The sequence below is a fragment of the Camellia sinensis genome, chromosome 1 (assembly GCF_055761805.1).
Source record: "Camellia sinensis isolate YWXY chromosome 1, ASM5576180v1, whole genome shotgun sequence".
Taxonomy (NCBI): Eukaryota; Viridiplantae; Streptophyta; class Magnoliopsida; order Ericales; family Theaceae; genus Camellia; species Camellia sinensis.
This window is the reverse complement of record NC_138961.1, coordinates 190,134,696-190,206,784: the sequence shown is the minus strand read 5'-3', so window position 1 is coordinate 190,206,784 and position 72,089 is coordinate 190,134,696. Positions and strand designations below refer to the sequence as shown.

Sequence of the window (72,089 nt, the reverse complement as noted above, 5' to 3'; positions counted from 1 at the left end):
TTAGCTTATCAAGTTTCTTTGTTTTGTTTATCGAGTTGTAAGTCGGTTCACTACCTGATTATTACGATGCAAGTGCTTAATTTTCAAACGAAGTTCAATTTCGTTCACATTGTTATGTGATGCCACGCGATGCGATGCGTAGAAAGTACAAATGTAACACCTTTTTGAACAAAATAGCTGTTTCATTTCCATCATGTCTTTGCAAAAATACACAGTCTTGAAAAAGTAAAAACTGCCTGAGGCAGTGCAATGTGCTTAAAACTAATAGTAAAAAAAAAAAGAAAAGGGGAAAATAAAGCAAAAGGAGAGCAGGGCAGCAGAGTATCGGGATTGATACCGGTAACCCACCCTTTTTTCGGACAATGCACATCCCGCGCCCTGGTTTGGGTCAATTATGTGGTTTGGCACCTTCATTACTCAAGACAGTGCAAGAAAGTGCACTTTCTAACGTTAACTGGCCTTCGTGTTGACCTCGAGCCATGTCTTCTATGTGTGATGCTCGGTGCGCACAAAGAGTATCCCTCATTGTATCCTTTTATATATCTTGCGAATTCCACAAATCGCTTCAATTATGCTATATTGCATTGCTTTGTTCTGACTGTAATTGTCGCGCACGTTTCAGGTTCCTTTTATACACATTGCATGCGTTGTCGCGTTATGCTTTACTTACATGTGTTCAAGTTCCTTTTATACACATTGCATGCGTTGTTGCGTTATGCTTTACTTACATGTGTTCAAGTTCCTTTTATACACATTGCATGCGTTGTCGCGTTATGCTTTACTTATATGTGTTCAAGTTTCCTTTTATACACATTGCATGCGTTGTCGCGTTATGCTTTACTTACATGTGTTCAAGTTCCCTTTTATACACATTGCATGCGTTGTCGCGCTATGCTTTACTTACATGTGTTCAAGTTCCTTTTATACACATTGCATGGATTGTTGCGTTATGCTTTACTTACATGTGTTCAAGTTCCTTTTATACACATTGCATGCGTTGTCGCGTTATGCTTTACTTACATGTGTTCAAGTTCCTTTTATACACATTGCATGCGTTGTCGCGTTATGCTTTACTTACATGTGTTCAAGTTCCATTTTATACACATTGCATACGTTGTCGCGTTATGCTTTACTTACATGTGTTCAAGTTCCTTTTATACACATTGCATGCGTTGTCGCGTTATGCTTTACTTACATGTGTTCAAGTTCCTTTTATACACATTGCATGCGTTGTCGCGTTATGCTTTACTTACATGTGTTCCAGTTCTATTTTATACACATTGCATGCGTTGTCGCGTTATGCTTTACTTACATGTGTTCAAGTTCCTTTTATACACATTGCATGCGTTGTCGCGTTATGCTTTACTTACATGTGTTCAAGTTCCCTTTTATACACATTGCATGCGTTGTCACGTATTGCTTTACTTACATGTGTTCATGTTCCTTTTATACACATTGCACGCGTTGTCGCGTTATGCTTTACTTACATGTGTTCAAGTTTCTTCTATACACATCGTATGCATTGTCGCGTGTACTTTACTCACATGTGTTCAAGTTCCTCTTCACACATTGTGCACGTTGTCGCGTGTGCTTTACTTACATGTGTCTACATCTTCACACATTGTGCACGTTGTTACGTGTTCTTTACTTACATGTGTTTGTGCCTTCATAGCATTGTTATGCTTCTTTCAAATCGCATTGTTATGCGCCCTACTCGATTTGCGTTGTCACGCACTTTTAATTGCATTGTTACACGTACTGCTAACAATATCGTACCTATTAAGTTTTCTTTTTCTTACAGGCACGATATTGTATGTACGGTTCATTTGAAACTGGAGTGACCAGGCGAACCGCACAGGTATTGTATTCTCCGCGTGAAACGTAGCGAGAATTACATAATTCTTTTACATCCTTTCTGCATTGTAATGTAGTTGGATTTATGTTTGATTGCTTAAACTGTTACATTTATTGTATGTATATGCTTCGTTACAGCTTTCTTTGCATGATCATAAGTTGTGCTCGGCTTTGTGCATTGTTTTGCATCTTGCCCTCGCCTTCGGGCGCATATCTTTATCTGTAGCTTGTATGCTTTGTCTAAGTCTTCGGCCTTGTCAAAAATGGGTTGTCTCTGGGCTTTGACATCCACTCCCGTCATTGTTATGACTTTCGAGTTCTGTCAAAGAGGGGCAACTGTAGACGCCCCATTTTTGACCGTCCTCAAGACTTTGACGTCACCGTTCGAACGCTCGGTGATCATCTATGTTCGTGTTCATTTTGAGTTCCCGGAGGCCTCGGTCGCACACCTTGCCTCAGGATCTCTTAACTTGCCTGTTCTGTGCTTGGTTTTGCACCAGGGACTTGTGTTTTGTGCTTCTGAGGGTGGAAAGAGGCTTGTTAGCCATCTCTGAAACCCACTGGCTGTGGCATGAAGCCACTGGCCTTTGCTTTTTTCTTACCGACCAAATGTTTGGTCGGTCGGCATTTATCTGAGGTGTATCGGCATTTTGTGTGGTCGGCTGACCATGTATTTGGCCGGTTGTCTCTTTTTCTGGCCGGTACCTCTTTTTTGCCTTTTTCAGGCATTATTCATGCCAGCTATGCCAGCTGGAGTGCACGGACTTGTCCTCCATACACGTGTATGGAGGAATTTGCCCCCTTTGCACCCTTTTGGTCTAGCTTCTTGGGGAAGCTTGGACCTTTGTCTTAGCTTTCTCAAGAAGCTTGGACACCTGTCTCAGCTTCCTAAGGAAGCCTTGGCCCTTTTGCCTTAGCTTTTTTAGGAAGCCTTGACCCCTTTTGATAGCTTCTCTTGGAAGCTTAGGCCTTTTGCCTTGTCTATATAAGGAGGCCTCCCTTATCCTTTGAGGAGGTTCAGCAAAAGCAGAGATAATACACATATCTCTGATATATAAATCGCTCTCTCTCTCTATATCTCCCTCTCTCTCTTCATTTGTGTGTGTTTGAGAGTCCAAAAGTGTGTTTTGTTCTTAGTTTTGCACTAGGACACATAGTATTACACCACACTTCGGTTCTTGAGGTGTTGAGAGATTGTTCTTGGAGGTTTTGGGTTGGTTTTGATCAGAAAAAGGGGCTGGACTTGCTGTTCTTCAAGTGTTCTTCAAGGGTGAGTATAGTTGCTTTATATTCCCCATTCTTGTACTAGTTTTTAACCTATCTTGCATACTGATTTAAGCTTTGTGTATAACTAAAAAAAAGTCTTGCATTTGCATTCTTAAGATCTTTCATTGAGGTCTCTTTTGTGTTTGGGGTCGACCTCCCCCTCTTAGGCCTTGTTTGGCCCCTTTTGTACCTTCATTGTTGAGCTTTGGAACCCTTTGTGCATTGACCTTCTCACCACTGAAATCCAGGGGATTTTTAGTGGTGAAGAAGAGGTTTTGAGGTCTTGCATAGGGGAGGAACACCCCTCTCCCTTTGTGTCTCATTTGTTCATGTTTTTGGCTCATAAGGGTAGCATGCATGCTTAGTTGTTTTTGGCTCCATTTCAGAGGTTTTTGGTGTGATATTTGGTCATAATATACTTCTATTTTTGGTCAGATTAATGCCCCCTCGCATGCATAATATACTTGCCTTGTATTCCTCTATTTTGCCTAGAAATGCATCTTGCCATTAGACCATCATGCTTGCATGTTTTTGCCTAGCTTTGTGAAGCTTTTGGTCATATTTCATCATGCTTGAGGTCTGTTGGGTATTGATTTGATCATGTTTGCCATGTTTGGTATAGCCTTTTTGTATTTTGGTTTGTGAGCCTTGAGTCTGTGGGTCATTAGCATGCTTTACTTAGCTTATTCTCATGATTTGACATCATTGGAGACCATATTTCAGTCCATAATCCATGCTTGTGCACTTGCATTTGGCTCTCTTTCAATACTTGAAAGTGTTGTAGTTTTGTGCCTCAAGAGTTGGTCATTGTGTATGATACCATGTTTAGTCTTTGGGCTGCCATATCAATGGGTTTTGGGGTGTATTTTGATGCATTAAAACTTTGTTTTTGGTTGCTTAGTCCATGCCATGAGTGGTTGGGGTGGTTGTAGTGGAATGCCCCCTTTTTGTGGCCTTGAATGCCCTTTGTTTTGGGCCCATTTCTTAGCATGTTTTGACCATGTTCCTTGCATATTCTAATCCTATTTTGGTCTGCCCCAAGACTGTTTTCAGTCATCTTAGCCTTGCGGGGCTTGGTCGATATGGCCTTGGTTCAAGCATCTTGACTAGCTTTGAATCTTAAGCCCATTAGCATGCTTTGTTCACTTTAGGTGCATAATTTGGTAGCATTATTGACATGATTTCAGAGCTTGTTGTATTTCCATATCCTCATGTTCATCCCATCTTGTTCATGCCTGAATGTTGTGCATTGTGGTCTAGCTTATGGGCCAATGTTGTGTGTGTACTTGCCTCCCCCTTTGGTCCCTTAATTTGGGTGTTTTGGCCACTGTTTTGGGGGATAGTTGAGGCTTCCCATTTCAGTCTAAGTCCACCATTGCATGTTTTGACATGTTACATTACTTTGGCTTCATGCTTGCATTGTATCATCTTTGCACATCTGCATGTTGTTTAGCTAGTTGCATTTCATATCCTAGCTTGCATGATAGGTTGCATTGCATTGTATTTTGCATGTTTGGCACATTGCATTTGGCATGCCTTGTTAACTTAGCTTCATGTTGCATAGTTGACCAATGTTGCATACTTGAGCCATATTGCATACATGCATTACATTTTGCTTGGTTTGGGATGTCAAACCAAGCATGATGGGTGAGGTGTGTTCGTACTCAAAGTTATGAAACACATCTCAACCCTCGGTCGCCGATGCCCTTGATCTCAACATGATAGGGCGTAAGGCACTCATTTGTTTTGTTGCATGCATTTATATTGATTTGCAAACTTAGTGTCTTCGGCCATCATGCATCAAAATGCGTGATTGGTGGCCCGAGAACCAAGGGCCACACTCTCTTGAGTCCATAGCATGATTAGGAGAGTGGCCATGCACACATTGCTTTGAAATTTCCATGCCATGCACTGTCTGTCCTCTGCTGCTGTCAAAACAGGGTTCTGCAGAAAGTAATGGCCGGCCGGCCAATTACAGTGCCGATCGACTATCAAAGTCCAGCCGTTGGTTCAATTTTTGGCCGATGGCCACATTCTCATAGCCGGTAATGCTCTGTCATGGCCGGTGGCATCCCACAACACTCAGGGAGTTATTCAGAAGGGTCCTGGAAACTTTCATAATTTTCGGAGGAGTAAGGCAGTGTAAACAGAGGCAACAGTGGCATGGTACCGGGTTTCTGAGCAAGGCGAGTCAAGCATGCATCATCTACGCATTCCGAGGCAGAGCTGCGGCGGTCTCTTTTGTTTCATATTTAGGTCTTTTTTTTTTAATTAATTAATTAGAAGTTTTGTAATAATTAATTAGCTAGGATAGTTAATTCATTATTCGGTCTGTATTATTATTTCGAACCCTCCGAGCGAGGGCACAATTGTAATAAGTGTGCATGTGTGAGATGTATGTCTTCCAACCCCCGCTTCTTTCTCCCTTTTACTTACCTGCTTTCAATGGTTAGTATTAGGGCATATTTAAATTAGCATACCTTATGCTATGCATGCGTGCATCCATACATTTGTCTTGCATGCACCGGGCTCGGCGCATCATACTAACTGCATTGTATTTCAATTCCAAGTCGAATACGTGATAGTTGTAGCATCATCATATGCCATCTTAGAATAGCCGAGCCTATTATAGTTGCATCTTGCATGTGTTGCATTAGTCATCTTAACATGAACTAGGATCATGCATATGATTATTAACTAGTTTCTGTTTTGGCTCGGAGTACGCTGTGAGTATTTATGCTTTAGCATCTCGCATGAGTGTGAATGTTAACATGACAACATACTTACCATGTGGCTATGTGCTTATATGATATCACTGCCTGAATGCCTGTGGGTGAATGTTGGATTGTTTGAGTTGGAATAACTCCTTGAAATCCGTGTTTTAGCCTACTTGCGAGTAGCAAATTTCAAACCGATTTCCAAACAAACAGATATGCGATGCTTTGTTCCAAATTAGGCGATCTAGTCTATACTTTTGTGTTTTGCGTATCACGTAGTAAGATTAGCTAATTAATCGGAATAAGAACACATAACATTTTCAAAACTAAATATCATGGTTAGTAGAGGCCGATCTTCGGATCGGGCGAGCGGGGGTGCTCATAGCTGACCTTCCCCAATCGTACCCAAGTTCCCGAGCCGAGGCAACTTTGGTGATGACGGACATGTGGCCTTAGGCAAACAAGTCAGGGTTTCCTTAATTCCCCCATAAAAAATATTTAGGTGGCGACTTTGTATCTGGCACAGCAGTCCATGTTTGGCACTTCTTTCTAAAAAAATCTATTTTCTCAAAACGATATGCCGGATTTGGACTCTTTGGTTCAGATTTAGAACCGTGACAATTTGAGTCCTGAACTATAGTGATCCCAAACGAGCGAAACGAGATTCATCCTCCCGGGGCGTTCGTGGGGACGTCTACAGCTATGGCAATTTTTATTAAAAAAAAAATTGATTCAGTTTAGTAAGAATCGCATATGATTAAATTGAGCCTCGAAGGGACTATTTTGGATTAACTGAATTCGTGCTAACCTGAATAAATTAAGGTTACTTATGTGTGATTAAATAATGCAAGATTGGTGCCTAATCTAAACCTATTAGTGATCCAAGATGTGATTGAGTGTATAATGTGTTGAGGCATTTTGTGGTGTTGAGTGTAGGGGATTAAAACCCCTGTGTGTGTTTGTTGGAAGTGTACATGTGTGTGCACGTGTATTGTGCTCAATGTGAGGGTGTGTGAGTGTTATGTATATCTGCTAAAATGTGAGGGAGTGTAGGCAACATTCCTCTTGTATTTTCTACTTCTTTGAGCAGAGAGTTCACCTTAAAGAGAGAGAGAGAGAGAGAGAGAGAAAGAGAGAGAGAGAGAGAAAGCTCTACATTTGTGTGGATTGAAGGAGAAGAAGAGAGCTAGGGGAAGTCTATCTCTTATTGTTTGAAATCAAAGCTCTAGGTAAGAGTCTTGAGCATATCTTCTGCAGCTAACTTCCATGCATCATGATTTCAACTCATCTTTGAGCCAATTTCATAAAATTAGCAAGAGAAGTGGGTCTTTAAGGTTGTAGATGGCTTGCATGTGCATTCTTGGAGATTAACCTTTGGTTCCATCATTTTGAGTTTGAGTTTTGAAGTCATTGCTAGCATGTGAGTCCATATCTTGCATAATGTTTTGGAAATTCATGGATTCATAGTATACTTTTCCCAAGCATTTGTAACATACAAAAACTCTCGAGTATAACTTTTTCCAAACGTAATACTGTAATGTAGAACACGAAAAAAATTCTTAGTGTATTTTTCTCAAAATTAACAACATAACATTCCAAAAAAACTCGTTAGTGTATTTTTTTTCAAACATAATACTTGAATTAATATAACACACAAAAAACTCCTTAGTGTATCTTTTCCTAAATATAACACTCTAATGTAACGCTAGAAAATCACACTAACAGAAATGCAGATTCCACGCTTGAAAACCAACACTTCAATCATCAATCCCCCAAAAAGAATTTTTCACATCTCACTTTTCTATTTTCATCCCAAAAAAGAATTAGAAAATTGATAAAATGAATCATAAAATGACATTTACTTAAACTCAAATGGCACCAAATTAAATAAATATAACTTTCCAAAACAAAAAAGACTAATTAGTTAATAAGAAAACTTTTAGGATTAAATGGAACAACATTCCCTCATATGAGATTTATGAATAAATTTTTCTTAATTTTTTTTAGAAATAAAATCTTATTTTGAAAAATATTATGCACAAACGTGGACAATATTTTTAATTTTTTGAGATTATAAAAATATAAAAACACATGTGTCATTTAATCATTGATTTTTGCTATATATGATAATTCTTTACTAGTAGTTAAACCTTTGTAATAATTTATATACTCATGCTATAAATTGAAGATATTCATAAAAAAATCATCTTTTGATTGAAGCAAAAATCATAGCATGAATTGAGACTTGTGCATAAATTTATCAACATTAAACTATAATTCATTTTTAAATTTTAAGAAGTTTCAAAATTACCATGAATTAGTCAAATTAAACTCATTGATAAAATTTAAAATAATATCATAATAAATCTAGTGTCTCCTACCTGAAGCAACACTTTGACTAAATATATTTAGAAAATTGATTTATTTATGAAATTGCAAAGAAATTTGAAATAATATTACAATTGCTAGCCTGAGCCCTCACCACTCATAATAAATTTTAAACTAAAATTTTTACCCAAAAAAAAAAAGATTTTTAATTCTTAAATGTTACACTAAAATATGAGCTGTACTAAATTAATCAAAATTAAATTATTATGTTACTCAATACGAAGCTTGCTAAGTTAAATGACATTATATTAAAGTAATATAAAGATGATATTTGAAATTTAATTTCTTTGTTATGACAAGGTTTTTAGGTTTTATTTTTATAATTATGAAAGGGTTAAATTTAAGAATAAAAAATTAAAACCCATGCACGAGTGTATAAAAATGAAGGAATAAGTCCGTAAATGAGTTTTAATTTAATGAATTTATTATTTACAAATTAAAATTCATTCTTATTAAACTCATTCCTGAATATAAATTATAGTATAATATGATTTTACTATCAATAACAAAGAAATTAAATTTTAGAAAGTTTTACTTTATTAATTTAATGTAATGTAATGTAATTTTAATTAACATAATTGTTTTGGTATGATTGATGAGATAAATATATAGTTTTGGACATAACTAATATTTTTAAATTTATCAATTTCATTAGTTACCATTATGTTTGACACATTCTTTATGACAACTTAAACTATTATACTATTTTTGGAACGCCTCAAATTTTTAACCCAAATGATAATACAACAATTATGGCTCTTTTAAGGAAAATCGAATATAAACCTCCAAACTTACATTACATGATATAATAGTTCTTCATGCAACAATACATTAATCCAACAATAAGAAAATAAACAAATAAATACCCCAAGGGTTTACAAGTTTCCAAAGCTTGTGCATGGTTACACAAAACGGTTATTCAAAACCACACACATACAGCCATTGGCTTACACACAAAGTCACAGCAAAATGAGAGTCTCGTACTCTCTCAACACACTTTTCCTCGCCTTTAGTTAAGCAACATCACCACATCTTTTCCTGCACAAAAATCTCATAGGATAAGCATAAAGCCCAATAAGAAATCCTTAACAAAGTATATATATTTTATACAAGTCTCAAAAGATGAAATGCACATGCCATGTTATACCATTTTAAAAGAAAATCACATCTTCATCTTTAAAAACAATCATGCTCAATGATGTCATGCAATTTCAATTCTTTAAAACTTAACAATTCATTTCAAGAGCGGTAAATACGATTCTGATATAATCCCTAGGTCGGTGTCTGCAAGTAGACTATACAAGTGCTACCAATTTGTCATTTTTACCGGTATTAACCAGAAGACTCGATACCTATCCGCATGGGTTTTCGGTCTTTCACCCCGGACTCTCAAACCAACTTATTCAATATCATCTACACCACCTATCAAGACTTACCAACGTATTTATCCCAAAATCATTCCATGAAAACTTGTTTCTCAACATTCTTTTCTCAATGCAAGTTTTCAAATTAATTTTTAAAGTTTAATGTAATCAAATGAATTAATATGCCAATAACACAAGATGAATATAAATAATGTTATTCCAATTCATCCAAGGAATAACATAATTCCCTCTTCTCAAGTATCCTCAACAATTAGTCATTTCAAGACTATTTTAACGTTTTGAACAATAATTTTTCAAAATAAACAATAATTCTCATATTCCCTAAAATTCATCATTTATATATATATAAATAAGAAAATTTCTAAAGATCCATTTATTTTGACACACAAAATAAATATAACAATATCATTCATAGATTTTAAGTCTCTTAAAAAAAATCTCCAAATTCTAGGTTTTCTCACCAAAGCTATACAACTCAAATCTTTTGAAAGAAAACATTCTAAAATCATATTTTCTTCAATCAACAAAGATCAAAACCTATAAGATTATTTTAAAAGAACAAGAGACAAACCCACTTTCAAAATCGCTCAACTTCTTGAATCAACAATTAATTTTCAAAACTATCGAAAGATGATTTCGAAAATCATATAGATCTTGCAAAAACACAAATATAACTCTAAGAAAATCCCAACCTCAAGTTTTGAAGAAGAAATGAGATGAAATCCCCAAAATCAACGGTGCCGAAACTCGATCTTCATCGCACACAACGAAGAACGAAGCCCTCGAGATGATAACCAACTTTGGTAAAGAACTTAGGTCTAAATCCCAATGGATTTGGAGAAATCAAAGAGAGAAGATGACTTCTAGAGAGAGAAGCTTCCGATCTGAAATTTTGGAGAGTTTTAGGGAGAAAGAGAACTGAAAAAGTGATCTAAAATATTAGATTTACAAACTGATATAACATGGTCTGCTCGAGTGTGGAATGCCCCGCTCGAGCGTCAAATACACTAATCCAGTACTTTTGCAGACAGGTCAAGCTTCTAAAACCAAACATTCTCCGCTCGAGCGCATAAACGGCCGCTCGAGTGGACAAACAACTTCGAATGCATTTTGCATTTTTGCTTCAGGGGCGCTGCCCCTTGACCCCGCCAGGGCGCTGCCCTCAAACCAGCCAAGAGGCGCTGCCCCCTGGACCCCCGCGAGTTGACCGGGCAGCTTGATCCCCGATCGGCCCAGTCGATGTGGCAAAACATGAAAGAAGAATCAAAATTGGGATCGCTACAATTTTACTTGTGATTGAATAATTTTTTTTATTACTTTCTTCCTATATAAAATTGAGTTTATATCGAATAGACTCCATTACTAAAGGATGCCAATCAAAGGTATATAAATCTTAAGCATAGTATAATATCATGAATAAGCTTAATTTAAGTAAGTATATGATAAGGTAAAAATATTCAATCAAAATTTAGCTGTGAGTGCATAGTTCATTACATTTTTCGTAATTGAAAAAACAAAAATTTAAAGTTAATTAGACTTGAATATATTTAATAAAATAAATAAATAAAATTCAAGTAATGAATTAATAATGCTATTTTTTTATGATTTGCAATTAGTAGAAATTAATTTTTTAATATTAAATAAAGAATGATAAATATTTTATTAAGATTTAATATAAAACTCACATTCAATGTATTTTAAACATTTAGTGCTAAATATCTTAATTACTAGCTTAAATTTAATTTTTTTTAGATGAATTTTCAATGTATATATAGTTAATATGTTAGCAAGTTTTAAACGCAGTAACACTAATTTCAAATGTTTATATTAAAATATAATATTTATTTTTGCAAATAATTTTTTTGCTTAACAACATATAAGATATTCTACATAAATCATATTGTTAGTGTAATGTTGAAACATAAATAATATATCACTTAAATTTTTATTTAAAAAAATATTCTTTTTTTATTATTTTTATCCCGTACATAATACAGGGCTATGCTAATATATATATATTAGACTTTTTTTAATTGGAAGAACTCAACGTACTTTCTATTTTTTAGAGTTAAGATTGTCTCCAATCTTTACAACAGACTCGACTGTCTAGTCTTTTGACGTGGGTCTATCATAATATTTATTTTGACGATCTGTTTCATTTATGTTCATTGTTTATATATGTAAATAATTTATAAAAAAAATAAATTAATTTGATAATTATAATTATATGATCTCATCATATTTGTTTTGTAATATGTTCTCTTTAATTCATTTTTCATTCAAATGGGCCATCTACATTGATGCTCTGTATGTTCGGGCAGAATTTTTCTACATTTTTTGACATTTGGTAGGATGGTCAACGACAAATGTTCTCCATTGTTGCCACAACCATGCCACCCACCATGACGACGTTTATCCCACCACTGCCATTGCCACACCACCTCTACCTCCATCCCATCACTGCTACTACCATCACTACTAATATAAATATTAGATACATTAATTTCAAGCTTGAAATCAAACAGAAAAATAAACACTACAGGAAAATCAAGTTTTAACAGCATTTTTTATCGCAGTGGCCTGGAAAATGCTGCTATAAATAGGCTATTGTAGCTGTTATTGACCGCAACTAAAAATAAAATTTTTAGTAACATTTTTTTTCTAAAACACTGCCATATATATATTTTTAGCAATGGTTAGACCTCAACCGTTACAAAAACCAAGCAAAATAATGGCCGCCAAATAAAACAAAAAATTCGCTCCAAATTAGATTTTTTTTCAAGTTCGATTTTTTTTTTTTTTTTTTTTTTTTTTTTTTTTTTTGCGTAAATAACATATCAGATCAATTTCAGTCCCAAAAAATAAAAATAAAAACCGTTCAACTATCTTGGATTACAATTTGTGCCCTAGTCTATCAACACTTCTCTCCTGCAAGTATCAGAGCCTTCGTTCATCCTCCACCGCGACGTATGATGACGACGTCAAGCTACAGCACCGCTGTGATTTCAAGGTCAGCCTACTCTCTCTGTTTCTTAAATCTTTACCCACCTTTAACACACTTCCGCATTACTGTATTTTTTTCTCCATTTGTTGCTCTTTTCTCTCTTAATGGTTGATCTCTCTTAATATGCAAATATGATCTTGAACTTTTTCATTGTAATGTTTATTTTTTGATATGTAAACCATATACTTATCACAAAAAAAAAAAAAAAAGACTTGTCGAGAATTATTTGTAGTCTAAATTTTTTTTATAGACTATTCATGAAAATGATACTTATGCTCATTCAATCATTTTTATTGCAGGAAATAAGACAATATGGAAGCATCAAACAATGGACGTCATTTCTCGATTTGAGTACTATTGTCATGTGACAAGTTTATATGTACTTTTTAGATTATGGTGTGGCTATTAGTTTGTTAGAAATATTTGATCTATTTTGGTATGACAAGCTGATGTAATGAACCTTTTAATTAAGGTGTTTTGGATAATTTGGGATTATGAAAATGCAAATGCTTTTACCTTTTACAATTATTGAGTATTGAGCCATTATAATAAAATAGTGCTTTTGTAAATATATAATGTGAGCAGGGATAAGTGAGAGACAACTATTAATGGTTAGCAAACCATTGAAAATTTCAAGCTATATATTATTAGTAATTGAATGGTAAACATAGCCTATAATCGCTTTTAATAACTGTCGCTGTAAATAAAATTCAAAAAGAATTCTATGGCTATAGCGACAGTGTAAAACTGATGGCATAGAGTCAAAATATAGCCGCGGTTCACAAAACGTCGCGAAAGTGAATGATATAGTAGCAGTCTACCCGTCGCTATAAAATTATCAAGTAATGGGTAAATTTAAGATATAGTGACATTTGTAACCGTCGCTACATCAAACGTCGCAAAAAAATAACTATACCAGCGTTTGCCGAAAACGTCGCTATAAGGATATGCCGACGGGGCTATTGTGGCGGTTTGGCTGCTGCTATTTCAACTGCGGGTAAAGGTCTTCTAGTTTTTAGCAACGCTTTTTCTTGCTTTTAGCGATAGTTTTGGCCGCTGCTAAAAGTGAATTTTTTTGTAGTGAAAAAAATAAAATTTTTTGAAAAGTATTTTTTAAAAAGTGGAAACAAACAATGTGAATTTTACTTGAAATACACAGAGGGTAATTGTAAGGGGAAAAAAAACATATATGACAATAGTTTTGGGCATTAAAATTAGGGAAAATTATCATTTCAATGTAGAAGAGAGAAAATATTTACAAACAGGTGTGGTGCAATTTCTTAATGTGTTAAAAAATACATTAAAAACTTGAACCCGCAAAAGATTTTCCCCATTTTGTAAATTTGTGTCTTATTTTTCACCGATGCGTTATTTTCCTTTAAAATTTAACTCTTATCTTCTCCATTCTTTATAAGAAATAATTCTATTAATGAGAGTCGTAAGAATTAATATTTGTTAACAAATTTAAAATATTTATACATTATTTATAAAAAAAAAAATGTGCTTTACAAATATACAACTATTTATTTATTTATTTATTTATTTTAACTAGATACTACTATTTAACAAGATCTTTTAACAGTATGATTGATTTGTAGGGTACCAAATCATTTTTCTCATTTTAAAATGTGTTTTACAAATATACAACTATTTATTTATTTATTTTTTTTAACTAGATATTTTTGGGAAGCCATACAAAAAGCAGCGTTTTTAGGTTGGGAAAAAAACGCTGAAGTTTGCAAAAAAGCTGAAGACGCCATTTAGGAAGCTCCAAAAACGCAACTTGGCTATTTACCAAACTACCCTCAGCTTAGGTAAATTTCTTCAATTGATTGAGGGTCTTTTGGTCATTTTGTAGTGATGTGACACTTTTAAAAAATATTATACCAAAAATTAAAAAAGTCAGCTTTTTACCAACTTCCCAAATCACTATCAAAAAAGCCAAAAATCAAAAGTCAATTTTTTACCAACTTTCCAAAACACCCTTATTTAACAAGATCTTTTAACAGTATGATTGATTTGTAGGGTACCAAATCGTTTTTCTCATTTTAAATCCCACCCCCACAAAAAAAAAAAAAAAAAAAATTCAGTGTACAATTCACATGGTATGTAATTTTATCATAAAATTATATAAGTTTTTCACAAATTTACACAAGTGATCTCATAAAAAAAAAGTGTAAATGCAATACAAATTTGTGTAAGTCTTAAATTTTTACAAACTTAAGCGAATTTATATTTTAGTTACGTATTTTTGTGAGATCATTTATATAAATTCGTAAAAACTTATATAATTTTGTGATAGAGTTGCATTCATTGTGTATTACACTCTATGAGCATATCCCTTTTCGGAGTTGGCATCTCTCCAGTAGACTGGAATGCACAGTTAAGCCTGTGGAGTCTATCACATGTCTTGTTTTGATAATTTGAACTATTAAATGTGTAGAGCTTGTTGGGTATTTTATACCTATAAAAAATCACATTGATTGGATATCGGTAACCCCTTAATTGAAATATATTTTTGTTAATAATTTATTTTTAAAATTATATTTACCATTAGCAAAAATGTGTTTTGATCAAGGAATTATTGATATCCAATCAATAAATTTTTTTGCAGATACAAAACACTTTCCGAGTTCCATATATTAACGATTCAAATTATCAAAACGAAACACATATTATGTCCCACGAACCTAATAGTACACATAAATCCACTATGTGGACCGGAGAGAACCTCTCCCTCTCCCTTAAATGAATTTGTTCACAAAATGTATTATTCAGTACGTCAGAATTTTGTGTTATGTCGTTTGAGGGGTCCAATCTCCGACGTTTTCCATCCCAATATTCACGCCAATGTTTTGAGCCACATACTAGCGGTTCTTGCATCTGGTGTAGGGTAATCTTCCATCTATTATTCGTTTCGGTAGCGATTGGTAGCTCGAGAGTTTTGGCTCGAAATTGGCTCGAAAAAGTGAGAGAGAAGGAGGAGGAGGGAGAGGGAGAGGGAGAGGCTGGAGGAGGGCGGAGGAGGAGGAGGAGGAGGGACTGGAGGGGGCCAACATATCGGGGTAAAGGCGGAGGCGGGGGGCGAAGGTGGAGGAGGGGCGGAGGCTGCGATGACGATCGGCCGATGCGGGGCTGCGATGATCGGGCAGAGGCGACGACGAAGGGCTGCGACGGACGACCTGCCTCCTCTCTCTCTCTCTCTCTCCCTCTCCTCTCCCTCTGGTTTCAGACCAGCACGACGAAGAAGAAGAAGAAGAAAAAAAAAAAAAACAGCCCAAAACGACGTCGTTTTGGGCTGTCGAGCCGTTCGAGCCACTGTACTTTCGAGCTACCACGCATTTTCCTATTCGTTTAAACTTAGGTAAAGTGCCTGCGGATCATCTCGTGTTGGGTAATCTTTCATCAGTTATTCGTTTAAATTTAGGTAGATTAAAAAAATTAATTTGTATCTGTCCATTTAATTAACAATATTGAAAGAGTAGATCGTGCAGGTTAATGAGTAGATGTAGATCGATTTTGCAGTTTGTATTTTACTTTTTTCTTTTTGAACTATTTTAGAATAATTTTTTATTATTTTAAGCCTTGTTTGAGTCTAATTTTTTTTAGAAAAATGACTTAGACCCCCAGTGGGGGTGCTGGGGTCTTCCCTGATTGGCCAAATTTTTTTTTTTTTTTTTTTTTGGGTTTCAGCCAGTGGCAGGCTGCCACGTGGCACCGGGGGTCACTGGGGGTGCCCCCAGCTAAGGTCGGAAGCACGGCTCTTTTTTTTATTTCTCATTTTATATAATTAAAATAAAGCCAAACTTTCATATTTTATAAGTAACTAATATTATTAGTAAATAAAATATTCTTTTTTTAACACACAACCATTTTGGCAAGTTGGTTAAAAGTAAACTTTTTGACTTTTTTTGGTCGCATCACTTCTCTATTTTTTTACATATTTTTTTAAAAAAAAAGTTAAAAAGAAATTAAAAAGCCAACTTTTAACTAACTTTCCAAAACAACTCAAAGTATAAAAACATAATATTGAGTTGGGTCGAGTGACCTCTGATTCGTCATCCATCCATCTATATAGGCAAATTTAAAAAAAATTCATCCGCATCCATCCACCATACCATTGAAACTGCTTAACAGATCAGTATGATTTGTGAGCACCCTACCTAATACCATGAATTTGTTTTGTTTGATTTTGGATTTTTAAAATTAGTTTTTGAATTTTAAAATTATATATATTTTTTATATTTAGTGATTTTTTTAAATATTTTTTTTTGCTTATAAATATTTAAAAATATAAAATTTGTGAAAATTTTCTCTTAATACTAAAAAATTACATAAATTCAATAGATTTTTTTATTATTATTTATATTTATTGAATTTTTAAAAGATTTTTTTTAAAAAATATTTTACTTTTAAGTACCTCTAAATTAGGTACATTTAAAAAAAAATAAGGACAAATTATCCAAAAATACTTCTTGAAAAGTGTATGTTTTATTTAATCTCAAAATCGTTTAGGTAGAGCCAAAAGTCCTGTGTCCATTTATGTTTTCCTCTTTCTCTACACCTTATTTCTTCTCTTTATCTCTCTTTCTCTAATATTCAGTGACGCCCACGCCCACGCCCACGCCCACGCCCACGCCCACGCCCACGCCTATGCCTTCATTCTTTTCCTTTTCATTCTAATCTACAGTCACCGACAACCATTGAGTACCGACTCCTTATTTCGTGCTTACCGAATGGTAAAGGAAATGAGTTTCCGATAGAGAAAATGAGTAAATCTACTCCAATCTGAAGTAGATCCGAGTAGATCTACGTCAGATCCAGTTACATCTAAACAAAAAATAATTGTCGGAGTACAAACCTCTCACTCTATTTGTCCTTTTCCTTTGATTTCTCAATTTTTTTATTTTTTATTTTTTCTATACTACGCACTTTTATTTTTAATGTTTAAATATAGAAATTTTTTAAGTTCTGAACAAATTGTTTTTGAGTTTTAGTTACAGGCGGTGAAAATTGTAAAATTTTACAATTTCAGTTTTTTTTTTTAGTTCTGAAATGAACCGTTTTTTAGGACTGTAAAGTTTTGCAGTTTCATAACTTTTTTTTATAACTTTCTATAATATATATTTTTTCTCATTGTTGTTGTTTATTATTGTTATGTTTTTTTTTTCCTTCTTTCAGTTTATCAATATTTAACACAATTTGCTATTTTTTTTGCTCTAATTTTTCAATTTAATATTTTTTTGGGGGGGCAATATTCTGGACATTTCGGTGAGTCTCGGGCGATATTTTTGACGTCTAACAAACATTCTAGACATTCCAATAACTTTCGGTGGAGTTTAGAACACTCCAACGAATTTTCGATGATACTTCGATGACTTCTTGGTGATGTTAAATATTTCAGTGAGTCTTCGGTAACCCTCTGACGGAAATCCAGTAGTGGTGGGATGTAACAACGTTTTTAAATTTAGAAAAAAAATAGAATTTTTCAATAACAATTAAAAATATGTAGGACTAATCCGTGCAAGTGTTTTATTTTGGGATTAGATAAATTTTGAATTTTATGTATGAGACCTATCGATAAGCTCCCCAAAAAATAACTAAAATATTTAAAATGTTAATTAAAAAAAATTTAAAACTCAAAAACTATTTTTAAAAATTGAAAACCAAACAGAATTATACTTGAATTCACCATCTTTACTTTTGACACTTCATCGATTTTTTTGACACTTCATCTTTACTTGAATTTATCATCTTTACTTCTGACACTTCAAATAACACAAAATCACATTTTTGAAGATTAAAATTGTAATTTTTTTTAAGTGAGTTTCTATATTAATTACATATGTCACATATTTTTTTGGATTAAAAGTGAAAATTTTTAAGTCAGTTTTAACATTTATCTCTGAATTTAATGACATCTATTGATGGAATTTGGTAGTTAGTCTAAATTGAAATATTTTTTACACACTAAAAATTAAATTAACACAATTTAAACACCGGATACCAAAATGACACAAATCTTATATTTTGGAGACCAAAAATGTAATTAAATTATTTTTCTTTATTCTATTTTTACATATGAATTTGGATTTTACTAAAAAAATATTTCATTTATTTTTTATATATTTATTAAATTGCATAAATAACATAGATAACATAGATTTGGACAGTTTTTCTAGTGTTTTGTTTCACCTTTCAGTTCTTTACGAAATGGACCAAAGAATTGATTGATTTTGTCCACTTTTACTAGTCCACGAAGAATTGTCTTTCAATGCTTTACGAAATGGACCAAAGAATTGATTGATTTTGTCCACTTTTAGTTGTCCACGAAGAATTGTCTATAGACGAGCTCCTACATAAATAATAGTCGTTTTCATTTAGGTTAGGTTTGGTTGAGAAATTTAGAAAAGAATTTAAAAAGATAAAGAGAAAATATGTGTGAAATTAAATAAAATATAGATATATTTTATTCACATTTTATCTATTTTTTTTTATCTATTTTTTATTTTTTTTTATCCCTTTTCAAATATTTTTCAAAATCCCCAAACTAAATACAGCCTTAGAAATCTTTGTTTGTCTTCTGCCTCATCACACAAATTTTCATTCCATAACCATGATTATTTACATTTAACTTGGGTTAGTTCACCATCATGGTGGTTTACATTTAACGTAGGATAGTGAAATTTTCATTAACTGAAAATACCAGTTAGTTCACCATCATGGTGTCTTAAATGCCAGTCGTGAATTTTCATTAACTGAAAATAGTGAAATTTTACTCTGGAAAAATTATTAAAATTTTGTTGATTGATAGCACTAAATACAAAAAAATTCTTTGAAAAATTGAAATTTTTAGGTTCCAATTGGAAATTAAGTTCTCAAATTTTCACAATTGGCCCTCAATTTCGTAAGTTCACTTACTTCTATTAATTTCACCGAGTGAAATTAACTAACTAGTAATACCTAACACAATAAAATTTTAAACCAATTGGATTAGTTTAGTTGGCTATTCTTATACATTTTTATCCGAGATATCAACAGGTTAATTCTTTTCAAAGAAAAATATTGATTATTTTTCTCTCATTATGGAGTTGTATTGTGTTATTATTTCATCTTATTATGAATTGATTTTTGTTATGGTTATTAGGCTCGAGTTATTTTTTTGTTCCCATTATGGGCTATTTCTTGTAATGGGTTGTTGGATTTGTCTAGTTTAATGTAATTAATCTTCTATCAATCGACTCCCCCCTCCCAAAAAACAAAAAAATGAAATTTTGTCAAAATTTTAAATTTATTAGGCTATAAATAGAAATTAAGTTTTAATTTTTTGCAATTGTCTTTTAATTTTGTAATTTTTAACGCTACTTTGGAAATTTCACTACACTGGCCTCAGATACAAAAAATTCTAATGTGATTGTTCTGGATCCTTCAATTTGACAATTTTAGCCTAAAATTTGAAATTAGAATCCTTAAATTTCCAAATTTTAGCTTTAAATAGAAAATTTTCACTGTCTTGAAAACAATGAACTCCGTGAATTTTTTTTTTTTTCAAAATTTTATTATAGATTTTGTTTAATAAATCTTATTTAAAAAATAAAAAAATTTATCAATTTTGTTGAAAACAAATACTTGCATCAAAAGTCAATAGATTTTACGTAGGAAAACAAGTTGAAAAATTGGAAAGAAGCGCCCCGTTGGGTTGCCCGTACAGGGTTAGTTTTGACCAAAATTAACTTCTAGAATATTAGAAAATTAGAATACCATATCTTTTGACTTCATCCGTAAATTGAAATAATTTTATATTGGGCTAATATGAATGGCATGCACCAATAATTTCACGGGTACCTACGTGTAGTCCTAATAAATAAATTTATTGTTTAATAAGTTTTATGAGAAAAAATTATCATAAAAAAGGTACTAATTGTAAGTTTTAGCGACAATTTAAAAAAAATCATGACAAAAAAAAGTCACTAATTGTTAATTTTTAGCGACGTATGTAAAAAATTTAGCGATAATTTTACCAAGATTTATTTTTAATAGGATTTGATGAGAATTAACTCTAATTATAGAACCTATTAATAGTTTACCCTAATTTTTCATATCATTATTGATGCATAATATTATCATCTAATAACATATTATTATGTAACCAAATATATATATGGTAATTACTAAATTATTATAAAATAAATAATACTTTTTATAATGTATATAATGTGTGAGTCGAGTATAAAAATTATATATTCGGCAAACATAGCACAACAAGACCCATCACTGATGGGCCCAAGTCCAACCATGTCTGTTGCCAACTAGACCCACTGCATTATAGAGGTTCGATGCCGAGTAACCCCTTCACCAACTAAGTGACACGTCGAGTAAGTAGTACCCACAGAATGAAAGAACGTTCATGCCGAACTGTAAAGAAAATTTGACAGACTATCCCAATCAAAGTGGGCCCAAACTATCCCTTCTGGAGGTGTAATAGGGACATGGGCCTTGACATCATGATGATTATGGTGAGAAATATCTACACAAAACCGGTATATAAAAAAAGTAACTGAAAGAAGAAAGGGAGGTATGATCACATGATTTTTTTTTTCTATTCTTTAGATATCTAACCCATTTTCTCTCACAATCAATCTCTAATTTGTCCGTTGGAGCATTAATTTCAGCACTCCAACCAGAGTGTTACCTATTTTAGACATTGGAGTGAGAATACATTAAAGGTCTGTTTGAAATAAAGGAGTATCTAAAAATCATTCCTCACAAATGGAGTTTACCATCTATATCTAAATTTATTATTAGTTGACAACATCATATATCAATAAGGGAGCAGCTTGCCTCCAATCCGAGATCAGACTGGACGGTACTGTTCGGCCCGTGGAGACTCACCACGGGTCTTGTTTTGATAATCTGATTCGTTAATGTGTAAATCTCGTTGAGTACTATATGCTTGCAAAAAATCACATTGATCGGATATTGATAGTTATGTGATCAAATCAGTTTTGTATTAAAAAAATGGACAGTAAACAAATTAATGGTTGACAAAAAACTGATTCGATAAGATAGATAGCGATATCTGATCAATGTGATTTTTTACAGGCATATAATACTCGACGATTTTACACATTGAACGGTTTGGATTATCAAAACGGAACCCATAGTGGACCCCCACCGGCCGAACAGTACTGTCCATTCCGATCTCGGACCGGAAGCAAGCTGCTTCCTATCAATAAATAACGTGTACCTCAAGTGGTTCTTAATTTTTGAGTAATGATATATAAATAAAAAATTCATATACATAATAATATAGTTCATTGTGGATTATTCACTTCAAAATAAAACACCTTTAAAGATGTATTTATTTACAATAATAATATTGCCATATCATATTTATGAAGTTTTTTATATACATTTTATAAATATACATTTATATACATTTTTAGAAATTTTATATACATTTCTGTATCTCCAATAACGTGTATCTCAGGTTTTATATACATTTTTTATATACATTTTTGAGTAATGTTATATAAATAACATTTTATGTATGTTTAGAAATTTTCAATTTTTGGTCATCCTATTATACATAATTCTTTTATTTTTTCCATGAGAGGAGCTCTGTAAGTAATGTTAGAAATTTTAAAAATTTTATTAAATTTTTTACTAAATATTTTATATGGGTGAATAATCTTTATAGGACCCGCATGGTGTGAGTCTTACGCCTATATAAAATATTTAATAAAAAATTTTAATTTTGTTTTTTTGAGATCGCTAACATTTTGCTTCGTCATTCATATTTTTTTATTTTTAAGGTCGAAGTTAAGATAAGTCACTGGCCTACTGGCCCACCATGGACGAAAATTCTGTGTCCACGAATCATCAATGAATGTTAATACAAGAAAAGTGATTCAGATCTTTAATAGCAGAGCCCTAATCAAAGCTATACTGTCATGTGATTGCCAAAAAAAAAAAAAAAAAAAAAAAATTCAAAACATCACATTAGACGCACAGTCTAGAACTCCTCTAGATTTCACAATTTAAAATTTTCATTCCTTTTGTTTAAGGCACTGATTTTTCTCCGGTCCTGAATTGGATTGGAGGATACTGTTGAGCCATTTCGATAATCCGAACCGTTATTATGTAGAATTAGTCGATTATTATATGACTATAAAATATCATATTAATCGGATATCGATAGTTATGTGATCAAATTAGTTTTATATAAAAAAATAGAGAGTAAAAATAGACAGTTGATAGAAAATTTATCCGATGAGATAACTATCGATATTCGATCAACATGATGTTTTACAGTTATATAATAATCGACGAATTTTACATATTAAACGGTCTAAATTATTGAAACGAGACTCGAAATGAGCTCCTATAATTTTAACAGCACCATCTAATCCGAGATTGGAATGGAGGAAACCAGGCCCTTGTTTAATATAAAAGTTGTTTTTGGTTTTTAAGTTGAAGATAAGATAAGTCACTGGCCCACACTCGCCCACCATGGACGAAAATTCTGCGTCCACGAATCATCGTTGAATACTAATATAAAAGATTTGTCCAAAATACACATTATTTTTTTTGGAATTTTAAAAATTATATTTTATTATTTTAAATTTCTAAACATATAATAAATGATCGCTTTTATTAAAAATTTATCAAGTTATTATATATACATCTTTTGATATTTATTTAAAATATAAATTGTCCCTTATAATTTTAAAAATTACACATTGCCCCTTCAAGTTTTTAACAGCAAGACAAATGATTATTTTTATTAAAAAATTATGAAATTAATTAATAATTTTTAATGATATTAGAAATATATTTTTGTTAACAATTCGGGTAATTTTATTGCTATATAGGATAGTAGTTAGGAATTTTATTTTTTCTGTTAATTCTGTTAAATAAAAAAAATTCTAATAAGTGGGTATTTATACTTTCAGAATCACATAAGACAATTTATATTTTAATTAAATTTCAAAGAATGTATTTGTAATTTACCAGTGATGAATTTGTCATTAAATATATATTTTATAATTTCATTCCTAAATTATAATTTTTATCTATTTAGTCTCTAAATTCTTTTGTAGAAAGAAATTTGATTTAATGGGGGGGGGGAGGGTTTGGAGTTTGATAACCCTATTATGGTTATTTCCGTTGTATAAAAAAAAAAAAAAAAAAAAACCCTATTATGCGGGTTATACATAGTTTGTGTTATTTTTTGTGGTGTTTGTTGGATTCGTGTTATTGGTCAATTGAAACCGATTTGATGGTGTAAATGAAATTTCAAAATTTAAATAACTTTTTAAAAATTTCAAATCCATTGAAGCTTGATTTTAAGTTGTTTAAATTTTAAAATTAAGTTGTTTGTCTGTCAAGTCAAGTTTCAAGTGTTAGTAATTTTTACAATCATTTTTAATTAGATCATATGAAATTTTAGGGACTAAATAGATAAAATTGATAGTCTTGAGATGAAATAGAAAAAATAGTGACAAAAAGTAAATTTAACCCATAAATTAATCACATTCAAATAAGCATAATATTATAAAAATTAATAGTATTTTTTTATGTATTGATAAGACACTTATTATATCATTAAAATAGATACTATTTCAAGTTTTAAAATTTTATTATTACATGACAAAATCAGTTAGTCAAAATAAATATATATATATATATATATATATATATTTTTTGCACTTTTTTAAAATTTATATAAAATTTTTCTTCAAGTAAAATATTATTACCTGACAAAAGTCTATCTTATTTACATAAATAAATAAACAAAAATTCTCCATTTGAGGGGTTAAACCCCAAGATTTTCAATTTCAATCTCCACTGCAAATTTGAAATCAATGGCCCAATGTAATGAATTCTGCGGAGGAATAATTGCAAACAAAGCACATTGACTCATTCTTAAATATTACTTGTGACTGGATAGTGTTATTAGTCAATAGATATCGTAAATATGATTGAGCCTCCATAAATATCATAAATATCAATAGGATAGTGTTATTAGTCAATAAATATCATAAATATTACTTCCTCTCTTATCTAACCATGTATATTAATAAAAATATGAATTTTTATTGATAAATACCATTTAGAAGTGTTCTAATCCAAGAAATTCATGAATGAATTCTTTAACCCACTTAATCCCATGTATTTATATTTTTATTCTATAAAGTTATTTTTCTTGATTTACACCATTTTCTTGGAATAATACTATATGCACAAATTTGTACACTAACTAGTGTATCAATTGATGATATGACATAATTTAAGAGGTTTTGGTATTTGTAATGTAATTAATGAGTGGGGTCAATAATAATATTATAACTAGCATTGGTACACTAATTAGTACACTAATTGGTGTATATAGCACCACCGATTTTCTTGGACTCTTATACCATTATATTTAATATTGATATTTAATGTTGGAGGGAGGAGAGAGAAGAGAAAGGACCAAGGCATAGGAAATTTCATACACAAATTAATAACATTATGAATATATTTTTAATTGACAACATATTAAAAATAATATGAACATTCTCTTTCATTTTATGTGAATATATTTTTAATTGACAAATATCAAAGATAATGTGAATATTCTTTCTCATCTGACGTGAACGTTGACAACACCTTTCCGAAAAATTCTTTCTCATCTAATGTAGTGATGTGAACGTTTACAACATGTGAACCTTTTTATTTTTAATTGACAACACATTCTTATTCACAATATGTAGTGATGTGAACGTTCGTAACATATGAACATTCTCTCTCATCTAATGTAGTGTTGTGAACGTTCACATTCGTATGCTTTAATATGAATGACAAAAAATCATTTCAAATTAATGTGAATATAATGATGTGAATATTCATTTCAATTACATGATGTGAATATTCACATTATCTAATTAACAACACAATGACAAAAAATCATTTCAAATTAATATGAATATAATGACAGTCAATATCCTGATGCATGTGAACTACCAAAACATAATAACAATCAACATTAATAGGGGCATGAGAGATTGAGGGTATTTTGGTCTTCTTACCTCAAATAGGATCTAATAGAATAGTCAAAAAGAATATAGGTTGGATGGAATAAAATTTTTAAAAAGAGGATTTATCAAAAAGGCTCCCATAAAAATATGATTTTTTTTTTTTTTTTTGTGGATAAATTAAACAAACATTTCTTAAGGTTTGAAAAAAATATAATAACTTTACACTCATGACCTCACTTTTAGTAATGTTAAAAAGATCAAAACTAATGCAGATGATATAAACATAAAGACATACAAAGTAAAATCTAAATTTTAATGTAAAAAAATGATAAAATTATTTTTTCATTCATTCAACTAATGAATTTTTAATGAAAAAAGGGTCTAGTGCTATATGAATTAAACCTTAAGAGAGTCTAGTACAATTATACTAAACTTGTAGAGCATATTGTATTTTTTTCAAATTTTAAAAAATATCAGTATAATTTACCTTTTTTTGTTAATTAGTTTTTATATTTTGTTTGGTTGATAGACCATCCAGTCAAAACATTATTTTTTTTTTTGGGGGAATTATATTAATAGTCTCTATAGTTTGGAACTCGTGTCATTTTGGTCACTGACTTTTTAATTGTAACACATTTGACCCTGAATTTTGAATCTTGTTCCAAATAAGGACAATTAAAAATATTATTACTTAATTTCAAGGGAAAAATCGTTAATTTGATAAACTATAAACTAATTTGATAAAAATAAATGTCAAAAATATTTTTAAATTTAAAAAAAATTATTTATACCCACAAAAGATAAAATTATGTAAAATTAATAAATCTTTTAAACATTTATTTATTTATTTATTATACCAAATTAATTTTTATTATGTGTTTGGATGATAATTATATAATGCGTGATTGCTAGAATTTTAATGTGTAATCGATATATTTAATATATGAAATGTTTTTAATTTTGGATTTTTTGATTTAATGAATTGGTTTAATAATGATATCAAAGCTGTTTCCATATTTGCCTTTTGGAAAAATAGAAACTAATTTAATGAAAATAAAAACAATTACCCATTACGTGATCATCATCCAAACACATAATAAAAATTAATTTGGTAAAATAAATAAATGTGTAAAAGATATATTAATTTTACATAATTTATCTTTAGTGTATAGAAATAATTTTTAAAAATTCAAAAATATTTTTTTGACATTTATTTTTATTAAATTAGTTTATATTTTATCAAATTAACAATTTTGTCCTTGAAATTAAGCAATGGTATTTTCAATTGTCCTTATTTGGAATAAATTCAAAATTTAAGGTCAAATGTGTCACAATTGAAAAATCAGGGATCAAAGTGATAAAAGTCTTAAACTATAGGGATAGTTAGTATAATTTGTTTTTTTTTTTTTAATATAAAAAGGGGCTATGCAGCAAAGAGAATTCAGAAGAAAGTAGGAATTAGAAGAGAAGGCATATAATAATAATAACAAATGGGGAGTGAAGAAGGAAAGAGCAAGATATTGATATTTGGGGGAAGTGGTTACCTTGGTAACTACATGTTGAGGGCTAGCCTTTCTATGGGCCATCCAACTTATGCTTACCTTCGCCCAATCAAACCTAATTCTGATCCTTCCAAGCTCCAACTCCATCATCATTTCCAATCCCTTGGAGTCACTCTTTTCCATGTATTATTACTCTCTCTCTCTCTCTCGGTTTCTCTCTCTCTCCATACTTATGTAATGACGATTATGGTTTAGGTGAGGGAAAAAAATCAAATAAAATAGACTACTGTCATTTTTCACGGTTAAATTTTTTTTATTCCGAATTTGTTTTCATGTCTTCTTCACTCAAAGTTGTTTAAGCATGTAAAAATATTAAAATATGAGAATCTCAAAATATAATCAAATAATTGTAAGTGAATTAAAACAACTAGAGACAAAGTGATGACAGGTTTTTCACTTTTAATTTCTTTTCTTTATTCACCAAAACCTTCAATCCAAACCATGCATTAGTGATGATAAATTTATTCGCATACTAACACAGTATATGTGAACAATACAGATTATCTCATTCATTCAAAATTATAAGTTTTATATTGAAAAAGTATACTGTCTCCACCGAAACATATGAGCTCCACAATTTTCAACTAATTAAAATATATGTTTTTCTTCACACACACTTCATCAAGTGTGTTATATTGTAATAATAATAGTACTATATACTATGAATGGTTGTTTAAATTTGCATGTGGAAGGGTGCAGGGGGAACTAGATGATCACGAGAAGCTGGTAGCAGTACTTCGACAGGTTGATGTTGTGATCTCTACACTTGCAGTGCCTCAACATCTTCTACAACTCAAAATTATAGAAGCTATCAAAGAGGCTGGCAATATCAAGGTCATTGATTTTCCCTTGTTAAATGGAATTTATTTATTTTTTTTCACAAATGTGTTTTTTCATCTTATTTCTGCATGAGTTGTTAGATGCACCAGATCTTGTTCGAATCTTACCGCTTACCTGATTATTATAATTTTGGGCAAATTACAAACACCCCCTTGAGATTTGGTGAAAATACAGATTCCCCCCTGAAGTTTGAGAAATTACATCCCGCCCCTGAGGTTTATATTTCCATAACAAATTAACCCCTGAGGTTTTTATTTTCATACAGATTCCCCCCTAATTTTTCCTAATTTGTTATGAAAATTTGACTCTCAGGGGGCAATTTGTAATTTTTCAAATCTCAAGAAGAAATCTGTATTTTTATCAAACTTCGAGGGGGTGTTTGTAATTTGCCCTATAATTTTTGCATGTGTTTTGCTTGTTTACGAGGCAGGGTCCGCCATATGTGAGTGTTGGAATAAGGGCATTTTGGTAATTAAACTTGTGATATGTTTTAAAAATCAAATTCACAATTTTTATTTTTATTTTTAAGACAAATGTGATAATCAATCTATTTTGTACATAAATGATCTATACACAAAATTTTACAAAGTAAACTTGGATTCAATTCAGTGAAATAGAATAATTTCCATCAAAATATTCATTCTTATGTTAATTTGGTTGACTAAAAAAATAATAAAAAATACATGATAAATGAAATTATTAGTTATCATTGCGATAGAATGATCATTTTATAAAAGAGTCTAAAAAATTACCATTTTATTCTATTTTTTCTCATTTGGTGAATCAAACTGAATAGAACAGTTAAAATTTTTAAAAAATTGATAGTCAAACATTGTATAATGTGGTATGAATTTAATTTTTTTTAATATTGTTTTTGTGCATATGATATAGCAGAGATTTGTCCCATCAGAATTTGGAAATGATGTTGATAGGGTAAGTGGGCTGCCACCCTTCCAAGCACTACTTGATAACAAGAAGAAGATAAGGAGGGCAACAGAGGCAGCTGGGATACCATATACTTACGTTTCTGCAAACTCATTTGCTTCTTATTTTGTTGATTACTTACTCCATCCTCGTGAAAACCATGACCAAGTTACCATCTATGGCACTGGTGAAGCCAAGGGTAAGTGTTTCTATTACATATTTACATCAATATTACAGTGAAAAAGTTTAAGAGTACAAAAATCAATATCCTACACTCATATGAGATGATTGTATCCAGTTATGTAATTTAGTTTGTGTAAATAAAAAAATTATATTACAACACTAGAAGAACCTTTTAATATCGGCTGGTCTTCTCTACCCAGGGACGGACCGACGCCCGGACGCCACGGCCATCCGCTCAAATAAAAATAAAAAAATATTAATATATATTACTTTTGAATTTAATACTATTAATAATAAATAATTGTTTAAGCAAAGATGGCTCCCCTGCTGTTGCTTTTGTCATTGTCAAATTTGCCCCACATATTCATTAGATGGCCCAGGTCTCTTCTTTCTGTTGGAAAAAAAAAAAAAAAAAACAGAAGCTGAACATTATAAAAAATAAAATATAATTAAAAATTCACTTCTTTTTCTTGATGAGAAAGAGACCGGAAACAGAAAGAAAAGAAAAAAAAAAAGAAAACCTGTGGGGATGTATTTTCTGAATACCAACACGTGGCATGGTGACGCCGACGTGTCAGCCGAGGTGCCACGTGTCCTGGTAGTTAAGCCGAGATGATCTCGGAGTTGCCGAGGTTATCCCCGAAGATATCGGAATCCGAGATAAGCAGATAAGGGACAAGAGTCCTAAGGCAAAGAGGGGACTTAACCAAGATAAGGATAAAGCTCTTAGGGAGTTTTATCTTTATCTCTTATAGAGTCCAGAGTAAGCAGTAAATTGGAGTTCATAAGAAGTCATACTTCTAGTGGGACTTGGATTGAGTATATTATAAAAGAGAGGCACCCCTGTGGGTCTAAGGTATGTAATTTATGTTTTGAGTATTCAGTTTAGCACTTGATTATCTTTGAGAGATATACTGACTTGATCGTCGGAGTGCCCCCGGGTGGAAGAACCACCGCCGGAGCTTTTTCTTTCTGTTACAGGTTGCTAAAGCCATCTATTCTGCCTGTGCTCTCCAGCTGATCACTAAACGGGCAGTGTGGTCAGATTTTCACCCACACAATTTGGCGCCGTCTGTGGGAACGAAGGAAGAATAGATGGCCAGTAACGGACAGCAGGAAAATATTGGGGATGACGCCCCCACTGGGAGTGGCAGACCAATTGACCTTGACATTGAAGGAGACAACCACAATGCAGAAGCCCGTGACCAGGGTCACAGAGAGAACGACGTCATCCCAGAAGGCGATACGTCAAAAAGAGGAAAGTACTACAATGAAGATAACCTCCAGGTATGGAGGGACAGGTGCCTACGGAGGGATGAGGAAGTGAAAGAACTAGCAAACAAGTTGGCGGACCTTCAGTCAGTCGTCAACTTCATGATGCAGAATAATGTTATGCAGCCACCATACCCGCTGCAAGATACGCCGATGCCAGCGACCAACACTCAGAAGGGTGGAAGAAAAACAATCCCCGAGGTCCCTCAGCATACCAGGAGCGGAAGGCATTCTCACCGACCTTCCAGGGAGGTCGGACGGGAAAAGCCGAGGCAAGAAGAGTCCCGAAGGACACACCACATGAAGAATCCAGACCCCAAAGAACATCGACATGTTCAGGGGCAAGTACTCCATTTTGACACAACCCATGAAGAAAGATCCAAACGGACCCACCACGAGGCCGAAAGCAGTGTACCAAAAAGACTAAAATCCAAAGACAGCCGAGCTCCAGGGAGGAGCAAAGAAGACCTAAGGGACTACCTCAAAAGGAGGCAGCAGAATGCAGAAGCCGAGGTAAACTCCCCAGTAAAACCGAAGACAGCCTTCTCGGTGGAACTGGACAAATTCGAATCGCCCAAAAGATTTAGTATGCCGAGGTTTTAAATCTATGATGGTGTGTCAGATCCAAACTTTCATGTTGGGCTATACCTAAATTCAATGGCATTATATAGCGGGAACGAGCCGTTGCTCTGCAAAGTATTCCCTTCATCCTTTGGGGAAATTGCATCTGATTGGTTCCATAAGTTACCAAAAGGAAGCATAAAGACATGGGAAGGCTTGGCCGAGATGTTTGTGGCCAGGTTCGTGACCAACAAGCTGCAACCCCTGAGGGTTGATGCTTTGATGGCTCTACGAATCACCAAGGAAGAAGGCCTTAGGGCCTATGCGAAGAGGTACTACGAGGTGTTCAACCGAATACCCGAATGCAACCAGGAAGTAGCAGTCGTGTCTTTTAAGAACGGCCTGAAAGATGACTGCCCACTACGGAAGTCTTTGGCAAAAACATTGCCAAAAAGCATGGAAGAACTCATGGCAAGAATTGAGAAATACGCCAGGGCCGAAGAAGATACATCGGGAAACAAAGAGGTGAAACAAGAAAAGGGAAATGGCTTGCCAAAGCGAGGCCGAGTCAACAATGGGCCGACGAAACAAGAAATAGAATTAAGAAATAAACAGGCGGTAACCACGGTATTCCGGATCCTAATCCATAAAATCTTAGATCGGATTCGAAATCAACCTTATTTCAGGGCTCCGGCAAGAGCACCGGGGGAATTCATGGGAAGGAACGTTGGTAGACGTTGTGCCTACCACAATGAAGAAGGGCATCCAACTCAAGGTTGCAGAGCCTTAAAAGCACACTTGGAGGACCTGGTAAGACAAGGCCTTCTGAGGGACCTGGTCGATGAGGCCAGAACAAGGGAAGAGCAGGCAAGGTTGCCTCAAGCACCAGCAGCACCCCCTCCCCCAGCACAGCCACCACAAGTAGGAGAACCGAGGGTGGTTAATGTGATCCATTCAAGGGTCAACGAAAACGAAGTCAGAGGAGAAACCCAGAGGGTAAGACATTTACAACACATCTACCAAGTCGGGGAAAAGAGACATCGGCCAGAAGAATGCCAAGGGCCAACGATAGCCTTTACTGAAGCCGACTTAGAACTGGTCCAACATCCGCATAATGATGCCTTGGTAGTATCCCTCCAGGTTGGGGAGTGCCAAGTAAAACGCATCCTAATAGATCAAGGCAGCTCCTGTGACATCATGTATGTCAGATGTTACAAAGAGCTAGGCCTTCACCCCGATGACCTAGAACAATCAAGCGGCCCGATGGTCGGCTTTAATGGAACACCGACATGGCCACTGGGTGCAACAAGCTTGGAAGTACAAGCCGGCACTAAGAAGATCAGGACGGAATTCCTGGTAATTGACACACCCTCACCATACAACATCATCTTGGGAAGGCCGTGGTTGCATGCAATGGGGGCAGTTCCCTCGACGTTGCATCAACTACTCCGGTTCCCAACAGAGCATGGGATTGAAGAAGTTAGAGGGGATCAACTACAAGCCAAAACTTGCTCCATGGCAGCAATAAAATCCACCTGTAGTATACGGGAGCCAAAGAAAGCAGAAGTTGAAGATGAGGACATGGAAGTCCTAGAAGACGTCGGGAAAGAACCAGCCGAGAAAAGCAAAGAGGCGCTAAAGAAAATCCTCGTCTAGGAGGGCGACGAAGAACGATTTTTTCTTCTCGGCTCAGGCTTAGCTAGAGAAGAGGAAAAAGAACTGGAAGATTTTTTAAGGGCAAACATAGAGGCGTTCGCCTGGACACCTTATGAAATGCCTGGCATTGACCCCGAGGTCACCTGCCACAGTCTGAATGTCGACAGATCGGCAAAGCCTGTGATTCAACGAGCCAGAAGGCCGACGTTGATGCACGTCGAAGCAGTAGAGGAAGAGGTAGACAGACTCCTTGAAGCCAGGGCCATCCGAGAAGTTCAGTACCCAACATGGCTGTCCAACACAGTAGTAGTAAAAAAGAAGAATGGCAAGTGGAGGGTTTGTGTAGACTTTACCAGCCTCAACAAAGCTTGCCCCAAAGACAGCTTTCCTCTGCCCAAAATCGACCAACTGGTAGACGCCACTTCGGGACATGAAAGGATGCGTTTTTTAGATGCATACAGAGGGTACCACCAGATTGCTATGTACCCTCCAGATGAGGAGAAGACCGCGTTCATCACCCCGAAAGGCCTGTACTGTTACAAGGTAATGCCTTTTGGGCTGAAAAACGCAGGAGCAACCTATCAGAGGTTAGTGACAAAGATGTTTAAACACCTGATTGGAAAAACGGTAGAAGTGTACATCGATGACATGGTCGTAAAGACCAAGAAATCAGAAGGTCATCTTGCCGACCTAAAAGAGGTCTTTGACATACTCAAAAGATATCGGCTCCGACTCAACGCCTCGAAGTGTGCCTTCGGAGTTGGGTCAGGTAAATTTTTAGGATATCTGGTAACAAGAAAGGGCATTGAGGCCAGCCCAGACCAAATCAAGGCCATCCTAGAACTACAGAGTCCGACATCGGCAAAACAAGTTCAAGTGCTTACTGGAAGGGCCGCAGCCCTAAACAGATTCATCAGCAGAAGCTCAGACAAATGCAGACCCTTCTTTAACCTGGTGAAAAAAGCCACAGACTTCCTATGGACAAAAGAATGTGAAGCTGCCTTAGCCGACCTAAAAAAGTACTTGACCACAACCCCGGTCCTTTCTAACCCAGTTCCAGGGGAGGAATTGTTTTTGTACTTAGCAGTCTCTGAACACGCAGTCAGTGCAGTGCTAATCCGAGAGGAAAAAGGGGAGCAGAAGGCTGTCTATTATGTAAGTAAGACTTTGGCTGACGCAGAAACAAGATACCTACCACTGGAAAAATTAATGCTAGCCTTGGTAATGACTTCAAAAAAATTGAGCCATTACTTTCAGGCACACAAGATTGTGGTCCTAACAGAGCACCCACTGAAGTCCTTGTTACATCAAGGAGACTTAACAGGAAGGATAGCAAAATGGGCAGTAACACTGGGGCCAGTTTGACCTAGAATTTAGGCCGAGAACAGCAATAAAAGGCCAAGTTTTGGCCGACTTCGTCGCAGAACTCACACCTGAAGCCATCACACCTCGGGCTCCGTCGAGCCGAGATGAGCATCACCCCAACAAGCAAAAAGAATCCCAGTCAAAGACAAAAAAGCAAGAGAAAGAAAAGCTCAGACCATGCAGCATCTACATCGGCGATTCATTCAGACTATTCGTCGATGGAAGTTCAAACCGCCAGGGAGCAGGAGCAGGAGTACTGCTGATATCTCCAGATGGAGAAATTGTAGAACAGTCCATCCGTCTGGGGTTCAAAGCCTCCAACAATGAAGCAGAATATGAAGCATTAATTACAGGGCTAAAGCTAGCAGCAGCAGCAGAGGCAGACGAGGTAATTGTTTTTTGTGATTCACAACTCATTGTTAACCAGTCAACAGGAGAATTTGCAGCCAGAGACGAAAGAATGTCGGCATATGCAAAGGAAGTCGTCCGACTGGCAGCCCTATTTCAGAACTGCAGATTACTCCAAGTTAGCCGAGATGACAACACCCACGCCGACGCGTTGGCTAACCTGGCCAGTTCAATTCAAACTGGAAAAACAAGGACAATTATGATCGATTACATGTCGGCCCCGAGCATAGACAAACAAAGCACCAAACAAGAAGCAATGTGCGTAGACTTGGGACCAAGCTGGATGGATGCAATCATTGCATTCCTAAAAGAGGGGAAGCTGCCAGAAGACCATAAAGAAGCACATAAAATTAGACTGAAATCGGCCAGATTCATTCTAACAGCAGAAGGCCATCTCTACAGGAGGTCCTTCACTGGACCACTTTTAAGGTGCGTACACCTTTTGCAGGTTGAAGATTTTCTTTACGAGATTCATGAAGGAATTTGTGGAAGCCATGCTGGGGGCAGATCGTTAGCCCACAGGGCCATTACCCAAGGGTATTGGTGACCCTACATGCAAAAGGATGCCGAAGCCTATGTAAAGAAGTGTGAACAATGTCAAAGGTTTGCACCTTTGATACATCAGCCAGCTGCCGACCTGAACCCAGTATCCAGCCCTTGGCCGTTCGCCCAATGGGGCATGGATCTGGTCGGACAACTTCCCCAGGCAACTGGGCAGAGAAAATACTTACTGGTAGCAACAGACTACTTTACAAAATGGATAGAGGCAGAACCTCTCGCCAAAATCCGAGATGTGGACGTCAAAAACTTTATATGGAGAAACATTATCACCAGATTTGGGATTCCAAGAGCAATAGTTGCCGACAACGGAACACAGTTCGACAGCAAACTTATCAAAAACTTTTGTGCAAAATTCAAGATCAAGAATTATTTCTCAACACCAAGTTTTCCTCAAAGCAATGGGCAAGCAGAGGCATCCAACAAAGTAATCCTGGATGGAATAAAGAAAAGGCTGCAGGCAGCAAAAGGAAAGTGGGTGGACGAACTGCCCAACGTACTTTGGGCATATCGGACTACGCCGAGAAGATCAACAGGAGAATCCCCCTTTGCCATGGCCTATGGCACAGAAGCAGTCATCCCATTGGAGATCGGCATCCCAGGGATCAGAACACAGGGAGTAGAGAATGGCACCAATGACATACTCTTAGCCCGAGACCTGGATTTGTTGGAAGAACGAAGAGAGAAAGCTGCAATTTAGCTTGCAGTATACCAGTAACAGCTTGCCAGAGCTTACAACAAGAAGGTTTATCCAAGAGATTTTCAAGTTGGCGACCTAGTCCTAAGAAAAGTCGTCGGGAACAAGAAGGATCCCAGGGAGGGCAAGCTTGGCCCAAACTGGGAAGGACCCTACAGAATTACATCAGTATTAGGCAATGGAGCTTATCGGCTTGAGGACAATGAGGGCAAAGCATTGCCCAGACCTTGGAATACTTGTAATTTGAAATTTTTCTATCATTAGAGATACATCATTGTTTGGCAGATATCATCAATAAAGTCTTTTCAGAATCCTTTCAACATGTATGAATGATAAAGTTATGCATTGATGAGTATTGAAGACATAATTAATGTGAGCCCAAGTCAAGCTCAGGCAAAGTTAAACCGAGATTATTCCTTAATTCGCTTGTTGAAATTTGTAGCAATTTACAAGTTAGAATTAAGCTGATTCCTTATCTTCACTTGTTGAAATTTGTAGCAATTTACAAGTTGAAGTTAAGCCGAGATTATTCCTTAATTCACTTGTTGAAATTTGTAGCAATTTACAAGTTGGAATTAAGCTGATTCCTTATCTTCACTTGTTGAAATTTGTAGCAATTTACAAGTTGAAGTTAAGCCGAGATTATTCCTTAATTCACTTGTTGAAATTTGTAGCAATTTACAAGTTGAAGTTAAGCCGAGATTATTCCTTAATTCACTTGTTGAAATTTGTAGCAATTTACAAGTTAGAATTAAGCTGATTCCTTATCTTCACTTGTTGAAATTTGTAGCAATTTACAAGTTGAAGTTAAGCCGAGATTATTGCTTAAGTTCTCATAGCAGTGTGTGGGTTGCTTAAAACCTAGGGAAGATGCTTAACACTTGTTGAAATTTGTAGCAATTTACAAGTCTATGTTAAGCCGACATATGATCACCCGCTGAGGTATACAGAAATTTACAGGTTGATATAAAGGCTAAGTATATTGTTTACTACTTGTCGAAAATTTGTAACAATTTACAAGTAAGATAGATCAAGATCACTGTTTGATACTTATTTGAGAAGAAACTTACAAAATTCACATTCAGAAATATATGTTTTATACTTGTTAAAATTCATAAAAAGTTTGCAGGTCGGTATCTTGCCGAAGTTTAAGTTTTATAGTTATACCCGAGGTATGTAACCCCGAGAAGATTGCACAAAGGAAGCGACATGAAGAAGCATGCAAAGAACTTCTAAATACAAGACTATGCAGAAACCAGTCAACAGAACATCACAAGATTAAAACATTCGTAGAAAAGAACAGTTGCAATTACATATTGAAAAAACCACGTCGGCCATAAGAAGAAGTTTTGCATTGTCCAGAAATTAAGAAAAGTACAAAAGTGCAAAGTACAGAAAAAGAAGGAAAAAATACAAAAGACAATTTTCTCAAGATTCTTCACTGTTAGCCACTGCAGGGACTGGGACCTCGGACGATTCTGGTGGAACCTCGTCGGCCACTTTATCCGCTTGTATCTCGGCATCAATCTCTGCTAGTGATTCCTCAACACTTCTTTCTATCAAGAGAAGATTGGACGATAGGTGCCCAGTGGCAGTTTCCTTGGTTGCCTCCTTGGCCTCATCACCCTCCTCATCCAAAGTTAAGTCCATAACCTGCTCAGTAGGAAGAGGGGGCTTGGCTACGACGGCATCCTTGGGTTTTCTCACCAAGGCTTCTTCATTGGTTTCCTTATCTTCATCCTCGGCGTCAGCATCAGATTCTGATTCACCTTCAGGTGGAGATGGAGGAAATGGCAAAGGGATGGCATCAGCATTCCGAAGGGGCGAGTCAACAGGGAGATCAAGCTTCTTTATCAGGGACATCCAACCTAGGGAAAATCCCCTGTTGCATGCCTGCCTGACTTGAAGCTTATAATCTTCTGCGACGTCTGCCATACCTTGGGCGTAGGCCTTTTCATCGGCCTCTTTGACTTCGGCCTCTTTCGTGGCCAGAGCTTGCTGGAGTTCTTTCTCCGCTTGGGCCTTCTGAGCCTCGGCCTCTCTTTTCTCGGCCTCAGCAACTTTTCTAACGGCCACAGCAGCTTCGGCCTTCTCAAGAGCTAAAGTTTGAACTTTAGTTGCAGCCTCGGCTTGATCCTCTAGTTTTTTCATTTTTGCTTCAAGGGACTTTATCTCTCTCTTCATGGAAGATGCTTCCCTTTTCATATCAACCAACCTTTGACGATTTTCAAAAGATTGCATTGAAAATGAATGGGCATGCTGAATGGCCTGCAGAAAAAACAGAAGTGTTAGACAGTACTCTCAGTAAAGAATGGAAGAAAAAATCACAAGTACAAACAGAAATACTTACTTAGACGGAGTGTTGGAGCATGAGAGCGTAATTCTCATACTCACTAAGCTTAGCATTTCGCTCCAAGTCATTCAGAAGGAGAAGAGCAGTGCTGAGGGCGACACCAACGTTAATGTCGTCAGCACTTTCACTAGCCATAATGGGCCTATCCTCCAGGGATAGATCAGGGGCCCAGGGGACGTCGGGCTTCTTTGAAGCCGAGGTCGTCGCAGACGATGACCTTGGCCTCTTTGATTGAGTAGACCCTGAGGGTTGACCCTCAGCTGACCTCTTGGTGGAAACAGAGGTTGATTTTTTGCTTTCTGCCAGCTTTGAAATAGGCACAGCATCCTCAGCTTCGGCATCTGTAGCCTTGGCTTTAGGCTGAGCCTTTTTTACTCTCTTTGGTTTGGGTGGGAGCATTGATTGCGTTGGTGCGGCTTCGGCGTCAGTTGGAAGATCGGTGAGAAGGTCTTGAACGATAGGCCTTGGACGAACCATCTCGGCAGTCTTTACAAGCCTTCGTCGACGTTTACGTTCAGGAATTGGTATTAAGTAGGGGGCCGAAGTTGATGGAAGATCGGCTGGGTCAGATGTGGACTCTTGATCTGTTCGGGATGTAGAAGCAGTTAAGGTTGTGGCTGTGGGTGGAGAAAGCCTCTTCTTCCTTTTTCTTGGGACGTCGGGTAAAGTGGATTTGTATGTAGGGATGAAGTTTAGTAACAGCGGGGCTTTTCGTTTATGGATTGGAAGGTTAAGAAGTGTTTTTAGATTTGTTCCTGGGAAGAAGGATTGACGAAAATTTTTCGGTGGCTAGCGAAGATCTGCAGGACAAAGAAACAGACGTCAGAAACAAAAAAAAAAAAAAATATTAAAGACTTAAATAAAAACAACTAAGTGTTGACTCAGGGCTCTTACTCTTGCCCTCTGTAATTGTTCGAGGAAGAGGGTAGAGGTGGACATCTTCATCTGGGCCAAATTCCCAATTTCCAGAAGCAATGAGAAAATCATCTCCAGTCCCCTTGTTGGAGTCTGGGAGGTCGGCTACAATTTTGTACTGAGTAGATCTCGGCTTAAGGTAATAAATGAAACCCCTATCCTTCAGGTCAAGAGGGCACATGGTATAGCAGTATTGAAGGTTGGCCAGGGTAATTCTAAGGTTCTCTTGCCTAGCTAAGGCTATAATACCATTAATCACCCTATAAGAGTTGATAGTAAGTTGCATGGGGTTTAGCTTGTAGAAATAAAGAACTTCACGAAAGAGGGGATGAAGGGGAAGCCGAAGTCCACATTCGGTAAAAGCTACTATAGGGAAAGGCGTCGTATGGTCTGTGGGCATGATGGTATCACTGTCCCCAGCTAGTTTAAGATGAACATCGGCTGGGATAGAGAATTCCTGCCTAAAGTACTCAAGTTTTGTTGGGGTATTTACCCTATGCCTCCACATACCCATTATGTCAATTTAAAATATGTTTCAGAAGATGGGCGTTTTGAGGAAGGGTTACAAGAACCTTGGTAAAAATCTAAGAAATGGCTGATAAGACTTATTTCAGTTTTCCCTAAATTTGAAGGTTCTACGCACAAATCCCAAACCTAAGAACTCTAAAGACCAAGATTGAAGGCACAGATCTGGGGCAGATACAAAAAAGAGAAAACAAAGACGAAGTTTCAGATTCCAGAGCAGAGGTATAGCTCTCAGAAACAATAGAGATACAAAAGTAAAAAAAAATCAAGAACAGTGGCAAAGAGAATGGTGAAAAAGTATAGAAGTTCAAGGAATAGCCACAAAATCAAGATACAAATAAACCCAAGGCTTCGAACAAGATCAATAATGGCAACAGGCAGACAAAAACGCAGAAAGAGAAATTAACATTGAAGGGAATGAATCTTACCGGAACAAGTGAAGCCGGGGCAATGCTCGCCGAGCTCAGAAATTGGTTGCAATAGCAAAGAAGGCTTCGCAAGAATGAGGGATTAAGAGCAGTTCAAGAAGAGAGATTGAAGCGATGGCAGATTCGAAGAAGAAAGAGCTTTCAGAGAGAGAAAGAACAAGAAGACAGAATGAAAAAGTGAAAGAAAAGTAGAGGCAAAAAAGAGTTTTGTCAAAAATTTGAAACGGCGGCAAAAATAGGGCAATTATTGCGCCTAGAGTAACGCACGCGTCAGACGGCGCAGACGAACGAACAGACAGCTTTCAGGCGCGTCACAGACACGCTCCAATGAAAACAAAACACGTGAAAAGGAACGGTTAGATATGCATGACAGCTCATGCGCGTGGGAGAGTACGATCGAAACCTTGTTCTTCGAAGAGAACACGTCGGCTGGAAGAGGATTATCTCGGCTAAACAATTTTTGAACCATTACTCAGAAAAGAAGTGGCAAAATATCGGAATAGGTTCCATCACCTCAGAATACCGAGGTAATAGAACCTAGGGGGCAGTTGTGGGGATGTATTTTCTGAATACCAATACGTGGCATGGTGACGCCGACGTGTCAGCCGAGGTGCCACGTGTCCTGGTAGTTAAGCCGAGATGATCTCGGAGTTGCCGAGGTTATCTCCAAAGATATCGGAATCCGAGATAAGCAGATAAGGGACAAGAGTCCTAAGGCAAAGAGGGGACTTAACCAAGATAAGGATAAAGCTCTTAGGGAGTTTTATCTTTATCTCTTATAGAGTCCAGAGTAAGCAGTAAATTGGAGTTCATAAGAAGTCATACTTCTAGTGGGATTTGGATTGAGTATATTATAAAAGAGAGGCACCCCCGTGGGTCTAAGGTATGTAATTTATGTTTTGAGTATTCAGTTTAGCACTTGATTATCTTTGAGAGATATACTGACTTGATCGTCGGAGTGCCCCCGGGTGGAAGAACCACCGCCGGAGCTTTTTCTTTCTGTTACAGGTTGCTAAAGCCATCTATTCTGCCTGTGCTCTCCAGCTGATCACTAAACGGGCAGTGTGGTCAGATTTTCACCCACACACTCCGACGATCAAGTCAGTATATCTCTCAAAGATAATCAAGTGCTAAACTGAATACTCAAAACATAAATTACACATCTTAGACCCACGGGGGTGCCTCTCTTTTATAATATACTCAATCCAAGTCCCACTAGAAGTATGACTTCTTATGAACTCCAATTTACTGCTTACTCTGGACTCTATAAGAGATAAAGATAAAACTCCCTAAGAGCTTTATCCTTATCTTGGTTAAGTCCCCTCTTTGCCTTAGGACTCTTGTCCCTTATCTGCTTATCTCAGATTCCGATATCTTCGGGGATAACCTCGGCAACTCCGAGATCATCTCGGCTTAACTACCAGGACACGTGGCACCTCGGCTAACACGTCGGCGTCACCATGCCACGTGTTGGTATTCAGAAAATACATCCCCACAACTGCCCCCTAAGGGTTTTGACTTGCTGCACGCCGTTTTATTGATTAAAAGTGTATGATTTTTTTTTTTTTTTTGGAGTCAAATTAACTTGGGAATATAGAAAAAAAAGCGTTGCTTCTGCCATTAACTTTCTCATTATTACAACTATGTAATTCATATTCTCTTTTATTATTGTTTTTAATTTATAATATTTTTATTTTATATATATATATATATATATTTTCAATGTCATTTGATACGATTGCAATTTTTTTAATTTTACATATTAAGAAAAAATCATGAATTAGGATGTATGATTTCAATTACTAGGTTTTTTTAAATTTTTTTTTTATCATATTTGGAAAATTTTAATTTTATTCAAATTAAGTGTTATAAATTCAAAATTAAAATAAATTGAGACTTGTATATAATTTATGTGTTGAATCTGAATTCATGTCTTGGCAACTCTGCAAATAAATTTCTGGTTCTGTCTATGTCTCTACTCACTAGGGTTGGACAAATAACTTGAAATCCCATAAACCGAACCAACTTGATTTTTTTGGGTAGGGTTAGTTCAATTCTTTGGATGACCTGAGCCTAATTCTAGCTCTTAGCTGGGCACATATGTGGCCACAGAACCTGTAATTCGCCATCCGTCCGCCAGATTGGCGGATTGGAGAAAATCAATCCACATCCATTCGCCAATCCAGAGGTTGCAAATTTAGTAGATTGGCGGATTGGCGAATGGATACGAATCGGTTTGGCGATTTAAAATTTTACAAATTTTCAACATAATTCAATTGTGCACTTCCTTAAAAAAATAACCTGGGCATAATTCAATTGTGCACTATCAAATATATGACAACAAACATTGTGCATCCAAACAATAGTCACAGAACACAGGTTGAGATTACCTAGAACACAGTCATAGAACATAGGTTGAGAAGCCCTAATTACTGAAAAAGCAAAACATCCCATTTACTCAAATGAAAAATATATTGTTGGCTTCAAAATTCAATAAAATTTTCAATGGTTCAAACTCAAAATCACATGACAGATATATGACACATTTTGTTGCATTTTGATAAAACAAAATCAAAACTATAAATTAAAAAAAACAGAAGAAAAAAATGGAAGTTCATTCATTGATTCATTGATACGAATCAATTCATTATAGAACCAAAAAAGTTCATTATATCTGTGATGTTTAGTCCCCTGTTTTCAACTCCATTACAGAACCAGAAAAGTTCTAACCAACACCTCACACATTAATATGTAAAATAAATAAATCTTATTTCCAGTCAAACTGTATATAAAATATAGAAACCCACAAAACCCCAGAAATCAAAAACCTGTAAATCTAATTAAAGAACAAGTGTATATAAAATTTACCTCAGACTCACATCCTGCAATCACCTCTTTTCAGAGAGCCATTGAAAGGAGAACTAGGGTTACAAAAACATGAAATGAAAAAATGAGGGCGAGACAAAGGGAAAAAGGGAAAAAAATAGAATCGACGGGCAGCAGGCAGGTGGGTCGGGCATGCGGATGGAAGTGGTGGGTTACCCGTTACCTGACCCAGATCTGCGAAATCAAAATGTTTGGGCCCGTATCCGCCCGCCACGTGTCACGCATCCACCCAAAACATCACTAGTCGGGTCGGGTCGGTCGAGTTTGGCAGGTCCAAGCATCCGCTGCATAGCCCTGGTTCTTAAGTACTATTTGGTTCACTAGAGTACAATGGAATGGAATGATTATTTTATTAAAATGTTTATTTCCATGTTTAGTTGAATACTAAAAAATCAATGACAAAGTGCATTACAATTGGAATCATCCTTTATCATTTCAAGGGAATGATCATTTCATTTGAGAGCCTAAAGAATGATCATTTCGTTCAATACCATCTCATTCCAATGAACCAAATAGAACATTAGTGTTAAAGTCAAGGTCAAGGTCAAGGTCAAGGTCAAGCTCAATCTCAAGCAAGTCAACTCAGGCTAGAAGTTTAGGCTTGGGACAGGCTTGGATAATTCTTTTTACCTTTCGGACTGAGCTTGGTTGTAGCCCTATTGGAAGGCCATGATGGGTCGTGGTAGTGTCAACTAGTGGTGGTGATGGTCAATTGGGTGATATATATATATATATATATATAGAGAGAGAGAGAGAGAGGTGATGATGGTGGCCCAACAATGAAAGAAAAGATGAGGTGATACTGGAGATAGTTGTGGTGAGGTAGTGAGAAGTCATGATGGAATGTTGAGATTAGTTAAGGGTAGAGAACTTTGTTTGGGTGATAGATGAAGGAAATGAGGGCAGTATACACTACAAAAAAATTAACTTTTTGCGACGGTAAAATACCATTGCTAATACTCCTAATGCCGTCGCTAATACTTTTTGCGACAGCAAGAGGGGGTCGCAAATGGAGGGGTTGCAAAAGGCTTTTTGAGACGGCACAGTGCCGTCGCTAATGTTTTGCAACGACATTTTTGCCTTTTTGCGACGGCACTGTGCAGTCGCTAATAACATTTGAAATTTCTTGACTTTTTTGCGACGGCACAAATTTACCTTCGGTAAAAATGTTATTTGAGACGGCAAAAAATACCGTCGCTAATAGTCTTTTTTGCAACGGCAGAAACACTTTTTGCGACGGTGTGGTGCCGTCGCAAAAAGTATTAAAAATATGAAATTTTCCATTTTTGCGACAGTGTAATGCCGTCGCAAAAAGTATTAAAAAATAATAAAATTTCTATTTTAAATAATAAAATTTCTATTTTTTGCAACAGTATAATGCCGTCGCAAAATGTAAAACCTGTAACAAAATTAATAAAAATATTAAAATTTTCTATTTTTTGCGACGGTGAAATGCCGTCGCAAAAAAGAAAAAATCATACGATAAAAATATTAAAAATATTAAAAATTTTCCATAATAATATAAAAATAACAATTTCTTCACAATAATTACAAGTATGTCCCTGATTGAATTCTATAGGATATTAGATTGAATTCTTACTTTCATCCCTGATTGCAAGTGTGTCCCTAAAAATTACAGTTCACCCATGCCATGACTAGGTAACCATCTTTTTTGCTTCTCATGTTTCAGAGGAATTTTCCACGAAAAAAGTGCTCTCTAAACCGGAGATGAAAGTAGTTTTCCATCAGACCCACAACAATGGAAACAATAAATGACACATTAGCAACACACATTACCCTCAGAAATTGAAGCTGTTCGATGACATGAAAATCTGTCAAAAGGAAATGAGTTCATTGATTAAGCGGGCAACTGACTTAACCAGAACGTTGTCCTTGCAGAAACTACCATCATCATCCCACATGAGATGGCAATATATCTCATAGCGAAATATTCAACAGTATAGAAGCACAAAAATGGGAGTCTAAAAGCAAGCAAAACAAATGCCTATATGCATAGAGAACAGAGTATTTTCACATATAGAGTCCTTCTGGCACCCCCTCTTTCTTCTTGAACATGACCTTATCTTTAGCCTTCTTGAAGTCTGAATGCGTAACCTGAGGCACACATAGAACAATTTCTATTAGACGAAGTCTAAACAACATGCAATTGTATAAAGCATCCAATAATTTCTATAGATTTTGAATTCACAAGGACAAAGTTAAGGACCTCAAGACTGACGTGGACATATATATTTAATGGACAAGCAAACTCAGAGAAATAACTAACACAGTGGTTCATTTATTTACTCTTGTAATAATTAATTATCATTGAGGTTTTTGTTCTTGGTTAGTCTAATTATCATTAGTAGTATTTCACTTTGTTCTGCTCTTTCCCTAGTTGAAAAGGCAAAACTTAGACATCATGAGTTCACTAACATATACGAGGCCAATGTCACCTATGCATATTGTGTGCCTAAAAATTGAATACGAAGTCAAAAAAATCTGTACTTTGTGAAATTTACTAACCAAATAGATTCCAGTCTAATATTGTTGATTTCAGCTGCGTTTGGTTCAAGGATTTGGGGATTAACATTTCACCTACATTTTCTCTTTCCTTTTCCAAATCCCTCCCCAAATCCATGAACCAAACACTGCCTTAAGGATTTCAAACAACCAGCAAAATAAATATTGGACTGGGGGATTTGCAACAGAATATGTCCACAAAACAGGCCATAATCTTTTTGATCAACAAAAACAAACAGGCCATAATCTGCCTCTTCATTTTTGTTTCTTCCTTTGTTTTGCTTCTCGATATTTTCCCTTCACAAAGTCCCATCTTTTTTCTTTCTACAAAGTTGAAAATTAGATCTATAGGAGGGGACCCAATATAGTATAACTAAGGGTCTGAAAACACTAATCCTTACTTAAAGTTCATCTGTGTCTAATACTCTCATATCTCCACTTTACAAGCCAAAATTCAGAGCAGCCAAAAAGCATCATGTTTTAAGAATTAGTTGTAACACGGAATTGCAACAAACACAAATGATACACATATAATTCAACAATGAAGTTGTCTCACCTTCATACGGCGCTCTCTTAGAGTAAGTAAACCAGCTTCAGTACATATTGCCTTTATATCGGCTCCAGAAAACTCATCCTTGGTCATAACAAATTCTTCTAAGTTGACATCATCAGCCAACGTCATCCTAGATTTGTGTATCTGCATTTCTGACATAAAAGGTTTGCTTGGCACATAAGTTATCATAAAGATAGGGTTAATGGAAATCTATATTAATAATTAATCTTATATTTGCATAATCATGTCATGCATTTACCTGGAAGATGCACCTCCTAGTCTTAATATCAGGAAGTGGGAACCTAAGTTTTCCTTCTATGATGCGGTTTAGCCCCATTATCAGATAGAAGTCAGATGGCATGGAAGGTTCCAATAGTGGATTTAACCATATTATAGCATTTTGTAACTAGAACCAAGGCAAGTACTAAACTGTTGTTCATAATGTCGACAGAGACTTAGTGTACAGATATTTGTACTCCATTAAAAAAGTCGAAGTGGGGATAAAGACTAAACTAAAGGGTAATGCATATTTGTAATCCATTAAAAAAGACGAATTGGGATAAAGACTAAACTAAAGGGCAGTTAAAAAAAATTAAATAAAAATAAAATTACTACAAAAGTTATCCAAATTGCTTACAAAATAATGAGAAATGTTATGTGTCACAAATTTTTTGTTACTGTTTTGTATCACCGCCTACGTGAATAATCATGATTGGTCATTAAGAAAATAATGAAAACAAATACTATCTTGCCATGTGCATGGAGATATCAAAGGTGCAAAAAAATGGGTCACATATATCAGTTCTCAAAAACAATAATTTAGCTCATGCAAAAATGAAATAAGTATACATGAATCTAGAATAATTAAAGGGTTAATAGACACCATAAAAAAAAATACTAGAAACCAAATATAAGGAATGAAAATCAAAATGGAATTTAAACAAGGCCTACACTAATGAATTATGAACAAACATTTTGGAATGAACTCCAACACTAATGAATTACGAACATACATTGTGGAATGACCTATATATTCCTACAAGGAAAAATGCTAATGCTCCATTAGGCTGCCTAATTACAGCCGGCCAATTATTTCGTCTCAGAGAATCATGTGGTATTGTCCACGTGGCATTCCAGCCAATGAAGCAACAGAAAATTTTATGGATGGTATAATGCTTACCCATGTTTGTTGGGTAGTTGAAAGACAAATGATGACCCACCTAATATGTTTTGTGGTTCTTAATTTGTTGACAGCGCACCACATAGGCTAATGGCACATGGTAGTCTGGACAACCTAATAATTTTCCTTCCATGACACAAGAAATAAATAAAACTTGGTATCTCGTAAAAAGTGGGCAGGCAAGTTTGTCTTCTTATCTTCTGTGATTTGTTGGCTTCAAATTAAAAAGAAAAAAAAAAAAGGATAAAGGGGTGGGGGTAATCATGAAGAACTTCTGGTTACGGCTAAGATTATGAAATTTATCCAATATAGTGATCGTTTCCCAAAATATGACTGTATCGTGCTAAAGATCATTTTAAAGCTATACAGAAACAACCACTTCTCTGCATTTATTTCTCAAAGAAATCTAACAGTTGCCCACTTAGCTTACCGTCCATTTCTATCTTTCAGTCTCAACTTCATTGAAAATGCTTAAGATTCATATTTTGTTTGGGAAAGAAAAAAACAAAGTTCATTCTCGCGTTTGATCAAACACGTAATGCCACAAACAAAGTTCATTCATATTTACATAAATCTTTGATACATGGATGACCAATTTGAACCAAAATGAACATAGAATGGTCTGATAATAATCTGATCAAATAATCTAATATAAAAAATTACGAGAACTTACAGCCACACAAGGAGCAAAAGTAAACTGAGCGCCACGAGCCCTAACTTCAAGAGCAGTTGCAACTCCAATCCTCCTAACCAACTCTGCATCTCTGTCACACAAACTAACACTCTCTCAAGCAACAACAATAGTTACATATAATACCTAGTAGCTCCAAGGCCAATGTTGTGAGGAAATACAGTGGCACCGTAGACGTTGTTGTTGCCATGAACAGCGTCAGTACCGTAGAGAAGTGGAATCCCGAGGCGAGACTCGAGTGCAGCGTTCTGAAATCTGTCAATCATATTGATCCAATCGAATGACGTTGCTTTCTCGAACGGTCCACCACCGCCGGTGCTGAGAATACTCCTTGAGAAATCAATGAATCGAAGATCAAAGGAAAAAAATGCATAAAAACAGAGAGAGAGAGAGAGAGAGAGAGACCGATGGAGAGGTCTCGAATGGATTGAGAGGTTGGGTGTGAAGTTGCTTCACTGCACTGGTTGATCGATTTGAGTGATCTGGCCGATCTTTTCGGACAAGGTCATTCGAGAGAGTAAGTCTTTGATTCTGGATTCGATTGGGGAGTTAGGGTTTTTGTAAATGGGATTGTTGTTCATGTTCTTGGCTTTTTTACTACTACTGCTCATTTTGTTCAGCTTGAAGAATCAGGCGCGATGGATTGAGAGGTTGGATGTGAAGTTGCTTCACCGCACTGGTTGAAGAGATTGGGAATTTTGGGTTTGGGGTGGGGGAAAACCCGGGCGGGAATGGAGGGGGGGAAAGAGATTAGGGATTTTTGAGATTAGGGATTTTGGGTTTGGGGTGGGGGAACCGAGCGGGAATGGAAAAGGCAGGAGGGAGAATGAAAATTTTTTTCGATTTTTTTTTTATTTTCATTATAAATAAATATTTAAATAATAAAATGACTTTTTTTTTTTTTTTTTTGTGTAATAGAGGATGTCATTGCTAAAAAAATTATTAAAATAATTTTTTTTATAGTTAATGAATTTTTATTTTTATTTTTTCATTTAGTAAGGTTGAAAATTTATTTGTTTCATATTTATTTTAATGAATAAAAAATTATTATTTTTTTTATTTGGTAGAAGTAGGGAGAATATTTTCCATTAAAATAAAGTTAATTTTTTGTGGTCAATGTGGCATTTGCAGTGGTAGTAGTGGTAATAATGGAATGGCATTTGCAGTAGTGGTGAATGTGGTAGAGAAGATGGGTGGTGAGAAAGAGATGAGTGAGAGACAGATAGAGAAGAGAGATAGAGAGAGAGAATAGTGATAAGTGAGAGAGAGACAAAGAGACAAAGAGATATAGAGAGAGACAGGGAGACAGAGAGAGAAACAGATAGAGAGAGATATATAGAAAAATAGAGAGAAACAAGAGATGAGCGAGAGATAGACAAAGAAAGAGAGCGAAAAGAGATGATAGAGAGAAAGACATAGAAAAAGAGAGAGACGAAGAGAGAAGAAAGATGAGCGAGAGAGACGAAGAGAGAAGAAAGATGAGCGAGAGAGACGGAGAGAGAGATAGAGAGAAGAGAGATAGAGAGATGAGAGAGATAGAGAGAAGAGAGATGAGAGAGATAGAGAGAAGAGAGATGAGCGAGAGACAAAAAGAGAAAAAGAAAGAGAAAGAGACAAAGACAAAGATTGACAGACAGAGAAGAGTGATGAGTGAGAGAGAGAAGAGATGTAATATTTTGTGGTAGAGAAGAGGAACCGACAGTAGTGGTGAAGGTGGTGGATAAGAGATGATGGTGGTGGTGGTGGTGGTGGTGGTGGTGATGGCGAAAGAGATTAGTGGTGAAGTTGTGGTAGTAGTAGAGTAGATGAAGTAGCAGGGGTGAAAGAGAGGTAATTGTAGTAGTAGTAGTAGTGGCAATAATGGTAGTGGTGGTAGTGGAGTGGTGGCGATGGTAGTAGTAATGGTAGTCGTAGAGGTGAAATGGCGACCGTGGTAGTAGTGGTGGTAGTGAAATGGCGTTTGCAGTAGTAGTGAAGGTGGTAGAGAAGATGAGTGGTGAGAGAGAGAGAGAGAGAGATGAGTGAGAGACACAGAGAGAGAGAAAAAAAAAAGAGATGAGAGAAGAGATAGATGAATGAAAGACAGAGAGAGAGAGAGAGAGACAAATAGACAGACAGAGAGAGAAGAGTGATGAATAAGAGAGAGAAAGAAAAGAGAGAGAAAAAGATGAAAAAATGGGTGAAAAGATATAGACAAAGAGAGAGACAGAGAAAGAGAAAAAAAAGAGCGAAAAGAGATAAACGAGAGAGAGACAGAAAGAGATGAGCGAGAAAGCGAGAGAGAAAAAAAGAAGAGACAGAGAAGAAAGACAGAGAGAGAAGATAGATGAAAGAGATAGAAAGAATAGAGATAGACGAGAGACACAGAGAAAAAGAGAGAGAGAGAGATAGACAGACGGACAGAGAAGAGTGATGAATGAGAAAGAGAAAGAGAAGAGAGACAGAGACATAGAGAGAAAGAGAGAGACGGACAGACAAAGAAGAGTGATGAGTGAGAGAGAGACAGCGACATATAGAGAAATGGAGAGACATCCAGACAGAGAAGAGTGATGAGTAAGAGAGGGAAAGAGAAGATAGACAGAGACAGAGAGATAGGAAGCTGAAAAAATTGGTGAAAAGAGAAATGTTCAAAAGAGTAAGACGACGTCGTTTATAGTGGATCGATAAATCGAGAAGGAGCTCGATAAATAGAGAAGATGGGAGTAAGAGAGTGAGCAAGGCGAACATAGTGAGGGAGAAATAGACAAATAGACAAGTAGAGAGAGAGAGAAGGGTGGTGAGTGAGAGAGAGACAGGGAGAGAGAGAGACAGAAAAGAGAAAGAGAGAGAGAGATAGAGATAGAGAGAAAGATAGAAAAAGAGAGAGAAACAAGAGATGAGCGAGAGATAGACAAAAAGAGATGAGTGAGAGAGAGACACAGAAAAAGAGAGAGACAGAGAGAGAAGAGAAATGAGCGAGAGAGATAGAAAGATAAGAGAGAGAGAGAGAGAAAAGAAATGAGAGAGATAGAGAGAAGAGAGATGATCAAGAGAAAATAGATGAGAGAGATAGAGAGAAGAGAGATAGGCGAGAGACACAGAGAGAAAATGAGAGAGAGAAACAGACAGACAGAGAAAGAAGAGTGATGAGTGAAAGAGATAAAGAGAAGAGAGAGAGATAGAGACAGAGAGACATGAAGATGAAAAAATGAATGAAAAGAGAAATGTTATATTAAAAGAGTAAGAAGACATTTTTTTTAAAAAAAATTTTGCGATAGAATTTTGTGACTGTATAGATGAAGCTGTCTCAAAACCACAATCACTATGCTAGGTTAGAGTTTTCCAAAAACTCTTTTGAGAAAATTATACTTTCTTGTTTTCCGTGTTATATTGTTTTTACTGAATTTTTTTAATATTTTAAGTATTTTTTTAAATTTTTAGACACACCTAACATAAATACATCTAAAAATTTAAAAAAATTGTAAAAAAAATCTTTTAAAAATTCACTAAATACCAAAAATACAATAATTCAATACATTTTTTTTGTATTTTTATGTATTTATTAATTTTTAAAAATATTTTTTCATAATTTATTTTTTTAGATACATCTAAGTAAGGTGTATTTAAAAAAAATATTTAAAATTTTAAGAGTATTCACTAAAAATTAAAAAAAAAAACACGAAAGTCACTTTTTGCGACGGCAGAAAATACCGTCTAAAAAAGCAGAGTATTTGCGACGGCACCATTTGCCGTCTCAAAAAAGCAGAGTATTTGCGACGGCAGAAAATACCGTCGCAAATGCTCTGATTTTTTGAGACGGCAAATTGTGCCGTCGCAAATGCTCTGTTTTTTTGAGACGGCAAATAGTGCTGTCGCAAATACTCTGCTTTTTTGAGACGGCATTTTCTGCCGTCGCAAAAAGTGACTTTTTGAGACGGCAAGTGTGCCGTCGCAAATAGTTCCGTCTCATATACCCACTTTTCTTGTAGTGATACCAAATTTCTTTTGGTATAAGAGGGTAATTAAGTAATTTCATTTTTCTATTAAGTTCATTAGAAGATAAATCCTGAAATATTTATAATTTCTTAAATAAAAGAAAAATGTGTATCCTTAATAAACCTCAATAAGGATGTCCATAATTAATCCTACAGAATAAAACAAGAACAACGACTTAAGAAAAAGAAAAAGAAAAAGAAAAAGAAAAAGAAAACACAAACACAAACACGCCCCATAAAATTGACAATTCATACCATTGGATTTAAACCAAGGGTATCTAGCACAATAAATAAATGAAAAAGTTTATAGAAAATTGACTGTGATGAAAGGAATGATTAAAAAAAAAATAATAATAAATAATTTGATAAATTTACATTTAAACTAAAAAGTCTATTAAAATAACTTATTATTGATTTAAAAAAATTATTATAATTTTTATTTTATTTTATTTAGTGTTTGCAAATCATTTATATATAAAAAAAGGAATTTTATGTGAATTATGTAATGTGTGTGGGATTTGGCGTGCAGCTGTGTTAAATTACGAGGAAGATGTGGCGGCGTACACAATAAAAGCAGCCACAGATCCAAGGGCTTGCAATCGAGTCATTTTCTATAGGCCCCAACTTAACGGTGTCTCTCAATTGGATTTGCTCTCTTCTTGGGAAAACAAAACTGGACGTTCTTTCAAAAGGACCTATGTATCAGAAGAATCAATCGTCAAACTCTCCGAAAGTAAGTGCTCTATTTGATAACTTTATTTATTTATTTATTTTTAAACTAAAAATATATTTGGTATGATTTATTTAAAATATAAAATGTTTTATATAGTTTAAGAAATTATATCATCTTCTAAGAAATTTTTAATTTCATAACATATGATCTCTTTTTATTTATAAATTATTAAATCAATTAACAGTTTTTTAATAATATTAAAAATATATTTTAATTAATAATTCAATTAATTTTATTGATGTATAGGAAAGTAATTAATAATTTTATTTTTTAATTAATTCTGTTTCCTTCTAAAAAAAAATTAATTCTGTTAAATAAAAAATTCTGAAAATGAAGTTTTTGTAATTTTTTAAATTACAAGGAGTAATCTGTATTTTAAGCAAATTTCATATAGTGTATTTGTAATTTAATTACTTTTTTATATTTTTATGAAGTGAAAAAAGATTGATTAACATGTGATCTGATATTTTATTTTATTTTTTTATCTAAAAGGTTCTATGCCAAACAGAGCCAAAGTCTAATAAATTTGGAAGGGCTTACAAGAGTTCTTGAGATATTGTTAATGTACGGGGAAGAAATAATTCTCCTCGTATAATCCTGTTGACCAAATCCACGCTCCTCCGTACGACGTCGCTTTGTCACCTGAAAACACAAACGTGAGCTAGCCGGCGGGTGTGTGCCGGAAACCTCTCCGATGCCTAAGTCAGAAAACTTGACAAATAGACAAAGCTCTAAGTTCTCAGAAAGATTATGTTCAATTACCTCCTCCAAGGTGATGCTTGTAGGCTTTTATAAGTTTCCCGTGGAACAATCCTGGTAGGACTTGTATTTCTCCATGCAGAGTCCTCCTAGGATTCATACTCTTAAGGATAATGCTTATCCTTTCACACCCTCCCCCACTGCTTAAACCAAGTGGGATGGTTTTCTTTACGGCCGAACTTCCTTTTGACCGAAGTAAACTTGGCTATACCGAGCCACAGAAGGCCGAACTATCCTTAGCTCGGTCTTCTCCTTCAACTCTTTACTTCGGCTGCCCTGTTCGACCTTGATGCGCTTAGATCAAACTTCCAGGTAACAAGTTCGGACCGACCTAACCGATGAAAGTCACGACCGGACTAATTCCGACACCGGTCTTCTCAGAATATACTGCGACCGGACTAACTCTGAGACCGGCCTAACTGTGAATTGCCTCCAGACCGGAGTAATTTTACTCTTCCTTGGGCTGAAGTAACGATCTCTTCTCGAGCCGGAGTAATTTTGCCTCCTTGGGCCGAAGTAGCTTTGTCTTCCCAAGGCCGGAGTAACTTTGCCCTTCTGGGTCGGAGTATTCTGTACGGCCTTTTTACCTAGTCCACTGCGTTTTGGGCCTAAAAACCAAACTCGAAGTTCGGCCCAATTTTCCCAAAAATTACCCTCTCAATTGCCCCTTAATTCCATTTATGCAACATGATTGGGATTACCAGCCTTCTGGCCGAGCTAGAGTTTGTCATGCTTTTTCAGCCGAGCTAAAAATCCTTTAGCCTTTCCAGCCGGGCTAAGTTTACCTCGGGTACAACTATGTCCGGTCAAAAACGTCTCTTCAATCACAGCGACTGTATCGCTTCCCATTCCCGTGACACGTGGCAAACTCTGATAGGCTGTGGCCAACTGTCACGCCGTCCTTCAGAATTTTCGTACTGTTCCCGCCTCTTTTTGCCGCCTATTTTCTCTCTCCCTTTTCACAAAACAGCCTTTCTCCTTCTTGAATCACTCACCTTCGATTCTTCACTTTCTCTTCTCCCCTGGTTCCTGAGTTTTTGAGTTTTACTGTGTTCGTGCCTCCATTGCTGCCATTGCCTCCATTTCTAGCTTCTCTCTTATACAGGTAAGCAAGCCTATCCTTCTTGCTTTCTTTGTTTTCGTATTTTGCTTTCCATGCTCTGTATGTTTTTTGCAAACAGTTTGTCCATTTCTGATTCGCTTTTGTACTTCTATTTAGAACTCTATGTATATGTCATATACCCTAGAGAAAAAATTTCGATTTTGATCCAGAATCACGTCCCGACCGAACTTGGATACTGTTTGTGTCATATATGTGAATAGATTCAGAACATAGCCGGACTAGAACTTGTAGGAATATCAGTAGTTTCTTTTGACCCACTCTAGCCAAGATAGGATCACCGAACAAGCTTGCTCATACCGAACTAGGTACTTCGGTCTATAACCGAGCTAAGATTTTGGGGCCAAGCCGGCTTTCTTAGTTCTTAAACCGAACTTAGAAAGCCGCCCCTAAGAGCTCAACCGAAGTAACTTTCCTCATACTGTAACCGTTTTAGGCCTTGGGACTAGACCAGCTTTCTTAGTTTTTTAGACCGAACTCAGAAAGCTGCCCCTAGACGTTAAACCGGTCTAATGTGCTCAAAACCGTGCTAACAAACATTCTGAAGAGCCGAGGTAGAACCAGCCCACTAAGCCGAAGTAGGATTTGTATATCTTGCTTATAATTTGTAGCGCGGTCAATCGATCTGTGCTTAACCCCTTTGTTTTCTACCTTGCAGACTTAGGTTGCCCAGACACTCCTGCGTGTGCTCAACCGAGCTACTGAGCCAAATTTTTGTACCGAAATAATTTATTCGTAATTTATACAACAAATGGGTAAGTATAGATATTTAGTCGAAACCCCTGGTGGCATGGCCGAATTTAGGCAGGACTACCAGATTCCTGATGATGTCCAACTGGTATTGGCCAAGAAAGATGCTACTCCCTGGGACAATGAAGGCTTCGTCCCTTTTACCCTTCAATCCATAATAGAAACCGGACTACGGTTTCCTGTTCAACCGCTAATCTGCGAATTTTTTAGACAGACTAGGTTGTGCCCCACCCAACTGTCTACCAATACATATCGTATCATAATGGGAATAGCCGCATTAAATCATCAAACCGGACTAAATCTCGGCCTAGCCGAAATATTCCATCAGTATTCCATCGGTTCAAAGAATGCTGGGTGGGTATATTACCTTAGAATTCGCCGCCGCCGAGAGAAGATAATTAAGCACACTCCGGACAAAGATCTTAACGATGATGATTTCTTTTGGGTCTCTGGGAACTTTGAGGATTTTCAGGCTCAAATTCCTGGCCGACCTATAAATTGGAAAATGGGAGAGCCTGGTAATTTTACTTCGGTCTTCTGCTTTGTAAGTTATCTCGGTTGTTTAGTCTATTAGCCGAACTAACACTTCTCTTTTTTGCAGATTTTGCCCATCTCCATTCCTTGTATAGCTATCCCAACCTCGGAGTGTTGCGAGCCGCATTTCGGGTTAAAGAAAGAGATTGGGCCAAGCTTCTAAATTTCGAGCCGACCTACCGTTACAGCGGTCGCCGCAAAGCAAAGGTAACCGATTTTCTTCTCGAGGAAGCACCGGAGCCGGACCCAACTTTGCCCGAGATAAGGCTTGTCCCTCTAACAGCAGAAGAAGAGATGGCGAAAAGGAGCAGAGTTAGGGCCCTCCTGACCGCAACTACTAGGGCCGAAGCAACACCGACTACTGAGGTTCAGCCCGCCGTCGTAGCCCTTCCTTCACAACGGCCTTCTTCATCGCGCCCTTCAAAACGCGCCCGATCTGCGTCAGCCGAACAGCAACTTGTTGACGAAGTCGAATCCGTCCCCCAAAGTCCTCGTCCTGCTTCCCAACCAGAGCAAACTGACCGAGCTCGTTCTCCGAAGTGGGCTCCGCCTTTGATCTTCAATGACCGAAACATCAAAGCCACTGATTCGGTCGTGGCTGAAAAAGACCACCAACTGGCCTTTAACCTGGCCAAAAGTGTGTGCCTCCCCAAGGACATGGAGCACCACTTGAAGCAACTGAACACCGAAATGAAATCAATTCGGTCTGCTTCCAAGTCCATGATCTTGGTAAGTAGCTGTCTGCTTTATCCTGTCTAAATTTTCTAACTTTTACTTCGGCTGAGATGAGATTTTTGTTTTGCCAGGCTTTGCAAAAGAACAATGTCACTTATAGGAAAGTCCAAGAGCTCCGCAAAACCACAAGGCAGGCAATGGCGGAAGCCGAAGCCAAGTCGGCCGAACTACTACAAGCCGAAAAGAGGATGGCTGAGCTAGAAGCAGAAAACGGCCGTCTTGCCGATCTAGTTAATTCGGCGGAAGCGGAGAAGCAGAAAGCTGCCATCGTTATGAAGGACAAGTATTTGCGGGAGTTGGTGAAGCTTGAGAGGAGGAAAGACGCCGAAATACGTGAATTAAGAAAAAACATGGTGGAGGCCGAAAAGGAGGGCTATAAACAAGGTTACAAGAAGGCCGAAGACGCCTACGTCCAACAATGTGATGCTGCAAAGGAGCTGTTCTTTAAATGCGGCTGGAGGGCGGCAGTGGAGAAGCTCGGTCAAGATCAACAGACCGAGGTCTTCAACCCTCCAGATTATTTTATACCGAAGTCCCTGGCGGAGTACGCGGCTGCTCTGCAACAACAGTTTTTGGAAGATGACTCTGATGATGCCTCTAATGAAGATACTCCGGCCGAAAATGTGGACCAGCCAGTTCGGTCGGTGCCCACTGCTGAAGACCTAACTGTAGAACCTCCCAGTGGAACCGTAGCCGAAGTGGCTCGCCCTAGTGTGGATGAGCTCCCTCCGGAGACCGGTCTTCAAGTTGATGCTGATGCGGTTTTCGATGCTGAAATTGATGAACTTTTCTCTTGATTTTTTACTTTTTCTCCTTTGTAACCGAACTAAGCCCCCTTGTAATGACTTCTCTTTGAATGAAAATTTTACTTCTTCTTATTCCGGTTATTGTGTGTATGCTTGCGTTTGTAATGTCTTCTATTACTCCAAGTGTTATTTCGGTTTTTGGTTGGCTAAACTATACTTACCAGCCAACCACTCCTTAGCCGACATAATTACTTTGGCTGAGGAGTATTAAGTGTTGGTTTAATCCAGCCAACCACTCTTCAGCCTTACACTTACTTCGGCTGAAGAGAAACAAGAGTTAGTTTATTCCAGCCACCCACTCTTCAGCCTTACACTTACTTCAGCTGAAGAGTAACAAGTGTTGGTTTATTCCAGCCAACCACTCTTCAGCCATACACTTACTTCGGCTGAAGAGTAACAAGTGTTGGTTTATTCCAGCCAACCACTCTTCAGCCTTACACTTACTTCGGTTGAAGAGTAACAAGTGTTGGTTTATTCCAGCCAACCATTCTTCAGCCATACACTTACTTCGGCTGAAGAGTAACAAGTGTTGGTTTATTCCAGCCTACCACTCTTCAGCCATACACTTACTTCGGCTGAAGAGTAACAAGTGTTGGTTTATTCCAGCCAACCACTCTTCAGCCATACACTTACTTCGGCTGAAGAGTAACAAGTGTTGGTTTATTCCAGCCAACCACTCTTCAGCCATACACTTACTTCGGCTGAAGAGTAACAAGTGTTGGTTTATTCCAGCCAACCACTCTTCAGCCTTACACTTACTTCGGCTGAAGAGTAACAAGTGTTGGTTTATTCCAGCCAACCACTCTTCAGCCTTACACTTACTTCGGCTGAAGAGTAACAAGTGTTGGTTTATTCCAGCCAACCACTCTTCAGCCTTACACTTACTTCGGCTGAAGAGTAACAAGTGTTGGTTTATTCCAGCCAACCACTCTTCAGCCTTGCACTTACTTCGGCTGAAGAGTAACAAGTGTTGGTTTATTCCAGCCAACTATTGAAGTAAGTTTTTCCAGCTAACTTCTAGTTTTTGGTTATTCCGACCAAATGTCCTGTAGCCTGGATCTTTATCCTGGGCTTAGGAAGGGTGTTGGTTTAATCCAGCCAACCCCCGAGTTCGTTTTTCCAGCTAACTATAGAATGCTTGCAATAAACATAGTTTCTAAAACTAACTTTTACAAAGAATATTTTGTGCTAAAAAGAATTGCTCATTTTATTGAAGGAAAGAAAAAATTACATATGTCCAAAAAGGGAAAAGCTAAAAGTAAAATAACTTGAGATTGGCCGTATTCCATGGCCTAGGGATTGCCTTGCCATCCTTGTCTTCTAGGTGGTATGCCCCTTTGCCTGCTAACCCAACCACCTTGTAAGGACCTTCCCAATTTGGGCCTAACTTGCCGTCTCCTGGGATTAAGGTGTTCCCCATTACTTTGCGTAGTACCCAATCCCCAATCTTGAACTGTCTTGGATGAACCTTTTTGCTGTATTTTCTGATTAACTCTCGTTGGTAGGCGGCGATGTGAACCATTGCTCTTTCTCTTCTTTCTTCTGCAAGGTTGAGTTCTAAGGCTATGGCTTCTCCATTTAAGTCTGGATCAAAATTTTCGCTTCGAATTGTGGGGAGGCCAACTTCTAGTGGGATCACCGCTTCCATTCCATATGCTAAGGAGAATGGTGTTTCTCCTGTTGATCGCCGAGGTGTGGTGCGGTAGGCCCATAAAACATGAGGAAGTTCATCCGCCCACTTGCCTTTTGCTTTTTCTAGCCTTTTCTTTAGTCCATCCAAGACGACTTTATTTGATGCTTCTGCTTGCCCATTTGCTTGGGGATATGCCGGTGTGGAATTGTAGAACTCTATCTTGTACTCTTCACAAAAGCTTCTAAAGATCCTGCCGTCGAACTGAGTTCCATTGTCTGAGATCAGTACTTTTGGTATGCCAAACCGAGTGATAATATTTTGCCAAACGAACTTCTTCACATCTTTTTCTTTGATTGATGCCAATGCTTCTGCTTCCACCCATTTTGTGAAGTAGTCTGTTGCTGCGAGAAAGAATTTTCTGCCTCCGGGTGCTGTTGGAAGTGGTCCTACTATGTCCAAGCCCCACATTGCGAAAGGCCATGGGCTAGTTAAGGGTAGGAGTTCTCTTGCTGGTTGATGTATTTGGTGCGCGAATTTCTGGCATTTTTCACACTTCTTCACATATTTTTCTGAGTCTGCTTGCATATATGGCCACCAATATCCTTGCGAAATAGCCCTGTAGGCGAGCGACCTTCCCCCTTGATGACTTCCACATACCCCTTCATGTATTTCGAACAGGAAGGCTTCTACTTTGCTGGGATGAACGCACTTGAGGTAAGGCCCAGAGAATGACTTCTTGTATATTGCCAAGGATGGAGATAGCCAAAATCGCTGCGACTTTGCCCTTATTTTGTTGGCTTCTTTTTTCTCTTCAGGTAGGATGCCGTCTTTCAAGAACAGGATGATGGGATCCATCCAAGAAGGGCCTAATTCTGTGCAACATACTTCTTCTGCTTCGGGGTCTTCTATACTTGGTCTTGGTAAGAAGTCGATGAGTAATGGATGAGGGATCGATGTATCTGCCATTGAGGCCAGGCCTGCTAGCTCGTCCGCTCGGCTGTTTTCCTCCCTGCCAATTTGTTCTATCCTTACCACATCAAACTTCTTGATCTCCGTTCTGACTAGCTCTTGGTACTTGGCCATTCTGTCATCCTTTGCTTCGTATTCGCCAGAAATTTGGTTTACCACTAGCAGTGAGTCACTGTATACCATTAGTTCGGTTGCTTTTATGAAGTGTGCCGACTTGAGTCCTGCGAGAAGCGCCTCATACTCTGCTTCATTGTTGGATGCTGGGAAGCCAAGGTTGATTGCTTGCTCTATAACCAGGCCGTCTGGAGAGATGAGGACTATGCCAAGCCCTGCACCATGTCGGTTGGATGCTCCGTCCACAAAGAGCTTCCACATCTCTCCAACGAATAGTTTCCAGCAAGTGGAAGGATCAGATGATGTAAGAAGGGTGTTTTCTTCAAAGTCCTGGTTGGCTGTCTGCCCTTCGTCCTCTGTTTGAACTGCTGGTGAGCCTTTATTCGTCTCTTTCTTGTTGTCCTTGGTGTGGTCTGCCTTGGTGTTTGATTGACTACCTTCCACTAGGGGTTGCGATATTCCGGCGTCAACTTCCGTCCCTAGTTCGGTTAAGTCAGTCAGGTCGACTGGGCAGATATGATGACTTCCAGGAGTAAACTCTGCGACGAAGTCTGCCAAAGATTGAGCTTTTATTGCGGTCTTTGGTTGGAACTTGATATCGAATTGTCCCAACTCTACTGCCCATTTCAAAATTCGCCCACTGAAGTTCGCCCTTTCAAACAGAGCTTTTAATGGAAAGGCCGTGAGGACGACTATGGTGTGGGCATGAAAGTAGTGCGCCAATTTCCTGGATGCCATCATTAATGCTAATGCTAGTTTCTCCAATGGTAAGTACCTTGTTTCGGCTCCCAACAATGTCTTGCTGACATAAAAGATGGGCAAGTGTTGTATTCCTTCTGCACGAACCAACACTGCGCTGACTGCGTGTTGAGAGACTGCTAGGTATAAAAATAGTTCTTCACCAGGTACTGGAGTGACAAGTAGTGGTGGGGAAGACATGTATTCCTTCAAGCTTTCCAGAGCTCGGTCGCATTCTTCATCCCACTCAAACTTGGCCTTTAAAGCTTGGAAGAACGGTCGTAGTCTGTCCGACGATCTGCTTATGAACCGGTTGAGTGCAGCCGCCATACCAGTAAGATGCTGCACTTCTTTGACTGAGTTTGGTCTCTCCAACTCCTGGATCGCTTTGATCTGAGAGGGGTCGGCTTCTATACCTCGGTTGGTCACCAGGAAGCCCAAGAATTTGCCAGATCCAACTCCGAATGCGCATTTGGACGCATTGAGGCGTAGCTTGTGTTTCTTCAGGATCTGGAACATCTCGCCTAAGTCTTTCAGATGGTCATTCTCATCCTTGCTTTTGACCACCATGTCGTCGATGTACGCCTCCATTGTTCTGCCTAACAATGGTTCAAACATCTTGGTGACCATCCTTTGGAATGTCGCCCCTGCGTTCTTTAGGCCAAAGGGCATGACCTTGTAGCAATATAACCCCCTTGGTGTTGTGAAGGAAGTGACCTCTTGGTCTGGTTCGTGCATGGCGATCTGGTGGTAGCCTCTGTATGCATCCAAAAAGCTAAGTCGGTTATGTCCTGCCGTTAAGTCCACCAGTTGATCTATCCTTGGTAGAGGGAAGCTATCTTTTGGGCACGCCTTGTTGACTGTTTTGTAGTCGACGCAGACGCGCCATTTACCATTCTTTTTTGGCACTACGACGGTGTTGGAGATCCATTTTGGGTAGTGCACTTCCCTTATTGCTCCTGCCTCCAGCAGGTTGCCCACCTCTTCTGCCACTATTTCGGCGTGGTGGAGTGCCGATCTGCGTGTACGTTGAATAACTGGTCTGGCGGATGGGTGGACATTGAGTTGGTGACTGATGAAGTTTGGATCAATGCCTGGCATGTCGTACGGTGTCCAGGCAAACACTTCGATATTAGAGGTCAAGAATTCCATGACCTCTAATCTCTCAGCGCTGGACAATGATGAGCCAAGCAAGAAGAACTTATCCGGGTTCTTCTCATCTATTTTTACCTCCACCAAGTCTTCCACCGCTTTCTGATCAGCTTCTTTGCCGACGTCAGCGAATAGTTCATTACTCTCTGGTTCTTCCACCGAATGAACGTATCCTTTGGCAGCTCGGCTTCCATTTGCTGTGGCGAAGCACTGTTTTGACATGATCTGATCGCCATAGACTTCTTCAATTATACCGGCGTCATTGGGGAACCGCATTACCTGATGGTATGATGACGCCACCGAACGCATGGCATGCAGCCATGTTCTGCCCAGGATGATGTTGTAGGTGGAGGGGACCTTCAATACCCAGAACTCCACCTGTTTTGATACACTTCCAGCTCTGACAGGAAGGATTATTTTGCCGACAGGCCACTCTGGCATGGAGTTGAATCCAATCAGGGGAGAAACTGCGGGTGCCAAGTCTTTGTCCTGCAGCTTTAGTTGCTTGAATGTGTCGTAATACATGATCTCACATGAACTACCCTGGTCAATCAGAATCCGCTTGACGTCAAAGTCCTTGACTCGGAGAGTGACAACCAGGGCATCATTATGGGGGCAGTAAATTCGCTCCAAGTCTCTATCCGAAAAGGACATGACGTTTGTTGCCTCTGTCCTCCCCTTCTTGATGGCGGGTTGGGAACTTAATACTTCCCTAAAGTGTTCAGCCTTCTTGATTGAACCTCTAAGCTCGCATACGCGCTCAGGTTCAAAAACTCCATGAATTACATTGATAATGCCTTGCGGTGGTGCGTCGTTTGGCATTCTGTTGGGTTGGTCATGATCTTGGGGGGCCGGTTGCGCTCCTCCTTCAATGTATTCGTCCAAGTGGCCTGCTGCCACCAATTCTTCTAAATGTTGTCTTAGGGGCGTGCAATTCTCAGTTCGGTGCCCCTTTTCTTTGTGGAAGGTGCACCGTGATCTGTCGTCGTAATTCTTCTGAGCTTCCCCAAGCTTGGCTGGCCACTTGACAAAAGGCTCATCCTTGATTTCGCTCAGAATCCGATATATTGGTTTTTTGAACACCGTGGTTATGGCAGTGCGAATTCTCAGCCATCTTTTGTCTGGGTCTTCTCCGTTATCTCGTCTGCCACGTCCGTTTTTGTTACTTCGGTCCACCGTATTAACCTTTGCTGAGGTTTTCTTTTCTGGTACCGTGGCCACACTTGTTTTGGTTTTGGAACGTGCGCCATCTTCTTCTACCCTGATGTGCTGATGCACTCTCTCCATCAGGGCTTCCATGGTGAGGGGTGGCGTCATTGTAATTGAATCCCTTAGTCTATTCCCTACTGGTAGACCTCTTTTATACTGTGCAATGGCTAGATTGGTTGGGCAGTCTCCAATTTGGTTGAATGTCTCCCAGTAGCGACTGTTGTAAGATCTGAGGGTCTCTTTTTCACCCATGTCGATGGAGAGTAACTGGTCTATTTCCACCGGTGTTTTTGTGTTTGTCCGAAACCTTGTTACGAACGCTTCTGCCAATTGGGCCCAGGAGGCTATGCTACCCTCTGGGAGCTTTTCGAACCAAGTCAGGCCCAGGTCGCCCAGACTTGATGGGAAAAGTATGCACATTAAGGCCTCGTTTCGCCTGTATACGGCCATGACTTGGCGAAAGTGGCTCAAGTGTGAATACGGGTCCGTCTTCCCTTCATATGTATTGAACTTCGGCTGAAGGAAGCCTGATGGTAAGGGTGCGTTTTCGATCGCTGGGACAAACGGCGAGGTCTGTAGTCTTGCCAATGCCTTGTCCGTTGGTTCGTAGGCCGGTCGCGGTATTGGCATTCCAACCTCGACGCTTCCGTGCGTCCGAGGAGCCAACCGTTGTAAGGCCGAAACTCGGTGTGGATCCCTTGCCCTGGCATCTTCCTTGCATCGTGCTTTTTCTTCTAGCACGGTTCGTAAGTCGGATGACCTGGGTAGCTCGGTTTGTCTGGATCTGGTTTGGTGTGAATGTGAAGGCCAGTACGTGCTTCCTTCAGTGTATGATCTTTCGGATCTCATCCTCTCAGACCTGGAGTGACGAGTCCTTGAAGATAAGGAGTGAGTGTCGCCTGTCCTGAGGCTTCTGCTCTCTCCTTGAGAGGGTGTAGTATTCCTACTACGACTTTCTGAGTGGCGAGGGGGCGTCTTATGCTTGCGCCCCTCTCCTGTCGCCACATCTTTAGTCTTCATCTGGCGTTTTAAAGTCTCCATGTCCGCCGCCATTCTTCGAATTAGTTCATCTTGCTCCTTTACGCGATCTTCCAAGGCCTGAGGATCAATCCTCCTCCTTTGTCTGTCAGGACTTTGAGAATGGCGAGGGCTGTTATTCCGCCTTCCCCTGCCACTCCTCCTGGAGTTATGTTGCTGGGGCTCTAGATCTCCCATTGGAGGGACAGGGGGTAATCCTTCTCGCCTTGCGCCCCCGTTTGGTGTTAACCCGTCGACGGCGGACTGTGGTGGTTCTTCAATGTGCGCCATTGAATGAGAAAAGGAGAAGCTTAGTCAAGAGGTTTTTGTTCTTGTCTGTTCATTCCCACAGGCGGCGCCAATTGTACGGGGAAGAAATAATTCTCCTCGTATAATCCTGTTGACCAAATCCACGCTCCTCCGTACGACGTCGCTTTGTCACCTGAAAACACAAACGTGAGCTAGCCGGCGGGTGTGTGCCGGAAACCTCTCCGATGCCTAAGTCAGAAAACTTGACAAATAGACAAAGCTCTAAGTTCTCAGAAAGATTATGTTCAATTACCTCCTCCAAGGTGATGCTTGTAGGCTTTTATAAGTTTCCCGTGACACAATCCTGGTAGGACTTGTATTTCTCCATGCAGAGTCCTCCTAGGATTCATACTCTTAAGGATAATGCTTATCCTTTCACACCCTCCCCCACTGCTTAAACCAAGTGGGATGGTTTTCTTTACGGCCGAACTTCCTTTTGACCGAAGTAAACTTGGCTATACCGAGCCACAGAAGGCCGAACTATCCTTAGCTCGGTCTTCTCCTTCAACTCTTTACTTCGGCTGCCCTGTTCGACCTTGATGCGCTTAGATCAAACTTCCAGGTAACAAGTTCGGACCGACCTAACCGATGAAAGTCACGACCGGACTAATTCCGACACCGGTCTTCTCAGAATATACTGCGACCGGACTAACTCTGAGACCGGCCTAACTGTGAATTGCCTCCAGACCGGAGTAATTTTACTCTTCCTTGGGCTGAAGTAACGATCTCTTCTCGAGCCGGAGTAATTTTGCCTCCTTGGGCCGAAGTAGCTTTGTCTTCCCAAGGCCGGAGTAACTTTGCCCTTCTGGGTCGGAGTATTCTGTACGGCCTTTTTACCTAGTCCACTGCGTTTTGGGCCTAAAAACCAAACTCGAAGTTCGGCCCAATTTTCCCAAAAATTACCCTCTCAGTTAATATTAAAAATGTAAAAATATTTTAAAATTAGTAAGAAAGTGCCCTGTGGCTTTTATTATCATTATTATTTTGTTATGCTTCAAGAACATTGGTTAGCAAGATCCTAATACATTTGATAACCTTCACCAAAAATTACACAAAGTTAAACATAAATAATTTTATTAAATATATAATCTCATACCATAAGCTATGGTACTAAAAAAATGAGGTCCATAGTGTTATTTATTTTTCCCTATTCCTAGGGGTGAAGATTGCGCTGCCGGGCCTGGCCGAGATTGCCCAATTAAAAATAGATTTTGTGTTTGTCAAAAAACAGTCTAACTAGTCAATCAAAACCCAACCTTATTACAAAATATAATTCTCATACTCCTCCATCAAGTCTCTATATGTATCTGGGTTGTTTTTAAAAAAATAACAAACAAACTAGTTTTTAAACAAATAATTGGGACTAAACAACATATTGGACAACAAAATAAATAATACACATCACAATCAGTTCTTTGGAATGTTTTTAGCAACTCTTAGAAATGATTATGAATTTTAAGTAAATAAAATCTGCAGTAAATGGATTGTATATTTTCTAATGTATTATATAAATAAATAAATAAATAATAAAATAAAATAAATATACTAGTGAGCTGGGTTATTGATGTGAATTCCAAGTCTAACCCATTAATTTAATAGACTTAAAATATTGGCCTAACCTGACTTTACGAGTTAAAAATATTATTTTCAAATCCTTAAAAAATAGGATTGAGATGGATAGACTGTCAGTCCAACTTGTCGATGCCCACCCAATGAGTGATTCTATTTGCACCCAAAAAGTAACTTAGTGCACTCAACTAAAATTTTGAAATTTTAATTACTTGGATATCTTAATGTAAATTTACTAATAAGGATAATACATATTAAACCTTAAAATAAAACATTATTTTTTTCATGATACATCCTAATCACTTAGGCCTCGTTTGTTTTCAGAGGTAAAATGGAGGGGATTTATAGTGAGGGGATTAATAGTGATGGGATTGTTAGTGAGGGGATTGATAGTGAAGTGATTAAGTAAAATTGTGTTTGTTTTGATGATAGTTGTTAGTGTAGGAATTGTTAAATTATTTTTATATAAAATAATAAAATAAATAAAAAAATATAAAAAATTAAGCATTAATATTTAAAAAAAAATTCCCAATATAAACTTATAACTCTTGTCTTAATTTGGTCTAACTGATTACAATCATTAACATTTTTTTTTTTGGGTGAAAATACACACATGAATGACATATGTCATATTTTTATAAGCAAAATTATAAACTTGATCCACTCAGTGATTATTTTAACAATTATCAATTGGACTAAAATCAACACAAAATATAAAATGAAATATCAAAATCTAGTCAATTATTACTATAAGGATCAAAATGACACAAAAGATAATATATAAGGACTAGCAGTGTAATTTACCTTATTACTACTGATTTTTATTGGGGTGGTTATTATTTGCAGCTTTACCATATCCAGACAACATACCAGTGGCTATCCTACACAACATATTCATCAAAGGAGATCAGTTGAGGTTTGAGCTAACAGAGGAAGACTTGGAGGCCTCCAAACTCTATCCAGACTACAAATATACTTCTGTGGATGATCTTCTTGACATTTGTTTGGTTAACCCTCCCAAACCCAAACTCTCTGCATTTTCCTGATCAACACTGTATTGCAAATATATATTCAATAAGAAGTTCGATGACAAACATAATGAGATGTAAAAATATCATAAGTGTAGCATTGTTACTACTAATTTCCCCATAAATGTTGTGTATTAGTGGCTTTCATTAATTATCCATATGTATGGAATAAGGATTAATTATTATAGTGATGAGCACTCTTGTTAAGAGTATAAGTTCAAGTGCCAACTGTGTGAGTGATTTTCTTGATCACACTGCCCATTTAGTAATCAGTTAGAGAGCACCGGCAGAATAGATGACTTCATCTAACCTGTAACAGAAAGAGAAGGCTCCGGCGGTGGTTCTTCCACCCGGGGGCACTCTGATGATCAAGTCAGTATATCTCTCAAAGATAATCAAGTGCTAAACTTACTACTCAAAACATAAATTGCGTACCTTAGACCCATAGGGGTGCCTCTCTTTTATAGTTTACTTAATCCTAGTCCCACTAGAAGCCTGACTTCTATGGACTCCAATTCAGTACTTACTTTGGACTCCTCAAGAGATAAAGATAAACTCCCTAAGAGCTTTATCCTCATCTTGACTAAGTCTCCTCTTCATTCTAGGACTCTTGTCCCTTATCCTTTATCCGATTATCTCGGATTTCGATATCTTTGGAGATAACCTCGGCTTACCCGAGATCACCTCGGCGTCATGACCCTGACACGTGGCACCTCGGCTGACACGTCGGCGTCACCTTGCCACGTGTCGGTACAAAAAAATATATTCCCACAACTGCCCCCTAAGTTCTATTACCTCGGCATTTTGAGGTGATGGAACTTATATCGGTACTTCCTCCTGTACATCGGCTCAACAACTCCTCAGCCGAGATCATTCATTTCAGGCCGACATGTTTTCTTCAGCAAACAAGAATTCCAGGGAATTCTTTCACGTGTGTGAGCTGTCACGTATCATTTGCTCAACCGTTTCATTCATGCGTCTCCACCTTATTGGACCGTGCCCATGACGCGCTTGCAAGCCGTCTCTCTCTTACGTGCGCCGTTTGACGCATGCGTTCTTCTAGGCGTATTGATTACTTTTTGCCGCCGTTTTCATTTTTAACAAAACATTCCCCCCTTTCTTCATTTTTCGCTTTTGCATTCGATTTCTCTTCGCTTTTCATCTCTCTAGCTCCTGAATACGCCATTGTTTCAATCTTTTTTGCTCTGAAACTTATTCTGTTCACCCCTTCCGGCGTGTTTTGCACCATTTTGTTGCCTTCACGACCTTCGTCTGATTTCGGCGATCTTTACATCGGCTTCATATTTTCTGGTAAGCAATCTGTTTCTTCTTATTTCAGTTTCTTGAGTTTTTCTGGAATTTCTTGTTTACTACTGCCTTGCTCAAACAATTAATTTGTGAATCATACATCTGAATGTGTTGATTTTGCTTTTTGCTTATGCCTTAAATACATGTACTGTTCACAGTTTTCTTGCACGTCTTGCCACTGTTCTTGGCCTTCAACCCTTTGTATTCTTCATGTTCTTGATAGTCCATCTCTGTTCTTGATTCTGAAACTCCGCTTTTGTTTTCTGTTTTTTGTGTCTTTTCCAGATCTGTGCCTTTGATCTTTATCTCCATAGTTTTAGGTTTGGGATTTGTTTGTAGAACCCACATTTTAGGGTAAAACTGAAACATCCCTTACAAATTTTTACACCAACTAAAACCTAGGTTTTTTGCCGAGGTCCCAATAATCCTATTTGAACCATCTTCTTATTGAAACCCAATACCTTTAGTTATCCTGACATCATGGGTATGTGGGAACATTGGGTAAACACCCCCTCTAAGCTGGAATTTTTTAGGCAAGAGTTTGAAATCCCAGCCGATGTCAATCTGAGGTTGGCTGGGGATGATGACTCCATCATGCCTATAGAAAACTCTACGCCCTTCCCTGTGGTTGCCTTTATCGAGTGTGGACTCCGGCTTCCACTTGACCCATTTTTCCGTCAAGTCCTTCACTTCTTTAAGTTGAACCCAATGCAACTTGCCATCAATTCTTACCGAGTTATCACTGGCACCATAGCCTTAGTAAAACAAGAGAATGCCAGAATTGCACTTGCTGATTTCTAGTACTGTTACACCATGTGTCGTCTTAGAAAAGACACAGACTATGTCTATTACCTTAAGCTGAGATCCACCGAATATAAAATTGTAGCCGACCTCCCAGACTCCAACAAGGGAGCTGGAGACGATTACTTTAGTGTCTCAGGCAATTGGGAGTTTCAGCCAAACGACGACCTCCATCTTTATCCTTTAAGCCGAACTGTTTTAGGGGAAGGAGCTGGTAAGGGCCACCCTTCATAAGTTTTTTCTTATCTCCTTGCATAAATTGTTCAATATTCTTGTTCTAATGTCTGTACTGTTTTTATCTTTGTAGTTCTTCCTCAGCCACCAAAGAATTTTCGCCAATCCTTCTATCCCAGCAAGGATTTGAAAAAACTTATGAATTTGCCAATTCACAAACGAAAGGCGCCTCTGCTTCTCAACTTTATCCCAACTTATAAGTTAGCCTTGCCCGACGTCCTTAAGAGGAAGAAGAAAAGCCTCTCTCTACCTTCTACCACATCTCCATAGACCATATCCACATCTCGGACAGATCAGGGGTCAACTTCTGATCCAGCTGAGCAACCGTCAACTTCAGCTCCATACTTGGTTCCAATTTCACAGCGCCGCCGTCGACGCCGATCAGTCTCTACTGCCGAGATGGGTCGCCCTAAGCTTGTTGCAAAAGATCTTCTGGCCAGCATTCCATCATCTGTTGATGAGCAGCCAACACAAACCCAACCTCCACCGAAGCCGAAAAGAATAAAGAAGGCTCAACCAAAGCCTAAGGTAACTCAGGTTGAGTCTGAAGATACCCTGCCTATCTCAAAGTTAGCGGAGAGTGACAAACCTCAACCCGCTGCTGGGAAGAGGCGCTCTGAAGCCCAACCATCAGATTCCCCGAAATCCAAAAAGCCGAAGTCATCATCCGCTACAACTTCGGGGTCTAAGAAGCCTGCTGCCCCCTGGGCCCCCGAAATTACTTTGGAGGATAAGCCAGTCATGGCAAATGATAATGCCGAGGATATCAATGTCAGCGTTGCGCTTAGCACTGCTCTGCTGTTACCAGGCGATCTGGAGCGAAACGCCGAGTTGAGCGAATACGAAAACTATGCGTTGATGCTTCAATGTTCTGTTCAAGTAAGTGTCCTTCATCTGGCACTTTTTTCTTTTTCTTTTTCTTTTTCATACTTAGAAATTTTTGAAATAACTTTTACCTAGTGTTTTCTCCAGGCCATCCAGCATGGCCACTCTTTTTCTGTTCAGTCTTTCGAAAATCGACAGAAGCTGGTTGAGATGAAGAAGGAGTTCTCTTTCCTCCAGAAGACCAACAAAGGTCTTCAATCAAAGATGAAAAAATTGGAGGACCAAGCCGAGGCTGCAATCAAGGCTTAGACCAACGTCGAAGAGAAGGTCGAGGCTGCTGAAGCCATCAGGAAAGTGGCTAAGTCTCAGAAGAGAGAAGCTGAGGAAAAAGTGGCCCAGGCCGAAAAGGAGCTTTAGAAGGCCTTGGCCACCAAAGACGCAGAAATCAAGAAAGCTGATGAAAAGCCGTATACTCAAGGCATGACCGACGTTACTGAGGCTTATGAACTTCAAGTGAAGTAGGCATGCAACAAGGGTTTCACCCTTGGTTGGATGTCTCTTCTGAAAAAACTCAATGTCCCTGATGACTCGCCTCTGAGGAATGCTGAAGATATTCCTCTTCCATTCCCTCCACTTCCTTCACCAGCTCAGTCCGATGAAGATTCAAAATCTGAAGATGAGGAAAAGGAAGATGCCTCGGTGAGAAAAGCAAAGGAGGCTACTGCGTCCATGTCCCCTCCTCAAAATGAGCAAGTCCTAGACTTAACTTAAGACGAGGATTTTGAGGAGGTTCCCAAGGATGTGATTCCTCCAAAGGTATTATTGGATTCACTTCTTGCTGATAAGAGTATTGATGAGACCCTTACCCAAATTGATGCCGAGATCGCGGAGGAGAAGGCGGCCGAGGTATCGTCTCAACAAACATCTGATCTTCAAATTCAACCATCTGGTGGAGAAGAGTCTTAGCTTCATGTTTTTCTTTTGCTTACTTGTTTTTTGTTTCTTCTTTATCTTTTTGGAACAATGTAAGCCTTTGTATGGCCGATGTGCCCTTTTCTTGGTGAATGCTAATGCAACTTTTCTTTTTCTAAGTGCTTGCACTCTTGTCTTCTCTTTATTACTTCTGCATGATTCTATACTTAGAATATTCTGCATGTCTTTCACACACTTTTCCTTCTTTGTACAATCTTCTCGGGGTGACACACCTCGGATAGACAAACTTCTTGTAAACTTTTAACAAGTGTTGAACATCATAGTGGTTTAACTTAACTAGTAAATTGTCCATAAATTTCAACAAGTGTTAAGTAATGATTTCGGCTTAACTTTAACTTGTAAATTGTTGTAAATTTCAACAAGTGAAGATAAACAATAATCTCGGCTTAACTTCAAATTGTAAATTGCTACAAATTTTAACAAGCGTTAAGCATTACTTCGTTTTAACTTCAACTTGTAAATTGCTACAAATTTCAACAAGTGAAGATAAACAATAATCTCGGCTTAACTTCAACTTGTAAATTGCTACAAATTTCAACAAGCGTTAAGCATTACTTCGGTTTAACTTCAACTTGTAAATTGTTACAAATTTCAACAAGTGAAGATAAATAATAATCTCGGCTTAACTTCAACTTGTAAATTGCTACAAATTTCAACAAGTGAAGATAAACAATAATCTCGGCTTAACTTCAACTTGTAAATTGCTACAAATTTCAACAAGCGTTAAGCATTACTTTGGTTTAACTTCAACTTGTAAATTGCTACAAATTTCAACAAATGAAGATAAACAATAATCTCAGCTTAACTTCAACTTGTAAATTGCTACAAATTTCAACAAGCGTTAAGCATTACTTCGTTTTAACTTCAACTTATAAATTGTTACAAATTTCAACAAGTGAAGATAAACAATAATCTCGGCTTAACTTCAACTTGTAAATTGCTACAAATTTCAACAAGTGAAGATAAACAATAATTTCGGCTTAACTTCAACTTGTAAATTGTTACAAATTTCAACAAGTGAAGATAAACAATTTTGTCTTCTCTCTGCCCCCAATGTGAACCT

At 37.4% G+C, this 72,089-nt stretch overlaps 2 protein-coding genes and 2 long non-coding RNA genes across 4 annotated transcripts; 3 read left to right on the top strand and 1 right to left on the bottom strand.

The window, feature by feature from the left end:
- The first annotated feature begins 12,473 nt into the window (after nucleotides 1-12,473).
- LOC145790446 (uncharacterized) lies at nucleotides 12,474-13,139 on the top strand. Its single transcript, XR_014329159.1, has 2 exons — nucleotides 12,474-12,620; nucleotides 12,914-13,139. It is a non-coding gene; the product is annotated as an uncharacterized LOC145790446 (long non-coding RNA).
- Nucleotides 13,140-27,055: 13,916 nt separating this feature from the next.
- On the top strand, nucleotides 27,056-67,077 carry LOC114265191 (isoeugenol synthase 1). Its single transcript, XM_028205965.2, has 5 exons — nucleotides 27,056-27,321; nucleotides 27,898-28,032; nucleotides 28,933-29,161; nucleotides 52,220-52,423; nucleotides 66,684-67,077. Exons 1-5 carry the CDS (start codon nucleotides 27,127-27,129, stop codon nucleotides 66,881-66,883), a joined length of 963 nt encoding a protein of 320 aa, XP_028061766.2. The 5' UTR covers nucleotides 27,056-27,126; the 3' UTR covers nucleotides 66,884-67,077.
- On the bottom strand, nucleotides 44,563-45,986 carry LOC114265193 (uncharacterized). The gene is made up of 2 exons (XR_014365914.1): nucleotides 45,849-45,986; nucleotides 44,563-44,884 (listed from the first exon to the last, which is right to left on the bottom strand). It is a non-coding gene; the product is annotated as an uncharacterized LOC114265193 (long non-coding RNA).
- A 112-nt stretch (nucleotides 67,078-67,189) lies between the features above and the next one.
- LOC145823944 (uncharacterized) lies at nucleotides 67,190-71,187 on the top strand. The gene is made up of 2 exons (XM_082923519.1): nucleotides 67,190-70,087; nucleotides 70,181-71,187. The coding sequence occupies exons 1-2, from the start codon at nucleotides 69,608-69,610 to the stop codon at nucleotides 70,340-70,342; spliced, it is 642 nt and encodes a 213-aa protein (XP_082779645.1). The 5' UTR covers nucleotides 67,190-69,607; the 3' UTR covers nucleotides 70,343-71,187.
- The last annotated feature ends 902 nt before the right edge of the window (nucleotides 71,188-72,089 follow it).

Bases quoted from the DNA above. Each gene is read 5' to 3' on its own strand.
- LOC114265191 (XM_028205965.2), top strand. From the start codon at position 27,127: ATGGGGAGTGAAGAAGGAAAGAGCAAGATATTGATATTTGGGGGAAGT. The intron at 28,033-28,932 runs GTCATTGATTTT...ATGATATAGCAG, and splicing joins AAGAGGCTGGCAATATCAAG to AGATTTGTCCCATCAGAATT. The intron at 52,424-66,683 runs GTAAGTGCTCTA...TATTATTTGCAG, and splicing joins AATCGTCAAACTCTCCGAAA to CTTTACCATATCCAGACAAC.
- LOC145823944 (XM_082923519.1), top strand. From the start codon at position 69,608: ATGGGTCGCCCTAAGCTTGTTGCAAAAGATCTTCTGGCCAGCATTCCA. The intron at 70,088-70,180 runs GTAAGTGTCCTT...TGTTTTCTCCAG, and splicing joins TGCTTCAATGTTCTGTTCAA to GCCATCCAGCATGGCCACTC.